Genomic DNA, 72,089 nt, shown 5'->3' with positions numbered 1-72,089 from the left:
AGGAAATATTTGTGAAAACTAGTTCGTTTGAGCAACATCTATGCATGCAATTAACAATTAAAAGACAGAATCAAGCTTGTATGAACTCAAAAACAAAACTTTACCCATGAAATTCAAGGCCTAGTAATTATGGTGAACCAAGACTCAACTCAAATCTTAAAGAAAAGAGTTGAGAAACTTTTATACCTTTGAAGCACCTCTTCGCTTAGCAAAGGATATTCACCCATGTGAGGGCCTTCTTTCCTTAGTCTCCTTACTCCTTGACTCCATGGATGTGGATGGAGGAACTTTGCTTCTTGGCTCCATGACTTCTTGGATGGATGAAGGAACGGATTCTCCAAGTTCCCAAAATAGGGAACCTCTAAGTATCCACACCAAGGAGAGCATTGATGAAGAGATGAGTGACCTAGAGGAAGGAAGATTGCTAGCTATGTTCCTCTAGGGTGGCCGGCCTTCATTAGAGAAAAGAGAGCTTTGTGTTCTTTTCTCTTCCCTTAGAAAATCCTAAGGATGAAATGGCTATAAAGTTGCCTTTATACCACCTCACAATGGAGTGGCCACTTGCAATTAACACAAGTTTGTCTACCCTTCACCCTATGGCCGGCCTTGATGGGTTTATTGGGCTTTGAGACCCTTTGTGTTTTCAAGTTGTCATACAACTTGAGTTAATGGGCATGACATTCAAATCCCGTTGGGCCTTGTGGCCCAAAATTAACCCGAAGTCTATAACAAACTTATTCGTTTGATTAATTAACATATTAATTAATCCTAGCCATAAATAATTAAACCATTTAATTATCCTTACTCATCTCCATTGTTTCTTCAATATGTACCTTACTTGGTGTACGATCCATTAGGTTCCTTCTAACGAGGCAGTGGGCGATTAGAACTCTTCAAATTATGAATTGAAACATACTTTCAATTCTCCCTTTAGTGATTATACACCCTTAGGGCTTCCACAAACCATGAGTGACATCTAGCAGTATATCATGGCTACCCAAGCTAATAAGAAGAGGTGGAGAACCTATTAAGTTTAGGATTACAATGTAATACGGTCTTTCTCTAATACAATAATACTCTTGATCACATTGTGTGGTTTAATAGTTTATTCATGTCTACTATCCAATATGATTCTCTTACTTATATGATTACCTTGAATGTGATTTGGAACTACTTTCTAAATCTCATTCATACTCTGGCCAGAGATTCTTAATCATATCACATAGTATTCTCCCTCAAACGGTTTGACGGTTAGAGATCCCTTGTTGTGCATTCACTTGCCTCCGTAGCTAAGTGGCTTAACCCCAACTATGTCGTGGACACCCTCTGACGAAGTGACTTTAACATAGTCAAATATCAAGGACCTAACCACAAGACAACTATGATGCCTCAAGTCAAAAGACTACTTTGCATTATCCCAACCATGAGTTCTCATGTGACATAAGTATGAGAACTCCTCGTTGATCGTGTTCAGTGGACTCATTCTCTATTGAGCACATACATGCTTGTGTTGGTATCGGTCACACCAATGACTCAAGACTAGTCACTCTCTTTAAGAAAAGACATAGCACATACTAATCTTAACGGACTGTCAATGCACAATTGGCAATCCTATGATCAGGAACATTTAGGATATGTATATGAAAGAGAATGGTATCATGAGTCTAACTTCTTTAGATCACATTCTCCCAATTACATATTCCTTGGACGTATTGTTTAGCATAAAACATTTATATGAGATGGCTTTAAACAATAATCTTTGCCCTTTATATTAAGCTAAATTAGTTTAACATGTGAAATGTTTGTAAAGTATCATCATATGATTGGCTTTAGGGCACATTTCCAACACAAGTATCGCACACTTATTCTCTTTGAGTCTCACATATTTGCTTACTAACTTACTGTTAGAGAGCCTTTGGCAGGCACCCATCATCCCTGGTCATTAGCTGCATGCGATTGTTTGTTCTTTTACAGGTTACTCAAGTTTGTGCATCTCCACTTTTAACAGCAGAGCGTGAATTTGGTTCCAACACTTATTGCTTTCATTGAAAGTTAACTCATATTCGTCCCGCCCAATTTCCTCTACTACAACTATGGTTATTTGAAAGCAACGTCTTTGCACCTTTATTACCCCATAACGCAACAATGCTTCTGACAGTGAAGATGTCCTCACCATGGATCATTCTTGGAGAGTGTTGCAGATCTATGCTTCAATCAACAAGCTCCAAAGGGCCTCACGAATGAAGAATCAGGTAAAACTTATGACATGCCCCTATCCTGATGTCCGGGGGACAACGGGATGGCCACGTGCTAGCCGACGCCCGAGGGTGACGCAAGCGATTTAATGAATGCATATGCCGAAAACATGTGAAACATGCATATAAATTTCGCTCGAACTACAAAATGTAGTGTGCATATACCAACCTTACCAAAATAATATAATAATATTTAGCCGTAAATAAAATGACAGTGATAATGCATGACATGTTCAGAGCATACATCTAATTCAGAATACAAGCAGATTGTGTGACAGAAAGTGCTATTACAAGTGATGTCAAAAAAGCAGAGAGGATGGCACGATATCACTGGTAGGGGAATGCCTCATAGCTCAGATTGTATGCCTCATTCCTATGCCCTGAGGGGGCGCAAAATAAAAATTGAGTGGACCAAGTTGATATATAAGTAATACTGAAATAGTTATTCATCAACATACTAACCCCCAAATTTTTATGAAAACTCAATATAATATGTAATAGGTTTTCCGAAAGCCCTTGCATGTCATAAAACCTTCATAAAACATATATTATATATTGTGCTTAATAGTGGTGTCATATGTAAGTATCTTCCGGCCGAAGCCAATATAAATATCATCCGGCCATAGCCATCTACCAACGCTCGGTTGAAGCTAATATAAGTATCATTGCTCATAGGCAGAACAATGACCACTAGATAAGCACAACAACATTGAATATAATCTTTCCAGAATATAAGTATATATATCTCAACGGAGCTGAAACATCATATCTTAAATCATCTTCATATCATATAGTCATCCATCACATATACTACAATGAACATAAAAATCGATAAAGTATGGTATTCCAAAATATTCTCAGTAAAGCATGATATCTCATAAAGCGTAAATATAATTTACTCATAAACGTTTCATAAAATGTAACCATTAAATCATGCTTTTCATTTATGCATTTCTAATAGTAAAATATGCATTTTAGAAAGGGTCCACTCACAGATACTCCATCGTCGTAGAGCCGTGCGAAATAAGAGGGACAGCAACGTCGCTAATAATCGCACCTAAGCACATAAAGGGTCCAATTAATAAAAATCTACCATAACGATTGAATTTTGGAAAATGGACGTCATAAATGGATTTAGGACGTTGAAAAACATAAGGGGGACCTCAGGTACCCCCACGCGTTGCCACAAGGTGGCGGCCCCGATTGCTACGAGCTATGATAGGTAACCAGAAAGTTGGCCAAAAAAGTCGCCGATACCATCGTCAACGCCGCCGTCGACGGTAGAGTATGGTGCCTCTGGTGGAGGCACATGTGATCCACGTGCCGGCATATGCGGCCCTTCACACGTGCCCAAGTGCAAGCCCACACACCACTCACGCACAGCCTGGGTTATGGGCTATAACTAGGTTTGTGCTTAGGCTGGGGTCCTGGGCTTAGGCCTAAGGTCATTGGGCCGAAGACCCAAGTTAGCATAGCCCAAGAGCCTGGGTTCATAAGGACCAGGCTACAAGGTTGGGCCTGTGCCGGTTCTCAGTTGGGTCTGGGTTTAGGGTTACCAGGTCGGGTTGACCCAGTTTTCTGGTCAGTTTCGACGGGAAAGAAGACCGGGGCTTCCCAAGCTCTGATCAACGTTGATCTTCTACCACAATCTACAATTTACCTACCAAAATGAAGATAGAGATGAGAGGAATAAGATTGTACCTTTGTGGTCCCTCGCTGTGGTTAGAGTTGGCCAAAAATTAGATCAAAGCTGTCAGAACTTGCCGGGTTCTCTAAGCTCTTGCACCAGGTTCCATGGTGCTACCCTCTTGGTCCTGGGTTCGAGGATTGGTGTCTGAGTCTTAGGTTCGAAGGTTGGTGTGTGTGTGGATCATCGGAGAAGGGAGAGCACAAAGAGAGAGAGAGATCTGCGAGATGGAGAGAGTGTGAATTGAGAGAGAGGGCACTTGGGGGAGAGAAGAAAGAAAGAGAGGAAAAAAAAAGTTGGGGGAGTTACCACATGGTAGCTAAAGAAAGAATGAGAGTTAGGAGGAAATCCAAAAAAGGGATCCATATTGGGTAGGGGATAGGGGTCAAAAATCTCCTTATAGGTCCCTAGGTTCACAATTTAAGAACGTACTAAATGGACCACAAAATATCTGAAAATGTTCGACGTTCGAATGTAGAATCTTCGTTATAAATTCGAATCCAAATCCGTTTGTGCCTACGTTCATGGCGTTAAATTCGATAAGAATAAATTAACTAAATTCAGACTATGCGTTTTGACGAGACAGTCAAACAAAGTCAACTCAAAGGTAAAAAGGTAATTTCATAAGTCTAACAATATGAAAATACACTTAAATTCGAGACAGGGTTTCACAATCTACCCCATTAAAAGAATTTCATCCCCAAAATTACAATCTCAAATAAATAGGTACGGATACTGACTCCTCATCAGGTCCTTCATTTCCCAAGTGGCTTCCTCGACTACATGTTTCCTCCACATTACCTTTACTAACAAAATGACTTTGTTCCTTAGAGTTTTATCATGTTGATCGATGATCACCATAGGTTCCTCAACATAACTCGGGTCCTGACTTACTTATAAAGGTTCCGGTTGAATAATGTGAGAGGGATCCGGTACATACTTCGAAGCATGGAAACATGAAATACATTGTGTATCTGCAACAACTCTAATGGTAGCTCCAATCTATAAGCAACCACACCAATTCTTTTCGTAATCCGATAGGGACCAACATATCGAGGTCTCAACTTTCCTCGCTTACCAAATCGAACCATACCCTTCCATGGCGGAAACTTCAGAAAGACAAAGTCACCAATCTTATACTCACAATCCCTGGAATATCAGTTTGCAATACTCTTCTATCGATCTTGTGCAGCATTCAGGTTCCTCTTTATCAATTGGATGTTAGTATTAGTGGTGTCGACCATTTCTGGCCCCACTAACACTCACTCACCGACCTCAGTCTAACACAACGGTGTTCGGAATGTCTTCCCATATAGTGCCTCAAATGGCGTCATGCCAATACTGGAGTGGTAATTGTTGTTGTAGGAAAACTTGATGAATAGTAAATAGTTATCCTAACTACCCTTCCACTAGAGGATAGGCACTCTCAAAATGTCTTCCAAAGTCTGAATAGTCCTCTCAGATTGACCATCGGTCTGTGGATGGTAGGCAGTGTTGTACAACAGTTGAGTATTCATGGCGTCATTGAATGTTCTCCAAAATCTGGAGGTGAATCTCGGATCTTTGTCTGAAACAATGGTGACAGGTACACCATGAAGTTTAACAATATTATCGATGAACAACTGTGCCAACTTCTCCAGTGTGTAGGTCTGTCGAACAGGTAAGAAATGAGTAGTCTTGGTGAGCCAATCCACAATCACCCAAATGCCATCAAACCTCAATTGCGTGCTCAGCAAATATACATGAAATCCATAGTGATGTATTCCTACTTCCACGTTAGTATAGGGAGATTCTGCATTAACCCTTCAGGTTTCTGTCTGTCTGCCTTCACCTGCTAGTAAATAATACATCTCTTCACATACTTTGCTACATCCCGTTTCATCCCATACTAGTAGTAGAACGAATGGATAGTGTGTTACAATTTAGTACTACCCAGATGCATGGCATACGCCGAAATATGGGCTTCATCAAGAATTTCCTTCTTCACCACTTCATTGTCCTTAGGCACAAACAGCTTATTTCCCATCACCAAGGCTCCACCTCTCCGGATTTTCAAATCCTACCTAGAACCATTCCACACCTGTTTCTTTAAGTCTACACATTGTTGGTTGAGCTCCTGAGCTTCCCAAACCAAATCCACCAACACAGGCCTAATCTAGAAGTGCTTCAACAATGCTCCTTGTGAATCTGGTGTCACGGCAATGCCAGTTTCTGGTAGAGAAAACAGTAGCAACACGTGTATAGCTCGAAGGGAGGCAAGTTGTCCATAGGATTTCCGGCTAAGTGCATCTACTACGACGTTTGCGTGACCAGGATGATACTCAATAGTGCAATTGTAGTCACTAATAAGTTTCATCCACCTTCTCTGCCTCAAATTCAACTCCTTTTAGGTGAAGACATACTTCAAACGCTTATAATCTGTAAAGATACAGCACTTCTTGCCGTACAAATAATGTCGCCAGATTTTTAGAGCAAAGATTACTGCTCCGAGTTCCAGATCATGAGTGGGGTAGTTTTTCTCGTGAGTTTTGAGCTGCCTAGAACCATAGGCAATGACTTTCCCATGCTGCATTAGAAGTTTAGAACACAAGCTAATCCCAAAAAGGATGCATCACTGTAGATCTCAAATTCACTGCCATCGTCCGAAAAAGCGAGGACTGGAGCATGAGTAAAATGGTGTTTAAGCTCCTGAAAACTTCGTTCATAATTCTCATCTTATTCGAATTTGACCCCCTTCCGGGTCAACTTAGTAAGAAAAAGGGCGATTGTAGAGAAATCCTACACAAAACGTCGGTAATAGCTAGCTAGTCCCAGAAAACTCCATACTTTAGTAACATTCCTGAATTGTTCCCACATAGACACTGCAGAAATCTTCTGAGGGTTCACACTAATTCCCTCAGCATGAACCACATTCCCGAGGTAGCTGATCTGATCTAGCCAAAATTAACATTTACTAAACTTCACATACAGTTGATGTCTCCTCAACCTTTCCAACACCAACTTTAAATGTTTCATGTGCTCAGCATTACTCTTGGAGTAAATCATGATGTCATCAATGAACACAATCACAAACCGATTAAGACATGGTCTGAAAACTCTATTCATCAAATCTATGAAAGTTACAGGTGTATTGGTTAACCCAAAAGGCATGACACGGAACTCATAATGTCCATACCTAGTACGAAATGCAATCTTCAATACATCTTCATTCCGGATCAGTAGCTCGTGATAACCTGAACGAAGATCGATCTTAAAGAACACCTGAGCACCCCTCAGTTAGTCAAACAGATTATCAATCCAAGGTAGGGGATAATGGTTCTTCATTACCACCCTATTCAGTTGCCAGCAGTCGATGCAACCTAGGGAGACATGTTGGGTTGGATGTAACCTTTATCCACAAGCTGATGGAGTTGAATCTTCAATTCTCTTAACTCAACTAGTGTCATTCGGTATGGTGCTAAGGAAATAGGGATGGTACCTGGAAGTAAATCAATAGTGAATTCGATTTCTCTTGTAGATGGTAACCGTCGTAAATCCTCAGGAAATACATCGATGAATTCATTCACCACTGGCACATCTCCAGCACATAAAGAAGGTTCACCCCGCGTGACCACAAGAGCTAAGAATCCCACATAACCCTTCTGTAGTAACTTCATCGTCCAGATGGCGAAAATAACACTATTCTGAATTATTTGTCGCTCACCTTGAAACGTGATCGCTGGTTGTCCAGGCCAATCAAATGTCACTAGTTTCTCTCTATATCCGACATAAGCATTGTGCCTAGATAGCCAATCCATTCCCAAAATGACATCGAACTCCACAAGGTTGAAAGGAATCAAATAGGTTTCCATAAGTTCCCCTTCAACAATAACTGGGCAATCTCTAAACTCCCACTATGCAAAGAATAGATCTCCAGGTGGCAATTGTATGAACATATCAAAATCGAACTAGGTAGGTTGCAGGTTAAGAACCTGTGTAAATTATAGAGATATAAAAGAATAGGTAACACCCGAATCAATCAGAACACGAACCAAATTACCACAAACAAGTAATGTACCAGTAATAACTCTAGGGTCCTGCTCTGCCTCTTGCTGAGCCATGGCATTGATATGCTCATAGGCCCGACATCCCGAACCGCTGCCACTACCCCCTTAAGTCCTATCACCTTGGTTGTTGAGGCTTGCCCGGTTCCGTTGAGCACGACTGTCTGAAGCTGCTCCAAAAAACTGCAGCTGCTTCTGAGCAGAAACATGAGTACTTGGATTGCTACTCCCACCATAACTTTAAGTAGTCGAATAGTTACCTTTACCATAATTCGAAGTACTCAGATTATTACTCCCACCGGAACTTGAACCAGAAGCATAATTCTCTGATGGTGGCACTGAAAAGTAATCATGGACATAGTGCCCAGTGCCACCACACCTAACATGTGACAGTATTCGCAAAGCAAACTCCCCGATGGCGCATTCCACAACACGTACAAGTCGCCAATGCTGGACTAAAGTGGCTAAAAGATCACCTCACTAATTCACTACCTGAGCCCTCACTGGATGATCCTGAACCCTAACCCTGTCGTTTGAACGACTGAGAGTGTCTAGGGCCGAAAGAACTTGAAAAAGTAGAAGGCTTCCTCATACTCCGAGATTGGAATCTGCAACCCCGCTGATTCTGGTTTAGTCTGCTGCACCTCATCTGTTCGACCCTCAAAACCGCCTTAATTATCTCCTCGTAGGAGGCATACCTCTGTAGTGCCAAAAGCTCACAAATGTCCTGGTTCATAGCAATCTGCAGCTTTATTATCATCTCTCAAGGGTTCGCATAGCTTCCCTCATGGTGTCTTGACAAGCGCCGAAAAGTGCTATCAAACTCTGTAATACTGATATTACCCTGGTAAAACTCTAGGAACTCCTGTCTCTTCCTCAACTAATAACCGGGCTCAAAAAGTGTGCACTGAAAAGTCTCCTAAATGTAGCCTAAGTCATCAAAGAATTACGTGGGCAAGAGCTCGTCACTGACTTCCACCAATATCTCGCATTCCCCTAAAGGAATTAACCAGCAGTATTGCCCATTCAGACATTGGGCATTTCATACTCTCTAAGGTGTCTAACTAATCCTCAGCCTCCTCACAAGCTCCAACTACACGAGCAATCTCCATATAAGTATGACTCGGCTTGTTACTACCAGGAAAAGCACTTCGTAGCACAGAGGTAAACTACTAAATTCCTCCCATTAGATCAGAACGAGGTCGCCAAGGTACATTCCCACCAGTAAGATCTATAATTCTGATAAGAGGCAAACAAGATTGAGAAAGATGAAAGATTATGGTCACAAGAAAGCTTATGATTACCAAATGGAAGAATGAAGTCCTAAGTATGCTTTGATACCAATCTGACAAGCCCTAATCCCGATGTCCGGGGGACAGCGGGATGGCCACGTTCTGACTGACACCCGAGGGTAACGCAAGCCATTTAATGAATGCATATGCTGAGAACATGGGAAACATGCATATAAATTTTGCTCGAACTACGAAACGTAATATTCATATACCAACCTTACCAAAATAATATAATAATATTCAGCCGTAAATAAAATGATAGTGATAATGCATGACATGTTCAAAGCATACATCTAATTTAGAATACAAGTGGAAGGTGTAACAAAAAGTGCTATAACAAGTGATGTCAAAAGCAAAGAGGATGGCACGATATCACGATATCACTGGTAGAGGAATGCCTCATAGTTCGGATCGTATGCCTCGTTCCTATGTCCTGAGGGAGTGTAAAACAAAATATGAGTGGACAAAGTTGATATATAATTAATACTGAAACAGTTACTCATCAACATACTAACCCCCAAAGTTTTATGAAAACTCAATAATATAATATGTAATAGGTTTTCCAAAAACCCTAGCATGTCATAAAACCTTCATAAAACATATATCATATAATGTGCTTAATAGTGGTGTCATATGTAAGTATCTTCCGACTGAAGCCAATATAAATATCTTTCAGCCGTAGCCATCTACCAACACCCGGCCGAAGCCAATATAAGTATCATCGCCTGTAGGCAAAACAATGACCACTAGATAAGCACAAAAACATTGAATATAATCTTTCCAAAATATAAGTGTGTATATATATATATATATCAACAAAGCTCAATAGCTCAAACATCATATCTTAAATCATCTTCATAGCATGAGTCATCCATCATACAGACTACAATAAACGTAAAAATCGATAAAAGTATGGTATTCCAAAATATTCTCAGTAAAGCATGATATCTAACGTTTCATAAAACATAACCATTAAATCATGTTTTTCATGTATGCATTTCTAATAGTCAAATATGCATTTTAGAAGGGGTACACTCACAGATACTCCGTCGTCGTAGAGCTATGCAAAATAGGAGGGACGAAAACGCCGCTAATAATTGCACCTAAGCCCATAAAGGGTACAATTAATAAAACTCTACCATAACAATTGAATTTCGGAAAACAGACGTCATAAATGGATTCAGGATGTCGAAAACATAAGGGAGGACCTCGAGTACCCCCACGCGCTGTTGCACGTGCCCTCACGCACCACAACACGCGCCGTGGGAGGCGAAGCACTATGCCTCCGGTGAAGGCACGTGTGCTCCACGTGCCAGTGCAGACGGCCCTTCACGCGCACCTACGCATAGGCCCACGCGCTATTCACGCGTGGCCTGGGTCTTGAGCTTGGGCTTAGGTTCATTGGGCTGAAGGCCTTAGTCAGCACAGCCCAAGGGCCTGGGTTCACAAGGACATGGCTACGAGGTTGGGCCTGGGCCAGCTCTCAGTTGGGTCTGGGTTAGGTTGGGTCAACCTGATTTTCTGGTTGGTTTCGAAGGTGAAAAAGACAAGAACTTCCCAAGCTCCGATCAATGCCGATCTTTTACCACAATCTACGATTTACCTACCAAAATGAAGATATAGATGAGAGGAATGAGATCATACCTTCGTGGTCCCTCGCCATGGCTAGAGTTGGCTGGAAATCGTCTCGAAGCCCTTAGGACTCATCGGTTTCTCTAAGCTCTTAGACCAGGTTTCATGGTACTACCCTCTTGGTCCTGGGTTCGAGGATTGGTGTCTGAGTCTTGGGTTCGAAGGTTTGTCACACCCCAAAAAGGGGCACGTAACAGTGCCACGCTCTATTAGTAACGAAATAATATAGTGTTAAAATCCAACACTATAGTACTACATTCCTAATAGAATGTAAGGCTATTTGAGGGGAATAAAATAATATATTTTTAAGCAATACGGAAGCGGAAATCATTTTGGTAAAACGAAGAATAAAAGGGCAACTGAATTCAGATAATTTCTTTTTGTCATTAAGGACGAAGTTTACAATTTACAACAAAACTAACTCTTAGGTACGATTTGGAAAGTACAAAACATTGAGTTTGGCTACAAAAATCCCTTCAAGACGGTGAGGCAATGAACGACTAAGAAGTTGACAAGTAACAAACTGCACTTGTCCCAACTTTAGTCCAGAACGTCTATTTGTAGGTGCACCGGTCCTGTAATAAAGTGGGCGTGAGCATCACAAACATTCATCGCTCCCCCTCAAGGAATCCACCCCAGCTAGGTTTGAAAATAGTAAATGACACTTTATATACAATAGGAAAATGATTGATGCACAACAAAAGCTTTGTTTAGTTTTGAAAATAGATTGTATGCTCACACAATTTCCATTTAAAGGAAAACAGATATCCCAATAAATTGCTACATGCCTGATAACCGGTCCAATGACCAACTACCCCCTTACCTGGACCAACTGCGAACAAACATACTTATGGTAAGGTATAGCTAGAGTGTCCTTTAATGCTCTACCCTTAGATATCCTAGTACGTTTCCTAGAAAGGTAGCGATACTAATCCTTACGTAGTAGCCCCTTCGGAGGTTTAGGGGATCGAAACCCAAGGCGGTCGCTATGCCCCATTCACTCTCAAGTCATCACTTTAATTTGTAGAATAAAACAATCAAGCATATCATGATATAAAGCAAAACCATTTTTACCCATGGTTCTATCACAACAAATATATGCAGCTTTCACAGGCATTGGTATATTTACATATACATACATGCACAAAATTCCATAACTAGGGTAAGTGAGGATCCCCCTACCTGGTCTCCAAGCCAGGTAAGCAATATTCCTCACCAATACCTCGGTTAAATGCAAGCACCACGAGTAATTGGAGTCCTTAGTTCAACAATTACAATATGTCACTATATGTCCATATATAATGACTAAACTTTATTCCCATAACAACAACTATTTTCGCAGTTCAATCCCTGGTATGAAACCAGCGGCTTTGAGGTTTGTTTTCCCATAAACTCAACAAATCTTTCAAGCCAAAACATAATCCATCAATAGTACAACTCACTTATTTCATACAAACATCCTTTAAAGACCAAATTTGAAACATCAAATTTCTCTAAATCTCATCCATATGAAACTTGGAAAAGATACCAAAAATCTGACCATATGTAAATCTTTGCCTTAATGTCTTAGGAATTGATGTGAAAATTATATTGACACACAAATTAAACCCTATTGTGACAATTGTAGTATAAATGCAAGTAGGGATCGTTCTAACCGGGGATTAACTAGGGATGCTAATCTACTCTAAACTGACTTAAAAACACAAAATTAAACTTTAAAACACTTACCTAGACCTATATGACTCAAAACAACTTAAAAAGACTCAAAACAGCCCAAAACACTCAAATAGACTCAAATTAGACTCTAAAGGGTGATTTGGACGAAATTTAACTAACTTAGACTCAAAACACTAATTTGGACAGATTCAAACATTTTTCTAACTAATCTAACACACTTAATAAAATGGGGAATTGATTTGCACGAAATTAATTAAAATGGACAGATTGTAAACTAAACAAATTAGGCACTAAATTAGGTGAATTGAATGGGAAAAAAGACTAGTTAGTGGGTCCTTCTCCACACATGCACATATGTAACACAAATTGATTTCTAGATTTTATCCCTTTAAACCATGAATGACAATGCCCCAAGTTAATTGTGAAAAGCACAAATTAACTTTCAGATTTTCCTATTTTCATTGAATTGGATGGAATACGCACCTACAATCAAATTATTCTTATCAAATTCCCTACATGAACTGCATAATAGAGATGAAATCAAAGATCATTAAGCTTTTTGAAAACCCTAAGCATTGACTAGGCATTCGTAACTATAAATTGCATGATACTCGTGCCTAGAATTTACTTAATACAATCATGACTAGTGATTTCCACTACTTGTGAATATAAGTTCATAACGATTAGGTGAAATTCCCTTATATCCTAGCATCAAATTCATGTATGAAAACTAAGTATGCATCCTTAATCAACACACAAGAACAAGTTCTCAATAACTCGATTAAGTAAATCACATTCACAATTCAAGAAACGAAATCTGGAGGAAATCAATTCATATAAAACATATGCCCATGGCTTCGAATTCACCCCTAACTAAGAAAAACTTAGTTACACATGTTCATAACAATTGAGAAGCAAATTAAAATAAACATGGAAACGAAACAAGGGAAGAAAGAACTCCCAAATTCTCCAATGGGTGCAGATTTCTTGCGGCACAAGATGATCTTTCTCCTATGGAAGCCACGATACTCCTTCTTCTCCCTAAGAATTGTGGCACAAAGGTCTATTTCTGAATGGATGGTGTGTGGGTTGAATGAATGAATGATTTGAATGATGAATGGCTGCCTAGGGTGTCTAAGGGGGTGCGGCAACTTAAGGTTCCTATATATATTGCTTGGCCAAAACCCTAGCAATCAGAAATTAGGGTTAAACCTAGCAGAAATAATTGATTAGGGCCCCTAGGTTGCGGCAAGGGTTTGGAATTTAAGTCCTAGCCCAATTAATTTCAGATATGGACTTATACAATCCAAATTCAAGAGGAAAAGGGCCAAATAAAATTAGAATCCAATCAGAAAAAGGTTTAGGAAATTCGTCCAAAATTGGGCCTTCTAGAAACTAAGTGTTTTGTGGCTGATTTTGGGTGTTCTAGAAGGCATAAAAGGGGGGGAAGGTGTGGCACCCTTCTAGGGTCAGATAGGGCTTCTAGAAATTAGGTTTTTAGGTCCACTTGCAGCTAGGATTAAGGTGGAACAAGATTAGGTTAGGATAAGATAGGATAAGGTTTGGATAAGATAAGGTTGGATAAGGTTTTGGATAATGTTTCCTCTTTTCTTGCACTTTCCTTATCTTCTTTGTCTTGAACTTTCCTTTTCTGATTTGTAGCATATTTCTAACCTCTTTTGACTCCAAATTCGTCCATCCACCTTGCTCCATATACAAGCTATCCATAATAAGCCCAAAACTGCTCTAAAAGGCTCAAAATTGCCTTTTCTTGCCAACTTTGTCGTTAGGACCTACAAACAAACGAAAATAGCTTAAAACACTATCATAAGTAGTAATTAGCTCACTACATGTAAGGAAATAACATAACTAAGTAGCATAAATATGCTCCTATCAGGAATCGCCGTCCAATCATCAAATAGGCTTCAAAACCCTCAAATCGTGCAAGAACAAGCTTGAATCGAAGATTTAAACCTAATTAGTCATAAGCCCAATCTAAGTAAATTATTCAAACCTAAATAATAATTCCTCAAAATTTACCTTCGAACATTAAGTTCGATTCATTGAACATGTAAGTAAAACCCGTTCCTCAATCGGAAACCAAGATTGAAAGTTAGGAATTTCAAAAGATTAATAGAAATTTTCTTCTCTGCAAAGGCTTAACATGCATGCTTGCATGTAACCATGTATCTCACCACATGGTCCAACCCGTGCACCAGTTGGTAATCAAAACCAAAGGAATGAAGTCCCTATTTATAGGGGAAAAGGCGGCTACCAATGTAATTCGATTGGATGGTGTGACGGCAAGGATAAAACCAATGGACCTATCTAGTTCTTCAACAAGTCCTGCGTGTAGGTTTGGGAGAAACTTATTCCATGCATGCAACACGTATTGAAATGGTCTATAGCTTAGTCATCAGCATACCATGCAAAGTTGACAACAAGGCTTCTTGATAATTCTTATAAATTAGCAGCATGGTGGAGCTTATCAATATATAACCAAGAATAAGCTACAAGATTCTCTTGCGGACGGTGGCTCTCAAATTGATCTACACGTGGCTAATTCCATCACTTGTGGCTGCCATGTGTCCCTTACTTATTGGTCCAACATGTAAATCACCTTAAAAATTCATTCGAGCTCCGAAAAATAATGCGAAAGATGTTACAAACTTGTAATGATGTCCACTTTCATACCTCAAAATAATCTTTGAACTCAAGTAAGATTATCATCCATTTAAAATGAACTATAAATCGTAAAATTCGAAAACACTCCAAAATTCATAACAACACTTTCTAAGCACTTTAAAATTTCGGGGTCTCACAAGGTTGGTGTGTGTGTGGGTCGTTGGAGAAGGGAGAGCACAGAGAGAGGGAGATATGCGAGAAGGAGAGAGAGTGTGAACTGAGAGAGAGGGCACTCGAGGGAGATCCGGATTGGGTAAGGGATAGGGGACAAACATCTCCTTGTGGATATGCGACAAAAATCTCCTTGTGGATAGGGGACAAAAATCTCCTTGTGGGTCCCCTTGGTTCACAATTTAAGAACGTACTAAACGAACCACAAAATATCTAAAAAGGTTCGACGTTCGAACGTAGAATCTTTGTTATAAATCCGAACCCAAATCTATTTGCGCCTACACGTTCATGGCGTTAAATTCGATAAAAATAAATTAACTAAATTAAGACTATGCATTTCAACGGGACGGTCAAACAAAATCAACTCAAGGGTGAAAAGGTAATTTCATAAGTCCGACAACAGTTAAATTTGGGACGAGGTTTCACAACTTATGACCTCCAGAGCGTGTGAAAGCCCTTGATGACATTGTCTATAGTTTTCAGGAGCCATTGATTGAGGCAGCACCCGTTCTGACCTTGTGATAACTGCTGATCTGAACTCTTATGCGAAGTGTCGTTGCCCCACTCCCCAAACATCACGCAAAAGATCAAGAAGTTCCAGGGACCACAGTAGGTTAAGTTATAAACTTAAATAATCCCTGTTACATGGAAACAAAATACTAATTGATAAAACAAACAAAAAATAAGAAGAGTGAAGAAGGTTTCATATCATGTCGAATCCCTTCCAACTGCAAAACCTAGTCTCCTCATCGAATATCTAAACCTAGCAAACCCAGTTGCATAAAACTCGAATAACTTTACACATCCAATCTTTATCAATAATATTCAAACCCAGTTAGTAACAAAACACCAAAAAATTTGAGATTGTTTGGTTCAAAAAATTGGGATCCCTTTCTTCTTGAACACTGCGAATCCTTTTTTTATATAAATTTTTGAACGACGGTGAAAATTTTGAAACAGGTTCTTCTCCCTTTTTCATACATGAAAAGAACGAGGAAAAAAAAACTCAAGAGGAGAGAAAGGAGTGAACGATCGAGAGAGAGAGAGAGAGAGAGAGAGAGAGAGAGAGAGATGGAGAGACGAAAGGGATATGGATGAGAGAGATACACTAGGGAAAGAAGATAGAAGGTTTCATGCGAGTTAATACGTTTCGGTGTAGTAGAGATTATTTAAGTTGATAGCTTAATCTATCATAAGATCAACATTGAGGCTTATAAAAAAGGGAACTTTAACGAAGAGCTCCCGGTATTATTCAGTTTAACGAAAAACCACATTTTTACACTAAAAAGTCAATCCTAGTACTATTCACTTTACCCTTTATTTTGCCTTTATCGTTAAAACTCAAAGTTTTCAAATTCTTTTCATTAGTTTTCCTTATAAAAAAAGGTACCTCACCTGTCCTCAAAATAAGGACTTTAGGAGAGTAGTTCTAAGGTTTACTAACTCCTAAGTAGGGATTAAGAATTTTTAATCTTAATTTTGCAAATGATTGTTTATTTTTCACCTCTCTAATTTGATAAAGCTGCTAAAACGCTTAAATTGATTGGATTAATGATGTCCCTTGGAAAACCGGCTTGTTGCTTGGGGACATCAGTAAACTATTTCAGAATTTTGAGTGTATTAGCTTTGTTCATGTTTAACGGGATGTTAACTTTGTAGCTGATAAAGTAGATACAATAGGGCACTCTATTCCTTCATATTGTATTTAGCTTCATTGTCCCTAGTAGTGTAAGGAATGTCGTACACTTTATCGTACTGGTTGCCCAATGGGCTTTTGGGTTTATCGAGATAAACCTAGACAAGGCATTGTATAATTTGACGAAGGCGCCACCCTGCTATTAAACATGTACCAATTAGACTCTAGAATAATTTTAAGATGAAAAAATAAAATTTAAAGCGTTGGTTAACAATTAGGTTGGATTGACAAAATTTTAGGGTAACATAAAAGTGCTACAAGGTTAACAAAGGACACTAGATACTTTTTGTGAACTCTCAAATGATGTGTTTGATTGGCTTTGCTAACTTTCATTGGAGTATACTGGATTGCATATTAGAGTATGCACGTGTTTGTTACATACATGATTAAGTTTAATGGGATAAAACAGGATTCCCCTCGACAAAATCTCTCACTAGGAGGTCTTAGCAAGAACCCCCAAAATGCATCGACTGTTAAGCCCGTCTGCTTTGCTTGGCATTAGACTTGTCTAATCTGCTTCGCATCGTCTTCATGGCCGTCTAACAAGTAGAAGACAGACCTGCATCTTCAAGGCCAAGAACCTTGGAAATTTCCCAACCCGATCATTTTCGTTCGTGGAATAGTCGGAAGAGCCTCGCTGCAGCGATACAAGCAACGAGGAAGTCGTACTGTCAAAATCACTACGATGAGATCAGAAACAATGCTATGAATAAGAAAATCAAGACGGGAAAATCACATCCAAATTTTAAATATTTTTCTTCTGAAATATTCAAAATTTTCTTGGAATCAACAAGATTGAGGATTTTGTATTATGCATTTTGCAGGAATGATCTAGCTTAAATGGGAGAAGAAGAGCTAGGGGTGAGAGAAAAAAGGAAGAAAATAATAGGTGTCTCCAGAGAGTGTGAAGAGTTTTCTAGAAAAAAGAAAAAGTAGATTAATAATAAGAATAATGCTATAAAGATCAAATTCTTAATATATTAATTAGATACTATATTAAAGTGTGATTTTGTAAATCCTACATAGATTTGATTACTATACATTCTTTCCATATGAGGATTGTATTTCCTTGAAGGACAATGATTCTTCCCTTTTTGCTATTATAAATAAAGGCACTCCGTAGGAGAATAACACACCATCGTAACATCTTATATTTTCTCCACTCTCTCTACAACGCCCATTTCTCTCCTCTTCAGATAAATTGGCTACAACAATATTAAGAGTTTTTTAATTATTTTGCTTTCTAGTTCAATACTCCACCAAACACTTCACTAAGTCAGTTCAACTTAGTCTATTTTTAAGTCATTCCAGCTTAGTCCTTAAAGCTAATCTAATCCGAAATAATCCAATGAAGATGTTCTATAACGTATAAAATTTGACAAGATTTAAACTCCTCAAAGCGTGTCCAAGCCTCAATTCTTCATTACAATAGTTTAAAAAGTGAAAACTAGGGATTGTGGGAATAACTTCATCTTTGGGAAGGAAGACTGACAAAAGAACATGCAGAATAAGTCAGAAACAAATCCACAGAAGGATGTGTTAATCTACATGATGGTAAAAGAGTGGTGGAATATAATCTACTTTCTCTGAGACATCTTTCTAAGCGGATTTCTGCTGCGTTTCAGAGGGTTATATGGACACAAGAACAATGATTGGTACCGAAAAGCTCACTCATCAAGCCTCCTAGGCATGGTAAGAGTGAAACCTCGGTCCAAATCTTAATGAACAGAGAAAAAGGCCATTGCAGCTCCAGCAGAAATTTTCAAGTCCACAGCAAACTGAATTAACTATTCGGTACTTGGCAATATCAAAGTGACAGATATAGGACAGACGAAAGAAAATTACGACCAGACCATCAAGCATGACCGATCAATCCTTACAAAATCTTCAAATTAAACAAACACGTCCTATCAATTACTCTACTCTGCAACAAGTAGACAACAGAACAGCGGCTTAACGCTTCCCACCACCACCGCCAAGCTTTGGTCCCTTGGGTGCACTTCCCTTGGGAATGTTGCCCTTGCCTTGAGACTTCTGAGATTTCGTTACTTCTGCCTTCTTGGCCTTCTTTTCATCCTTGGTCTTCTTGATTCTTTCCTTAATTTCACTACAGAACACATCCAGACATTTAATCACATGATGGATCACGAAAGGTTGACATAAAAACGTTGAAGCCAAACAAGATGAATAATTAAGTGAATCAAGGCTACAAGTATAGACTAGAACACAAACCGAAGTGCAGCTTCACGTGCAGCATCACGAACCTCTGGCTTCTCAGTTCTTCTCTTCTGGATAACCTCCAGGGTAGCACCGACAATAGACCTTGAGTAAGGCTTCTTGGTGGCACGTCTCCTCTTCTTCACAGCTTCTTGAGCAATATCCTAATTATGCCAAGACATCATCCGTAATAACACGATATAAACACAACAGACTGCAAGGCAGCTAGCTACTTCATACAAAAGATTGGCCACTACCAGACAAGTTTTAACAGGCTAAATTTTATCTTCAAAGATTGATTAAAAAAAAGATGTATGATGAAACGGATTACAAGGCAATATAACTAATGTATGATGAAAACAGATGATCAGAACCAATCAATTTCCCAGAAATTTATAGGCTTTAAATATCTAATGTAACTAATCAGGACGTTACTTGATCCACCTGCATTGTTTGGAATGGAGTACTGGAAATTAAGATTTTATATATCATACAAAAAACGCAAGTCTACCTTTTTGTGTTGCTTCCTGTACATGGCTGTCCAGGTAAGCTTTGATGGCTTCAGCTTGTTGTGGAAGTACCTTTTGCATTTGGAGTTGGCAAAAAGGAACACCTGAAAGACCACCACAGCTTATAAAAAGAGAGACAAAAACAATATTTTTCAAATGATACTTTAAATAGGGTAATACTAGGTAGATAAATTTTTAAACCAAATGATGTGTCACCAATAGGAAATAAGCATGTTAACAACACTTGAGTGATAATCCAATCATCAACAACCATTATTTGGTTTACAAAATTTGGTTTAAAAATTTGATCTCCCTAGCATTATCACTTTCAATATATAATCTGATACAAAGTAAAATAACCTCAGGTTTAAGGAATGCTTACCTGAGAATCAGAACGAATAAATCTGATGCCTCTTCCTGGGTATATCTTGTCGCCGCTGAAACGGCATAGTTCCGTCCTGACAAGACAAAAACAATTGATTTTATAAGCCACAATAGGAATATTAATGGCCAGAAGTGGTAAATCAACATGCTTAAGCCTAACAAGCAGAACCACAAAAGTAAGGCCAAGAAATGGGGAAGGAAAGCACCAAGCCTAAAAACCCAAACCATTCACATTCATCAACCTCCCATTAAATTTCCACACAACTAGCATATTTGATTATCACCGAACACTCAAAGGAACATCATTGATAGAAAATACAACAAGTACACACCTCTGCTTACAAACGCTGATCAACAACAGACTTACCCATACAAACACCACACAACGCAACGCAACACATTCCAATAACAAAATACCCATACATTTCCCCGAGATTGGAAAATATAATTACCACATTCCGCGATCTAGATTTCAAAAACTTAATACCAAAACACCAACAAGTTGAAAACTCACTGGATTTAGTGCTACATGTAACCTATGTGAACCATGAAATGGCATTCACTTCATCAACATCACGCACAAATCGGAGCATGTAAACAGCTTATTGCAAAATTAGAATCCAAAATCTAAATGGGAAAATAAATAATAAGCATCCAAATTCAACATCAACAACAACAAAGAGGATTCTCAATCGGTGATTGCGTGAGGAAAAAATTAAGAACGGCAAATGAAACCATTTCAATATCAGATCTCGACGAGAGAGAGAGAGAGAGAGAGAGAGAGAGAGAGAGAGAGGGAAGACATACTTGAGAACCATGGCTGCTGCCTCCTGCTGGTGGTGGTTGTTAAAGGACCGGAAACCCTAGAAGCAGATTTGCTTACAACGCGGCTATGTATACCAGCCTTCTTAATAAATAACCCTACTGTCTCACCAAAAACCACGAAAGTGCCACTAACACTGGGCCGGCGTATTTTGTTGTCTTTTTCGGCCCAAGACTACCGCCGGATTTCTTCTGGGGTTAGTATGGCCCATTGCTCCGCTCTTCCTTATTCTCTCATGCTTATTTTTTTTACTACGGTCTAGTGGTGTGTTATTACAAGTTTGTTTCACATAAGGCAAAGAACGTATTGTAATTGTGTTATGTTTGATACCTAGTTAGTGATTTGACCCTTTATGTGGCATAACCTAGTATATCATCTCTTGGAGTAGAGTATTATTGTATCAAAAAAATGTTTAGTTTTTGAGCCAAATTTGTTCTGGAGTCCATGTGGTGAAACCCTACTTCAAATCAGCCCATGTGTTAAAAAAAAAAAAAATTGTTAATAATAAAAATGTGGTGAAGTTTGTTATCAATCATAGTCCAAATCAAAATTTTCATCAAAATCTTGTGCATAAGCAGGGGCAAAAAAGCCACTTCATTACTTTTTTTTCTATTAACAACAAAATAGAAAATTTTGAAAAAGAAAAAAGAAAAGAAACCGTCCCCCACCCTGCCTAAGTTGCAAATACTGAGATTTGCCATTGAATCCTATCAAATTACTTTCCATGCCCCTTCTCTTTTTCTCAAATAACACCAAACTCATTTCCCAGATAACACCAAATTCCAAGTTTGCATAATAATTGATTTCTAATTCAAATAGAGAACCTAACGAAACAAGCTCGCCACATATAGAATATGAAACTATGATTTTATGGATCTTGGTATCTTAGGGTGCGAAAGTGGCATGCCAAATGAAGGCAGCCGGGGAGTCGGAAATGACACTGTGGAGAAATTTTTCTATGTGACTAGAACACATACCTTAGCATTATAGGTGATGTTCCCCACTAATAACTTGTTGACATTTGTATTCTTATAACATAAATACAATTAATTAAAAAAAATAAAATTAAACCGACTCCTTGTATTCCCAATCTTCAAATTACCTCCCACACACTTTTTCTCCCATGCCTCCCCCACTCGCCGACTCTTTGCCGGAGACCTGCATCGTCCACCCCATCCTAACCCCACTCATTCCTCCCTTCCCCACACGTTTCTCTCTCCCTTTCTTTTTCATCTCAATATTTTGTCCTCATTCTTGTGCTCTTTCTTTTCATCTCAATATTTTGTCCTCATTCTTGTGCTCTTTCTGAGATGGACACAAACCGACACCACTAACCATTAATAAATAAAAATAAACAAAGCTAACACTTTCTTCCCGTCAGATAAAGACACATTTTGTCGTTCATAACCAACAGAAAATATGTTAGTAATTAAAAAAAATATAAAAACGACAATTTCAGTTTTTTAATAAATAAAAATAAACAAAACTAATAATTATCCGCCAATATACATTCATAAGAGTTCAAAAGAAAATTTTACCCCTTTTTGAGGTCTTCAAATTTTACCCGTTCCCGCGTGCTAAATTTTGGGTGTCATCTTCCAAATTGTCAAGGCATGATATCTGCTCCATTTCTACATGTGAATTTGTAAAGCTTAGACATTATTGATATATGATGAATTTTTGAGAATATTCTAAAAGGAATGATTGCTCAAGTAGATATAGTTCTCACCTATTCTAGTCTCTGTAATCCCCTAGCAAGAAAATCGTTGATAGGTTCCCTTGAAAGCTTGGTTAGAGAACGCACTCACCTGCACACACACACTTCAAAACTCAATTCATACATATAGGAAAGAGAGAAAGAAAAAGGGAGAGAGAGTAGCACAAGGTCCCAAATTTCAATCCCACTGGGAAATCATGAGGACAACGAAGAACTCACCGAAATCGAATTGAACGGAGAGAGAGAACAACCGGGAGATGAGTAGAACGGCAAGTTAAGGGAGGGTGACATATGAGTGAGTTTTTTTTAGTTGTGGGGTTCGAATTTTTCGTTCAAGGGAAAGGGGGAGGAAATTGAATTGCACCCAAGAGGTTTTACGGAACAAATTTGGAAGGCAGAACCCAAAAATCAACCCCCATCCCTCCCTCACTCTTTCTCTCTCTGTAACAATCCCTCAAATCCCAAAATCCCTCCCTTTCTATTTATCTCTCTGTAAATTCCCCTCAAATCCCTCACTGAATCTCTCTGTGTTGGTTTTAATGACACCATTTGACACACCCCGACCCAGAAAGTCCACTTGGACCCTGAATCGAGCTGTGCTGGCCGACACCTGGAAGGTGACGAAGCCATAAAATGTGATAGTGTATAAAAAGTGAATGAATTTGAATCTAAAAGTGTACTAAATACCAGAGTACGCTACGAGTGGGAGCGAACCCATTTCACACGCGATGACAGAGCATAAGTAAGGTACAGTAATGTGGGTAAAAATCATACCCTCAAAAATATCCATCAATACTAAGATTCGCCATAGATTATTGTCGATACAAACTCAGCAGCTAAAACCTGGAGGGCACCAAACAGAAGGTGTGAGTAAGCAATAAAACCAAGCTTCCCAAAGGTACTACCTCTCTAAAAGTAATACCCCTAAATGTAAAACCCGTATCATTTTCCATAAGACAGTACAACATATATACATATATCCAAACCATACTCAAAAATGACCAAAACCACGGTTTGCCATCAAATCCACCATACATTAATAAGTAGGCCAAATGAACTAAATCAATACAAAGTGATATATCAGTCAGAGTCATCTAAAATGATATGTACAACTTATCCGTATCTCATCAATCATGGCTAGCATATAAGTCGAAGTCACCTATAGTGACTTGTACGACTTATCCATATCTCATCAATCCTGGCTAGCATATAGCTCAATAAGTATACCTGCACACGAGTCGGAACCACCTAAAGTGGTATGTACGACAGGACTGGGTGTAAATAAATACGCTCAAGTGCTACGATAACGTGAAGACTGGGCGAATAATCGCGGGTCACCTACAAGTCGGAACCACCTAAAGTGGTCTGTACGACAGGACTGTGCACCTACCTTGGATCCAAGGTGAGCGTAAGGTGCGGGAGGTGAACATCATGTGAAAGACTGTGCCCTTGCCACGGGCAGGAGCACTAACACTGGGGTGCAGGTTTATGAGCTCTCAATGCATCTCAATATAACATGTGCAACTCATGGCAACCAGTACGACAGTATCGAAGTTGCCTAACTCATAACTGTAGTCATGCTATAACACAATCGATTCAACTAGTACCATAAACTCACTTGAACTTACCTGGGTGTCCTGAGTTCACCTTTGCACTTGAAAGCATTCCCAATAATTATATGCAAGTAATATACATATGGATATATCATGATGCAATCTACTACTCAACCATGTCGTAGCATTTTCAATTATAAACAATATGGTGTGAAGTGTACAATCAATAACGCCCTACTCCCAAACTACTTATTTTCAGGGATAATTATCCATGACAACCCAATTAACTCTAATTTAACTAACTAATTCACAAAACTAAAACTTGTCTTTACCAATTTCCTTCGCATTACTCAATTTCCCAAGCAAGGCTTTTGTCTCAAATATTTTATGGCTGCATCTAACGTCTCGTTAGACTGCCTACGTACCCTAAATAGGGATCAAGCCATTCGTAGTTCATATAGGTACTTCAAGCATTCACAATAATTATATGAAGGTAATATACCTAATCAATTTAAAAGTGTCGATAAAACTCTCAATAATATGCACAATAAAAAGGAAAAGATCCACTCACCTGGAGTCCACACTATACTTCTCTAGCGCACGTATCGAGGCGTCCTGAATGATCGGTCCCTGTGGCCAATTATCAAATCACATATCAGAACTCTTATCCGTAGAATACGTAATTCACATAAAACACAACCTCAACGACATTCTAAAATAGTTTGATACCCATTGACCACAAGTCAACCGTCGATCAAAGATCGACGGTAGGGTTTACAACCCTGTATAACTTGATCCGGAAGATCCACATATCAGATTTCCAATCCGCAACTCCCAACGATCCACAATATGTTTCTAGAATAACATATTAAAATTTCATTACGATCCAACGGTCAGATCTCCGCCAATTGCCTAAAACAAGTGGCCGTGAACATTTATTTTACTAACTTACAAATCCAATTTAGGAAGATCCGTAAGTCGGATTCCCGATCCGTAAATTCCTATGATCTTTAAATATTACATATTATAATGTATCCAATTTTGGTGACGATCCAACGGTCGGAACATCGATTCACATTTTTATCAAGTAACATATCATAACGAATTAGGTTCCAACGATCAACCTACGTCATTCAAATGACAAAACTGAATTCAAAACATTCGACATAGCCTAAAAATAGCATTGGCGGCTCACTGGCCACGTGCCGCCGCGGGTGGCGGTCGGCCGCCTCGACTCGCCGGAAAATCCAACTATTTCCAAAAATTCTCAAACTTCACAGAAATGAAGATCTCAGTGAGTGGAGCAACTTTCATACCTGCCACGAAGTCCAAAAGTGGACGGAAGATGGTCAATTTTGCCCACGAAGCCGGCGGGTGCCTAAAACTTCCCGACGTCAATTCGTCGTCTACGGTGGTCCAACGGGGTCAAGGTTGGTTGGGTTTTGCTCCTGGGATGATGGGCTACAAATCCCAAGTGGTGGCATCGGCCATTGCTTTGCCGATTTGCCGGAAAATCGAGAAGGGTGGCCGGAGCACCATTGATTTTCGTCAACTTTCGTGGCCTCAAACCTCCACATCCCATGGTTAATCAAGATGGTTCTTGGGTGGGTTTTGTAGAGGGGAATGATAGCTTCAAGATGGTGATGGTGGCATCGAAAAACTCCACCGGAGTTGGCCGGAATCGGCCTTGGAAAATGGGAACCCGCGGTGGGTGCGGGTGGACGAAAACCCACTTCTTTTTTTTTTTTTTCTTTTCTTTCTTCCAATTCTGATTGGGCTTTTCCCCACAAGGGGGGATTTAATTTAAATAAACGCTAAACCTTGAATAACCAATTTCGAACGTCCGTAACTATACCGTTATAATCCGGACTCGCAAACAGTTTTCGTCTATACGTTCGTACCAATAAGTACTACGAGGATATGCTAAAAGAATAAGTCCCACATCTCTCGAGTTGATGGTCGACGGAAGTCAAAGTCCTTGCCTCTAGGGCAATTTTGTAAATTCACGCTTTTAAAATAAAATAAAAACGTAAAATTTGGAACGGGTTGTCACACCAGTTCATAATAGTGTGGGTTACACCGTTTAATAGAACTGACATCACTATTTTCTATGCAAGGAATGGCCCACCCAAAATTTAGCACGGGGGAAATTTCCCGTCCATTGCCCTTGGATAAATTTTTAAAAAATCAATTTATTTCAATTGACAAGAATATAAGGAACTCTCTCGATTTTAATAATTAAAAAAAATCTTATTTTCTTTTAAATTTGTGTTAAAATCAATGTACGAAAACCAACAGTAAATGTACCAGTAATGTATACAAAACAATTCTCTAAATAAAATGTGCACATAATAATTTAAATATAAACATTCTATTGTAGGCATAATTTACTGAACAATTATGGAAGCCAGAGAGAGGGTGCGGCACATAGAGAGAAGAGAGAAATGTATAATTGTGAGGTGTGTTCTATTCCATCCCATTGTGCGTTTATTTATAATAATAGGGAAGGTTAATTATTTACCCTAATAGGATTACAACTCTAATAGGATAATATCTAACCTTAGGGAATATTCCAAGATATTCCTAGATACACTAGGATTTACACAATCACATTCATAATCTAATAGGATTGCAACACATCCATTATTTTTGTTATCTTGAAGATAGGATTATATTTCAATTTTAGGAGTAAATTTTATTTCGTATGGAAAATAAAATAAAATAAAAAGAAAAAAGATAATTGGATAAATATTTTGAATGAAAAACCATGATTATCTCTTAAAAAGGGAGTCCACAACTTTTAAAATACTTTAAAAAATTAGCAAAAAATTACAATAATAATTTTGAAAATAATAAAAATAATTTTTAGTTTGATAAATAGAGAAATGCTGATGTTGTGATAATCCGTCCCTAATTTTACGATTTTATTAATTTTAAAAGGGGTGAATTGACGAAATTGCCCTTAGAGGCAAGAAGGTTGACTTCCATTGACTAGTGTATTGTGAAATGTATTGAACATTCTTTTAGCGTATCCTCATAGTACTCGTCACTACGAATGCATAGGCCCAATCGGAATTGAATTTGGAACTAGGATAGAGATTTTACGGACTTATGAACGTGAAGGGCGATTTGGTAAATTCGTGTGAGATATTTTTGTGGCTTGTTTTGTGAGCCACGTGGGGCCCACACCCCTTACTTCTCCCCTCCCCCCATGTCTCCCTTTTTTCTAGAGTATATTGTCTCCCTCAATTCAAACTCTCTCTATCATTCTCACACACTTTCTCTCACCTTCTCTCTTCTTCTCCCTTAACCCGTACCATTCCCTTATCTGTGCAAACCCAAGCAAAATCATCAAAGAAAGAAGAACGAGCTTCAAATCACCAACATCATAATCCTCACATCCTCATAAGTCCATCCACATAAGCAGAATCGAAAACAACTGAGTTTCGAAACGTCGAAAAAATGTCCGAGAGTTTCAAGCCATTTTCAATCCAATTCCGTCCACTTTTTGGACTTTCAAAAGTATAAACTTGTTCTTCTCTTCCTAAGCTTCATTTCCGTATAGAGATCGTCGATTTTGGTTAATAATTGAAGAAGTTATAAATGTTTAAAGTTTACCCAATTTCCGATGACCTCCTAGGCTTTTGAGCCATTTTTCAACCAAACTGCGGCGAGTTAGCCATCGAGGAGGGTACCAATATCTTCATCTCGTCCCGAGGTATGATTCTTGTTTTTTAATTACTCAATTTAGTTAAGTATTGACAAAGTTATGGACGTTTAAAGTTTGTCCAGTTTTCTGGCCAATTTTCCCAATTTCCGACGGCCTAGTCGTCTTTCGTGTCATTTTCCGGCCATCTCCGGCAACCATTGGGTTTCCAAATAGGTATAATCTTGTTGTACAATTTCCTAGCTTCGTTTTGATATATTATGGAAAAAAATTGGTTGAATTCACCCCAAATTTTCAGTCAAATATCTGAAGAAGAAGGGGAAAAAAAAAAAAAAAAAGACGAAAGGGCCTAAGCCCAAATCTGGCCCAACCTTTGGGTCTTTGTTCAATTCCAAGTCCGTTTCTGAAATTAAAGGGAATATTCCCTTAATTTCCAGTTAATTTTAACAGAATATTCCTTATGAGGAGAGAATATTCCGTTAAAGTTAACGGAGAATATTATGTTAAAGCTAACTATTGACTGTTAGTTGACTTTTATTGACTTTTTCAAAAAAATTTTGGAAACCCTCCTAGGCTAATTTTGACACTCCAAGTCCAAGTCCATTTTTGACATCCATTTAGTGAAATTTTGAGATTTTAGCATAGTTGACCACTAAGGCGTCTCGGTTGACTTTTAGGGTTGATTGTTGACTTTTTCATTGACTTTTTGTAAAATTTGTCAGGGACCTTTCTTAACGTATTTCGACAACCTGATTCTAAATCCTCACTCCATTTTCTCAAATTTGATTGTTTAAGTTGAGTTTTACTAACGGGCCCCAATGTTATGCTTAAGTTCGATTATTATCGGTGACTCCAGCTTTCTTAGTTCGAACGGCTGCGACCTCGCCAGTATCTATGAGTGAGTCTTTGATTTTAAATATTAAATATTTATATAGTTTCCATTTATACTTTTGAAAAAGAATCTCTTACGTATGCCTGGATTAGACTAATGCTTATAAGAATTAGCGAAATAACGGAAAATTACAAAATTATCATAAATCCTACGGGATACACAGGTATGCGTACTTTTATGGGTTTTAAATTATGGTCATGATTAATATATTTTATTTATTACTATTATGTCGATGTGAATTATCGAATTAATGTGGCAAGACTATATTTATGTTATTTGCTCATCGTTTGCTGCACTTATGTTAGTACTCGCCCGGGCTAGGGCCAATCTTTCACGTGTATGTGCACATTGCACCGTAGGCTCACTTTGGATCCATTGTAGGACAGGACTAGATCATAATATTCCCCACAGAATCTAATGTTGTACTTAATATGAAGTATAAAATAAACTCTTAAGTTTTTGTTGAATCTATCAATTTGATGGGATATGTATTATACAAAACTAGTTTCAACAATCCAACCATCAAACTCATTTGTATATTGTAACATCCCACATCGCCGAGGGGAGTGGATCCTATGATCCTTATATATATATATATTCATATCCCTACCTAGCACGAGACCTTTTGGGAGCTCACTGGCTTCGGTTCTATAGGAACTCCGAAGTTAAGCGAGTAGCGCGCAAGAGCATTCCCAGGATGGGTGACCCATTGGGAAGTTCTCGTGTGAGTTCCCAAAAACAAAACCGTGAGGGTGTGCTGGGGGCCCAAAGCGGACAATATCGTGCTACGGTAGGGTCGGGGTCGGGAAGTGATCCTTCCAGGCCAGGATGTGACAATTGGTATCAGAGCCTAACCCTGGCCGTGATGTGCCGACGTAGACGTCGAGCCCCTAAGGGGGGTGGATTGTGAGATCCCACATCACCCAGGGGAGTGATCCTTATATGTATATTCCTATCCCTACCTAGCACGAGGCCTTTTGGGAGCTCACTGGCTTCGGGTTTCGTAGGAACTCCGAAGTTAAGCGAGAAGGGGGCTAAAGTAATCTGTAAGATCCCACATTGCCTAGGGAAGTGATCCTTATACGTATATTCTCATCCCTACCTAGCACGAGGCCTTTTAGGAGCTCACTGGCTTCGAGTTCCGTAGAAACTCCGAAGTTAAGCGAGAAGGAAGCTAGAGCAATCCCATGATGGGTGACCCACTGGGAAGTTGCTCGTGAGTTCCCAAAAACAAAACCATGAGGGAATGGTAAGCCCAAAGCGGACAATATCGTGCTACGGTGGAGCGGGCCCGAGAAGTAGTCCACCCCGAGCCGGGATGTGACAATTTGGTATCAGAGCCTAACCCTGGCCGCTTATGTGTCGACGAGGACGTCGGGCCCCTAAAGGGGGTGGATTATGACATCCCACATTGCCTAGGGGAGTGATCCTTAAATGTATATTCCCATCCCTACCTAGCACGAGGCCTTTTGGGAGCTCACTGGCTTGGGTTCCATGGGAACTTCGAAGTTAAGCGAGTAGCGCGTGAGAGCACTCCAAGGATGGGTGACCCATTAGGAAGTTCTCGTGTGAGTTCCCAGAAACAAAACCGTGAGGGCGTAATCGAGGCCCAAAGCGGACAATATCGTGCTACGGTAATGGAGCGGGCCCGGGAAGTGGTTCCCCCTGGGCCAGGATGTGACATATATACTCTGAGATCACATACATAAAAAAGTGCAAAAAAAGAACTTTCTGATATTAGATAACGAAACAAAAAATTTCGATGGTTAAAAATGAAAATTCACAATTTAACGGCTATTTTAGCTTCATTTTTGTTGATTTTTTTACAACTACAATCATCGGCCCTATAAGAATACAATGAATGAATTTGATCTTCAATTTAAATATTTACACTAGTGAATACCACATAATCTCATGTTATACTGAAGGGAAGTATAAAATAAATTCTTAAGTGTACATCTTCATGACAATTATAGTGAAAAAATATATTAAGAATTAACACAAATAAATGTTTATGTTATAAATTAGGTATTAACTAGTTTAACGAACATGTTCAATTGACCCTCTTCCCAGCCTAATGGTGAAGTGCTTGTGCAGTAGACCTCTTCGTCTTGGGTTCGAAGGTGGTGTGCTTCTGCTGTTGCCTTTGAATGTGATTAACAAAACATGTTTTTTTTTTTTTTTTTTTTAAATGTAATCATGTCGGTTTGGTATAAAAAAATTTGACAATAATATAATTTGATATTAGTTATTGATGTCGGCTACAGCCGTTAGGATTTGCTATAAAAAAATTTCAAATATAATATAATATTATATTAGGTATTTATGTTGGCTACATCCGTCAGTATTCGTTAAAATCATTTAAAAAATAAAGTTGGTGGAGTTAAGGGGCCCGCTGCAGTATTCATGTCAGAAAGTAGTGAACTAATGTTGGTTAGATTCAACAACAGTGTTTTGTTATCTGACACTATTTTAACATGTTGTCGGAAATATTTTATCTGACACTAATTGTATAAAACCGCCACCACTCTCCGACACATTAAGCCAATTTTGTGGTAGTGTTTGGTTGTGAATGATTTTGAGCTTTTTTTGTGTGCCTCACATCACATGTTCATTCGAGTTTAAATCTTCTGCACTCGTTTTATGCGTTGTATGGATTCTAACATTAATTTACATGTGTTATGTTTATTGATGTAGGATAAGATTGATTGACGCAACACAAAGCTAGTAAGGATTACAAGCGTAAATTCTTGAAGAATAAATTCTGAAGTCCACCAGTTTAATAGAAATCTCAAAGAATAATTTAATTAATTGATTGAAAGATGTTGAATAAAGTTGAAACATCCAACGAACACCTTGGGATAACTCAAAAGCCTTAGGATATTAAAGGACACTAAAACATCATTAATCAAAGGGAAATTGAAAAGTCCACAATTTATTACAGACTTTAAAATGATTCTTTTTCTTTACTTTGCCTTGCAAAAATTCACCCCAATCTTTCAAAAATTAAAAGAAGAATTTTATTCTTCAAGGAGTTCCTTTCAAGTAGAGGTGATTAGATTTGACATTCATGTCGTGTTTTTTATGTTCGTGTCGTTTTTATGTCATACCCGATATCTTAACGGGTCGTTTCGTGTAACATCCGTTAAAATAAATGGGTAAAATGACCCAACCCAAAATCGACCTGATAATATTAACAGGTAATGTGACCCGACCCGTTACCCGTTAAGGAAAATATATTTCAAACCAATAAATAATCAAATGAAAAACATAATACTAAATACGTATATACATATCATATTGTCACATCCAAAATATAAAAACACATTTTTCTTTTAAGTATATTTTCGCTTACATAAATTGATTGCTCTAACCTTTTTATTTGCAAAACTCGTATTTGTATTGTCTATACTTTCGCTTCCAAGATCTCGTTTTGTTCCCATTATAATCTCCATAGACTCCTTATCACTAAGGTTTACTGATTCTGAATCTCTAGCATCCATTGGTTCTGAAACAAAATGGGTATAAATTAATTAATAGCTTAATTAATTAAGTAAAATCTTTAATAGTTTTGTAATTAATGTAGAAGTAATGACAAGAATTACAACTTTCATGAAGAGCTTACCTACGAAATTCGCCACTATAATCATATAAATCATAAATCAAAATTTAACCGTTGATTGTTGTTTACATTTATGCTTCATTGTTCTCATCAAATTTTGTTTTTTTAGATTTTCTTTTTTGAAAACATGATCTATTAGAGGATGCAAGAAGATGAATGGTTTGGATCATTGATATTATATTTAGAGTTTTACGGTCAGTGAAAATATGGTTTGATGTTTATAAAGTTTCTACAAACTATATGACATCGACTCATATTTCAGTTAACCGTAAATATTGAAATGTGATATCAAAGATCTGAACCGTTCATCTTCTTACATCTGCTAGATGATCATGTTTTCAAAAAAAGAATATTTAAAAAATGAAATTGAGTAAAAAGAATAAAGCGTAAATGACAATCGACGATTAAATATAAATTTAAGGTTTTTGGATTATAGTGTTGGATTTTGAAGCTGACCCCTTCATGAAAGTTGTAAAGCTGTCACTATGAGTGATTGTGTGTGTGTGTGTGTGTGTGTGTGTGTATATTTACAATTTTTACACTTCTACAATAATTATTATTAATTTTTCCCTCAAATAAAAAACATTATTCATGAGTGTTTGGAGGATTTTAAAAATCTAAACGATTATGTAAGTGTAACCATTATCTACTCATGCAGGAATAATGATGAATCACGAGTGTTTATATATTCTTTCACATTTTTGTACTTGTATGTATGTCTTCTTAATTCTTGCCTATACAAATACTATACTAGTTTATTTTAATTTTGGACAACAACATGTTAAGTAAAATTTATCCTAGTAATGATAATACGGAACTCTCATAATAAAAATAAATAATGACTAATTTTTTTTTAACTTATGTAGAATAATAATACAAACTATATATTTAATATACAATATATTGTATATATTAATATGGTTATTGTATTTTATAATAAATCTTTTAGTAATTAAACTTTAAAATTATCAAATAATTTTTTTCTTAATGGGTCGACACGGGTTACCAACGTGTTACCCGTGTGTATACCCGTTAAGAACCCGTTAATAACGGGTTATTAACGAGTCACCTGATAATGACCCAATTAGTTATCGTGTTGACCCGAAACCCGTTATTTTCATGTCGTATAAAAAACTGCTGGGTCTAGAGGCGATTGATGTAGGACAATTTAGATGAAGAAATAGAAGTTGATCCTATGAAGGTTGAAGAAGATATTATGAAATTAAGTTAAAATCCCACAAGAATACATCTATGAAAATATTATGATTGACATGTTTGTAGATGATAAAGTTGTTATGGTAAAAGGCGCAACGGGTGGTGTGGAATTAAATTGTAAGATTGGGGAAACAAGTGAATTTGGAGCTTAAGAAATTCAACCAAGAATAGGTTAGAATATCAAGTTGCATATTCTAATTTTTATATGATATTAGTTCATTTGTGATTCCAACCAATTATCAAGAATAGGGTTCCTCGGAAAAGAATTTACTTACTCATCAACATTCATATCAACCCTTTTTCAAGATGAACTCGAGGGCGAGTTATTTACAACTGAAGTTGACTGATGTAGGATAAGATTGGGTGAATTTCTACATGGAAAAGTGGAAAAAAAAAAAGAAAAAGGAAAGGGTTTTAAAGTCTGTTAAAAATTGTGGACTTATTTTTGTTTGATTAATGTCATTTTAGTGTCCTTTAATTTCCTAAGGCTTTTGGGTTGTCTCAAGTGTTTAAAACAACTTTATTTAAGTTGTTGGATGTTTCAATTGTAATCATCTTTCAATCAATTAACCAAATTATACTTTTGAATTTCTATCAAACTAGTGGTCTCTAGAATTTTATTCTTCAAGGATTTACGCTTGAAATCATTACTAGTTTTGTGCTGCGTCATTTATGGAAACATAGTTAAAGAGGGTTAAGCTACGGATGTTAGGGTCCAAAAATCTCACATGCAAGTTCAATTGCATCTTAAGGTCCAATTATCGCAAATACGTCACAAGTCGAGCCTAAATTCATGCAAAAGAGCGAAACGAGAGGTATGCGCATGTACAATCACGCCACACAAATAAAATAATAATTACAAATTAGATGTTTGTATAAATGTGCCAAGCCCATGCAAACCATCTATGTATTTATTGTGTCAAGCCATATTGTAATATTAACGTTATAATAAACCACAACAATCTGCCTACATGCTTAAATGGGCCCAAGTCACATAACAGGGCTTGCCAAGTGGATTGTGATGTCAATGATTAAGGAAGTTCATTAGGCCTACATAGATTTAGGGTTGTGGAATATTATTGGGTTGCTTGGAAGCACCAAAAATCCAAGCCCATAGTTCTAATTCCATGTGGGAAAGTTTGAGAGCACAAAGCCCCATCATCCTTTTCCTTATAAATCAAATAGGACACTTAGGAAACAACCAAAATCCAAAGTTGAGCCATCCAAATCCAAAAGGAGATCGCATTTTGATCTAGAGTCGCGTGCCTCATTATTTAAGTAGAGAAAGAATCTTTCCCTTCCAAGCTTATATAGGAAAACAAGAGAGAAAATAGAGAAGATCGTTGTCAAAGATGGAATCTATGGAATGGTGCAAGAAGAAAGAACTCTATGCAGAGTGTCACATCCCGGCCCGGGGGGGGGACCACTTTCCGGGCCCGCTCCACCACCGTAGCACGATATTGTCCGCTTTGGGCTTACCATTCCCTCACGGTTTTGTTTTCGGGAACTCACGAGCAACTTCCCAGTGGGTCACCCATCATGGGATTGCTCTAGCCCCCTTCTCGCTTAACTTCGGAGTTCATACAGAACCCGAAGCCAGTGAGCTCCCAAAAGGCCTCGTGCTAGGTATGGATGGGAATATACATTTAAGGTTCACTCCCCTGGGCGATGTGGGATGTCACAATCCACCCCCCTTAGGGGCCCGACGTCCTCGTCGACACACCACGACCAGGGTTAGGCTCTGATACCAATGTCACATCCCAGCCCAAAGCGGACAATATCGTGCTACGGTAGTGGAAGCGGGCCCGGGAAGTGATCCGCCCCGGGCCGGGATGTGAAACAGAGTGTTCAGCCTAGGTTTGCAATGCTATCAGCCTCCTGCAACGCTATACCAAAAGAGGGCTTTATGACTTCGACCATGGATAGAGAAAGAGATGATTGAGTAAAAAGGGAAGAAGAGAGGAAACCAAGGGATTCCCTAGCTGGAACTTGTATGAATCCTTACATCTAAATTAAAGAGGTCAGTACGTTAAAAACAACAAGAAGGAGAGAAGAGAACACACCAACTACAGCAAGCTTTCTTTAAGTGTAGGAAACCCTAGTTCTTAAAGAATAAGCTTTCCTTTCATCCTAAGTTTTCCTACAAGCTTTCTTAGTTCCTGTAAAACTGCCAAAACATAAGAAACCCTAGAATAGTCATCCTTAATCATGCAAGCAAGCACATGCTCTCTGTGTGTCTCTCTCACTAAACCAGTGAACTTTTAACTTTCACGCCACGCTTCACTCAGACAACTTACAATTTATTGTAATCATTCAATCATTGTTAAAATGGAGTCATTTAGTCAACTGAATGCTTCCTAAGACACGCTAATTGTTTCAAAGTATTTCAGGACTTGGTAGTGGAAACGAACTAGGGGAGTTGAGTGTTTTACTCCTAGGCTCAAATCCAACTCGATCAAAAGATCCATAACAATAGACGTGTCAATCAGTAATAGAAGCCACAGAGAGGCCCACACACAAAATGGGTGCAAAAGATTTGAACTCTATTCATTCACATGTAGAATGTTTTGCATAGCAAGACACTGAGATGTTGTAGTGATTTTTTAGTATGTCTGAAACATAAGATGATGCACCACATGTAATAATCGAAATAGAAAAAAACTAAAAAATTTATTATTTTTTCACTTATGTTATAGCACGTGGTATATAAGCTTGTGCGCCAAATATATGAAAAAATCTCTTCACATGGATATCAACAATTTTGCATTCAAATGTTTTTAGTCAGTGGTAGGCAAAAAGTAGAATGTTGTTTTCACGGCAAAGGCACTCTCTGCCCACATGGGAGACCCAACATGTCGTTATCATGTCTCTTTGATTTAACGTAGAAGTTCATGAAACTTGTCCTCAAATCTAATTTGTATTCTTAAAACAGAGTTTGTTCAAAGGATAAAATTGCACATAATTATCAATATGATATTCTTCATACATCCATGTTCCTTATGTAGTTTAGGGAAAAAAATATATCATACTCTTGTTAAGCTAGTTATCGAACTCAGTTTTGATCAAATTTTTCCTTCAAATTCCCTCCAATTTGGACAAATGCGTGTGTAAATATGGCTTAATTAAATAGCTTGAATAACTTAAGAGATTTTAGTTTCGATTTTCGTTAAAAACGAATTTGAATCACATTATTGCTAACCCATTGTGAGGGCTCATTCCTCACCCCCTTAGTGTAGCCAATATCGTTTGTCAAAAAATAAAAATAAAATAAAGAAAAAAACAACTTGAATTTAGCCTCATGATATATTTTACCCCGACTCGCATCAGAACAAAATTAGATAAGTGATGGATAAAAAGTTTGATTTGCATCCAAATTAGCAATGTGACTAAGATTGACGTATGACGCATACCAAATTATTAGAATTATTAATTTGTACAATTTAGCCTCATGATAATATCATAATGATTAGATAATATATGCGTCTCCTCCATTACAAACACCGTATCTTTACTCCATTGAAAAATTCAACTTCTTAATCTCCATTTCAAGATCACCCATACAAAAAATATTCGAATTGGAGATTGTTCACACATGTATCAACAAAATAGATTGTTTGGTCATCTAAATGAATATGTTACTTAGTACTCGGATAGTCAATTTGTTCCATATATATAAATGCATAAACGAACTCCGAGTCAAATAATTTTTTGTACGGATAATATTGAAATGAAGATTAAGATATTTAACGATTATAAAAAGGTTGAAAAGTAAAACATTGTGGGATTTATATTTCAATAATCCCAATATCAAGATTGGCATTCAGTACATGAATCACATTAAAATGAATATTTCAGAGACAAGTGTTTTGCCAGCACAAGAATTAGGTGCCTATTCCATCCACCTCTCCTCTCGTTCACAAATAATACGTTTGTAAGTCGAGCTTGAAGCAATCACACCTTGCCAGAAATTGCACAGCCGAACAAGAAATCTGATCAAAAGTCATATTCCGTAGACAAAAATTACACTACAGCTCTACCTGGATGAACTACTTATGGCTGCCCTCGAGGGTTTACTACTAGATGGGACATCTTTGACCGGTTTAGAATCGGAATTAATGGCAATATTTGCCAATCCAACTTCCATTGCCTCCCTTTCGTTTTTTTCCCTCTGGTTTTCTTCAGTCGTGTCACTGTCCACTCCTTGCTTTTTATCAGAAGCTATAGATGGTTCCAATAGTCGAGGACCTGCACTGATCCATGGATGAAGAAGGCACTGTGCAGCAGTAGGCCGTTTCTCAGGGACAAAGTCGAGGATGGGAACGAGAAAGTCAGCCAATTCACTTGCATCTTTCTCGCTGAATTCATACTTTTCTACCAGAACCTTATTCAGGGGCCAAAAGCGCAAGCGGCGAATGTGCCTCAAATCACCATATCTATTAAAGTAATCTCTGGAATATCGACCACCTAAGGCAATCTGCAGTTCGCAAATTTAAGTTAGATGAAGTTCAGTTTAATTTCGATAGTGGGGTTTACAAATTTCTCACCTTTCGTGGCATCATTCCAAGAAGCTCCATCATCAATGCTAAGTGATCCTGAAAAAACCGAGATAAGATTACTAGGTAATACAATATAGACAAAGTAGAAAGCACCAGCACAGGTTCAAATGCTTGAGATCATTGAAGAAGTCAATAAAAGGACTCACAGAAAAATCAATAAGAAAGTACAAAAGAGTACTCTATTTAATCAAAAACACTGAACATATTCAGCTAAATGTTTAAGGACCAACAGTCAACCAAGGCATGTAGAGAAAAATACTAAAATAAACAGCTTAAAGCTATTGAAATCTATCGACAACAGTCAGCAGATACTGCTGAGTCACTATATGTATATGGTCAGCCAAGTTTTATTGGAGCTCATACTCTATATTCATATGTAGAGATTCTCAACAACCGCTAACAGTGCACTTCCTATGGTCATTTCTATCGATGCCAATAGGAAGTTTTTAATGTAGCAATCAAAACTAAAAATGTTTGAATACATATGGTAGGTTGATTGTATTGGAAAGGAGTATTAAAATGTTATCAATGGTACAACTCTCTGTCCATTAAAACAAAATCATGACGAGCACTCAGTCAGTCATACATTCTTTTCGAATGAATCCTTTTCCTACCCGTGTTCTTCAAAAACTCTGTTTCCAAAAAAATTATCTCAGTCACAAAGCATGTTCATTCGTGTACCTTATTCTTGCCAACTGTATCATCAATATCTTATTAACTGCAACTACGCATTACCAGCTGTTTACAGTATATTAGATGTATTTATTCAAACATATGGGAGCAGGGGCAGGGGAATAAAAGTAAAATTGACCTGTCAATTTCTAAAGATGAATATTGGACGTTTTAATGGAATCATGATACGAACTGTTCCTTGTGTGAGCGTGATAGGGAGAGTGCTCATAAACAGAGTCAAGCAACAACTGAAAATTATAGTCTATGGATACATCCATACCTCATCCCTGTCAAAGTTGTCACCACTGTGGGGATCAAAGAGCACATCACCAGTTGCAAGCTCAAAACAAATGCATGCAAAAGACCAAAGATCTGCGGAGGTAGAATATTTTGAGCCGAGGATCACCTCTGGGCACCTATACTGTCTTGTTTGGATATCGTTTGTGAACTGTTTGTACGTCCAACATGCATTCCCAAAATCAACCAATTTGCACTTCAGGTCAATTGATGCCAACAACTTCCGCCTTGTGGTGCGATTGCCTCTCTTAGTACCCTGACTTCCTGGACGAGATCCATTTGGTCCATCGGCATCTGATGATCTATCCGCTTTGACAGAACTAGTAGTCTGCTCTTCGACAGAACACACATTCAATTTTGTGTTAAGAGATGCCTCTACGTTGGCGGATGTTTCTACATCAGCATCAGCTTCATCTCTATCCGCGCACTCTTGAGCTGCACGCTTTGCCTTTCTTCTAATCTTTTTCTTCTGGTTCCGAGACATATCCCCATTTAATGCTTTTGCATACCCCGACTCCGATGCATCCTTGTCTTTACCACTTGGAAGAATAAAAGGTGCTCTTGAATTTGTCGGATCCTTGAGATGGTCTATCATTGACATCAACAAGATATTCTCCGGCTTCAAATCAGTGTGTATAATGGAGAGCTGTCTGTGCAAATAATCCAATCCAACCAAAACATGATAACAAATCTCCTTAACCATACGTAATGGCACTCCCCGGTAATCACTGTACTTAATAAGTGTCAACAGATTATCACCCAAGTACTCGAAAACCATACAAACATGTTGCCCATTTGGTCCCGAATGCTTAAAATGGTCCAGAAGCTTCACCACGCATTTTTTATCATCCGGGTCTCCCTCTGCAATCTGTTTCAAGATGGTTATCTCATCCATGGCCGCCTCGGTATAGTGGTCAGCACTCTTTTGCACTTTCAGAGCAACAAACCTCTGTCATTTTTGTGCAATTCAACACCCACCCAACAACAACAAAAAACCCATCATTAATCCTCCATTAATTTACTTCAAATTGAGCATCTCAAAGATTAAAGAAACCAAGAACAAGATGAAAATTTCAATTATTTTCCCCTACATTTTCAAAATCCTAATAGCTATAACCTCATATCAAAAAGCAATAAAACGCAGTGTCGTAAAAAGCGAGGAGAGGGAGAGAGTAGTACAGAGTGTTGGGTGTCCCAGGCGAGCCAGACGGTGGAGAAATGGCCCCAACCGAGCTTGGTCTGAACGACATACCGTCCGCTCTTGAAAGTGTCGCCGATTCGAACGGCGTGGTAGCCGCCGCGCCGGTAGTCTTCGGTGCCTTCGTCCTCCGACGTGTAGTCGCTGCTCTGACTCCGATCGTCGTCCTGGTTATCCCCCATGTTGTTCCTCTTCCAACTCGCCCGATCCACTACAAAATCCGATCTTTCTAGGGTTTTTGGGTTCCCAATTGGAAATTGCGATTTGGGTAATGGTGAAATTTGAAATATATTTACTTACATATATAAAAATATAAAAGGGTTTGTCTAGATTACTGAGCCAAGAGAATTCGATGGTCTTCACAGTTTTTGTCAAGTGGTGGAGGGTTTACAACTTTATAAGAAAGGAAAAATGGAAATTTAAAAGCAAAAAAATATGAGAAATTAAAAGAAAAAAAAAGTGAAAATTGGGTTTTGGATCACCTCTGCCATCGTCGTCCGGATCTTCTTGAGGTTCAGTGAGATGTCATCGTCGTCCTCGTCATTTTTCAGTTATAATCATCATCCATCTCACCTTTACCACCTTCTTTTTCCTTTTTTTTTTTTTTTTTTTTTCTCATAAATATAAATTTTGATTTTTTAGATTATTAGTTTTGTTTTTTAGTATCCAAAAATCTAATTGGACCAACAAAAAAAGAATTAGAAAATGTGTATCTTTGGTTTAAAAGTCAAATCAATATTGAATTATTTCAATTTGTTGATAAATAAATAAACAGCTATGATAACCTCCTTTTGTTGTGGCTTATTTTAATCTGACAGGAGAGAGGGGTCGCGGCATAGAGAGATAATAAAGAAGGAGATGTGTTCATAGTGTTGTGTAAATGATGTGTTATTCACCATACGTGACCTTATTTATAGTAATAAGGGAGGGAATAATCGTTCTCTTCCAAGGAATACAAGTTATAATAGGGAAAAATAACTAGTATCAAATCTAATTTGGGATTTATATAATCACACTTAAATACATAGTTTGTAACACTCCCCTTGAGTGTGTAAATACTCAAGTAAATTCGGCATCATGTAGAGTTGAGGAAGTCGACTCATTGGCACTGATTCTATGAACACGTTTGTCTCGAATAAGGTAGGAACTTGCATAAGGAACTAAGTCTCACAAAAAACCTATGGCTATGGTAAAAACCCAAATAGGGACAAAATCTATAGCCTAAAGAAAAATGCGTGAGAAATATAAAGTCAAATGAAATGTCTACGAGACGTCATCAGAGATATGATCCACCCAAGCCTCGTCAAAACCTCGTTAGGTAGCAAAAACCAATAGGAAAAATGCTCATAATTGTAGGGGAAAAGAGCACATTAAAATCAAGCAACTATACTTAAGGATACTCCCCCTAAGTTTGACACAATGTCAAAGAGAACTAACAATGTTACAACTCAGAAAGTTTACGCATACCAATTCTTTGAACAAGCTTCTGAAACGTCGCCTTCGGTAGTGATTTGGTAAAGAGGTCGGCCAAATTGTCTTGTGAACGGATTTGCGTGACTTCAATCTTCTGATGCTCTTGTTGTTTATGTGAGAAGAAGAACTTCGACGCAGCGTACTTGGTGTTGTCTCCTTTGATGTAACCCTTCTTAAGTTGTTCGATGCATACTACGTTGTATTCATAGATCATCGTCAGGACGTCAACAATGGGGTAAAGATCGCAAGAGCTTCGAAATAGGCCAATAACTGCTCTCAGCCATAAGCATTTTCGAGTTGCTTCATGTAAGGCGAGAATTTCAGCATGGTTAGACGAAGTAGCAATTAAGGTCTGTTTAGTTGACCTCCAAGAGATCGTGGTGCTTCTAACGGTAAAGACATAGCCCATTTGTGTTAGAAATGTGCTCTAAAGCCAATCATATGATGATACTTTACGAACATTTCACATGTTAAACTAATCTAGTTCAATATAAAGGGCAAAAATTATTGTTTAAAGCCATCTCATATAAATGTTATATGCTTAAATGATAAGTCCAAGGAATATGTAATTGGGAGAATGTGATCTAAAGAAGTTAGATTCACGAGACCATTCTCTTTCGTATACATATCCTAAACGTTCCTGATAATAGGATTGCCAATTGGGTATTGACAGTTCGTTAAGATCAATATGTGTTATATCTTCTCTTAAAGAAAGTGACTGGTCTCAAGTCATTGGTGTGGCTGACACCAAGATAAGCATGTAGGTGCTTAATAGAGAATGAGTCCACTGAATGCGATCAACAAGGAGTTCTCATACTCATGTCAAATGAGAACTCATGGTTGGGATAATGCAAAGTAGTCATTTGACCTGAGGCATCATAGTTGTCTTGTGGTTAGGTCCTTGATCTTTGACTATGTCAAAGTCATTCTATCATAGGGTGTCCACGACATAGTTGGGGTTAAGCCACTTAGCCATGGAGGCAAGTGAATGTGCAACAAGGGATCTCTAACCTTCAAACCGTTTAAGGGAGAATACTTTATGATATGATTAAGAATCTCTTTCCAGAGTATGAATGAGATTTAGGAAGTCGTTCCAAATCACATTGGATGGTAGACATGAATAAACTATCAAACCAAACAATGTGGTCAAGAGTATTGTATTAGAGAAAGACCGTATTGCATTGTAATCCTAAACTGAATAGGTTCTCCACCTCTTCCAATTAGCTTGGGTAGCCATGACATACTGTTAGGTGTCACTCATGGTTTGTGGAAGCCCTAAAGGTGTTTAATCACTAAAGGGAGAATTGAAAGTAAGTTTCAATTCACAATCGATTTGAAGAGTTCTAATCGCCCAGTGCCTCGCTAAAAGGAACCTAATGGATCGTACACCGAGTAAGGTAGATATTGAAGAAACAACGGAGATGAGTAAGGAGGATAATTAAATGGTTTAATTATTTATGGCTAGGATTAATTAATATGTTAATTAATCAAACGAATAAGTTCGTATTACATCTTGGGTTAGTTTTGGGCCTCAAGGTCCAATGGGATTTGAATGTTAAGCCTAATAACTCAAGTTGTATGACAACTTGAAAACACAAAGGGCTTCAAAGCCCAATTAACCTACAATGGCCGGCCATATTGGTGAGGATAGCAAACTTGTATTAATTGCAAGTTTGCCACTCCATTGTGAGGTGGTATAAAAGGCACTTTATAACTATTTCATCATTGAAGATAAGAGAACAAAAAGTTTTCTCTTCTCTAATGAAGGACGGCCACCCTAAAGGAACATAGCTAGCAATCTTCCTTCCTCTAGATCACTTATCTCTTCATCAATGCTCTCCTTGGTGTGGAGACTTAGAGGTTCTCTATTTTGGGAACTTGGAGAATCCATTCATTCATCCATCCAAGAAATCATGGAGCCAAGAAGCAAAGTTCCTCCATCCACATCCATAGGGTCAAGGAACAAGGATACTAAGGAAATAATGCCCTCACATGGGTGATTAACATTTGCTAAGCAAAGAGGTGCTTCAAAGGTATAAAGTTTCTTAACTCACATTGTTTTGAGTTGAGTATTGGTTTACCACAATTCCTAGGCCTTGAATTTCATGGGTAAACTTTTGTTTTCGAGTGCATACAAGCATGATTCTGCCTTTTAATTGTTAATAGCATGCATAGATGTTGCTCAAATGAACTAGTTTTCACAAATATTTCCTTCAGTTTGAGAGCGCGCCTTATGCGAATTAGATAATTATCCTGCGTCGGCATAACCAACAAGGTGAGAATCGACTCGAGATAAGAAGGGTGTGACATCACTTGAGGATCTGTAGGGATAAAACATGCCCAGGTCTATAGTACCCTTAAGGTAACATAAGATGTCTTTAACACCATTCCAATGTATGCGTGTCATTGTATTACTGTATCTTGCCAAAAGATTAATAGCGAAGAAGATATCAGGTCCAGTACATTAAGCTAAGTACAATAAAGCATATATCGCACTTAGATAAGGAACTTTAGGCTCTAAAATCTCTTCATCATCATTCTTCTGACGGGATCTCGTTTTGCCATTAGCGATTGAATGACTATAGGAGTCCTCAAAGGCTTCACTTTATCCACGTTAAAGTGGCGCAACATCTTCTGGATGTAGTTCGATTGATATATCTCGAGACTAATGCTCTATCTCGAGACCAAGACAATATCAAGTCTTTCTTAGATCTTTCATCTCAAATTCCGACTTCAAGTGTGCGATAATTCTCGTGAGCTTTCAGAAGTTCTAATGAAGTGCATATCGCCATAAACTGTAACAATCGTAAATTGGAATGTGACTTCTTAATGAACATGCAAGGGTATAGTTCGTTGTTCATATATCCTTAATTAGTCAAATATTCACTCAGACAGTTATACCACATTCTTCTGGATTGCTTTAAATTAGACTGAGCGGTGCGGGGATCTAAATAAGACAAAGTGGGAGTTGTCCACAATAATTCACGTTGTTTTTCAGGAATGTTGACATTCTTATATCCCTCTAGCGACGGGAAGACTGTCTCGTAGAAGTAACAATCCGCGAAACGAGCGGTAAACAGATCGCCTGTCAAAGGTTCGAAGTAATGAATAATTGAAGGATAATCATATCTGACATAGATTCTTATCCTTCGTTGATGCCCCATTTTTGTATGTAAGAGCAGCAAAATTGGCATTTAGATCATACAACAAAAAACAAATGCGATATTCCTTAGTGTATGCTTTTCGCAGACGATATAGTATTGATAGATGAAACTTAGGAAGCGGTAAATGCGAAGCTTAACCTTTGGAGAGAAGTGTTGGAATCTAAGGGTCTTCGCCTAAGCCAATCAAAGACAAAATATATGGAGTGCAAGTTCAGTGCAAATGGAGGCCAAAATGAGTTAGGGGGTGAGGATCGGAGATCAAGAAGTACCAAAGAGCGACCGCTTTCGCTACCTAGGATCTATCTTGCAAAAGAATGGAGAATTAGATGGAGACCTCAACCATAGAATACAAGTTGGATGGATGAAGTGGAAGAGTGCATTTGGCGTGTTGTGTGACCGCCGTATGCCACTAAAGCTCAAGGGGAATTTTTATAGGACGGCAATAAGGCCAGTGGTGCTGTATGGCATGGAATGTTGGGCAGTGAAGCATCAATGCATAGACGCAAGTGGAATTGAAATCGAAGTTACGGATAAAATTTTATGGAAATTCGGACGTGAGGGTACTTTAGCAATTTTGTATTTTTGAATTTTGATCCTTGATTGTTTTAATATTTCCTGGTAGGATATTTTATTATTTTAACAAATTTTCCGGTTGTGGGACCCACACCCACACTAAACTCTCCACTCTTTTCCTGCCACGTATCTTTCTTCCCTTCTCTCTAGACTCTCAAACCCTCTCCGTTTCTCACCTAACTCTATCGCTCTCTCCATTTCCTTCCTCTACTATTGCAGACACTAAGACCCACACAACTCGCCACTCCGGCGAACTCCACAGCCACCAATGACCACCACTTCGTCGTGCACCTCCCCCTTTCCTCCTCATCTTAAACACCAGACTCACTCTCTTTGTGCTCTTTGCACAAGATCAATGATGAGTTCCTCGACCACAACACCTTGATCACAAACCCCCTCTATAAGTTCTAGGAACCCAGAAATGAAGGAAACTGCTCCTAAATTCCTTCCCTCACCTCATTATGCAGTGCCATTGTGAGTACCATCATCGTCGACGAATCTCGCTGTTCACGCTTAGGTAAGCCTTGGGACATTCTAAACCCCTCTCCTTGCATTCTCGTGGTTTGTTATTGATCATGTTTATGTATTTTGGACAGTGGAACTACACTGAGACGAGGAGGAGACATTCTTAGATTTCGGCGAACCCGTGGGATGTTGCAAGCCTTTTTTCAAGCATTTTTCAGCCACGGCAGGACCATATGTTGGTATAATTCCATTCTTCTCCTCTTAAGCTTCATTTTGGTAGGTTAAATGTGAAAAATGGTTAAGATTTGAAGCTAAATGGACCCAGGACGTCGAAATTAGGTAAGAGACGGAGAGTGTTCAAGAGTTTAGAGAGATGGGAAGGAAGACACGTGGCAGGAGAAGAGTGGAGAGTTTGGTGTGGGTGTGGGTCTCATGACCAGAAAATTTATTTAGATAATAAAATATCCACCAGAAAATATTAAATGACTAAATCACCCTCACGTCTGTATTTCCATAAAATTTTAACCATAACTTCGATTTCAATTCCACTTGAACCTATGCATTCGTATCATCGAGTACTTCGAAAATAATATATAATAATAGCTCACACATGTCACAAAATGATGGTCAATGAAAGTCAACAATCTCGCCTCTAGGGGCATTTTCGTCAATTCATTCTTTTAAAATTAATGAAATCGTAAAATTAGGGACTGGTTATGTCGAAAAAAAAAACAGAAAACATTCCAAATAAAAAATGCACACACCTTAATCGAAAAGAGTTTCCAAGATTGCACACAGAAACCCTACAATTGACAGACCAACATTTCTCGAAATAAACAATGCAATCAGATTAAACAACGACACTAAAAACACGAAAAAAAGTTAGGAAATAACCGATAGAAAACACAAAGATTTTAATTTTACATTAATCGATCTGCAAATTTTCTTCCTAATCAAAGAAAAGACAAAAAGAATAAAGTAGAGAAACCACTTGAAACAACACAATCAATTGGAAAAACAACCTTTTCAGATGGCAAATGATAAACACGAAAGATTAAACAGGGAGAAAAGAAGAAAAACAGAGAGCAAGTGAAAGGGAAAAGCGATGCAAGAAAATGAAAGAGGGTTCGAGCACCTTCCCCACCTTAAACAACGTACACGCGGATATCATGTGTGAGAAGCATCGAAAATGCATGCGATATGGGCAAAAATTGCCAACTCATGTAGCATGTTTAAAAAGCCCAAAAACCGTGTGTTAGATTAAAGGCAAAACCGTTTGGGCACTGTTAATGAACAGTGATTTTCCCACTAGCTTTTAGTATATGTATAATTTATCACCATTCTCTGTTGCCACTGCTATACAATACGTATACTACTTCTTATGCATTTGCCTTATTCGGCTCAACACCATTTTCTTGGGTTCTGAAAACTCAAAACGGATATCGTATTGTTAAATACTTAGTCAATTTTGTTTTGTATCAAAATCAATAAAATACCAAAAAATACCAAATTGACTGAACTTGGTATGGGATAACTCATATTTGGTTTCGATATTTGGTTCTACCATGCTCTTCCAAAATGAAGAAAAGGTTGACCACTTAGGACCTACATACATTGATGAATTAATTGTTCTCCTACACACACACACACAGATATATATATATATATATATCTCACTCCAAACCTGCTGACAAGAAGGGAGGCTGGTCAGGTCACAGTCTTAGATCTGAGACCCAGCAACCTCTAAAATTATTGATCGTTCGTCGCCATCAATTTATCTTGGCCAGATGGAGAATCGTAGAGGTGGTGACCATGAGGGATCTAATTGAGAAGAGACTTGAGAGGATTTATGAGGCAAGAAAGAAGATAGAGGATCAAGACAAAGACAGATGGGAGAGAGGATCGAAAGAGTATAAAAAAAAAACCTTTTTTGTGTTTTCAATAAATAGGCATTGTTTTGCAAATTTTTTGAGTTGTTGTTTTGTAAAATTGAATCCAAATCAAATACCAAACAACAATTTTAAGTTTGTTGGACAAAAGAACAATAATTTTAAGCTTGTGACTCAAAACTTGTTTTTGAGTTAAAAAAAATTGAATCCAAATCAAATATCAAACAGGCACAAAATTTTCTTAATTAATTCGACCTTTTTAATCATATGTGATGACAGACATTGCATGTTATTGATGTTATCCTTTTCATTTTTAATATAATTTAACATACTTTAATCACTGTCACTTTGTACTACGTCTAGGGGTATTGCTTTCCATTTGTAAATGAGAGATCTTAAGTTCGAGTCTCGTGGATAACTAATTTATTCCCTCACCTCTTAGTATAAGTATATCGTTGTATAAAAAAAAAACAAAAAAGCTTTAATCCTTGATACCATGTCCATAGGCATCAAACTAGTGTAGTCCATAATCTATGACACTCTAGGTTAAATGGAGCATAGGCTTCTTTTATTCTTGGAGTGATGGGTCTTACTTGTGCTGTTGCATAAGCAATTTTTTTTTTGCTACATAAGCAATTTGACAAATTTTTTACGAAATTGACAGAATTTAGATAAAGGGAAACAAAAATTGAATCCCAGGTGGTTAATTGGTGAAATTTGAACTTTAAGGGGAAAACGAGATTGGAGTCGAGTTACAAAGGACATTATAGAATCTAGGCCAATTTTTTTTTTCATGGTCCCTGTGGTGAGACCTTATTTTTAAATCGACTTTGTGGTAAAAAAGCTGTTAATCATAACCAAGTGATGAAATCTATTAGCAATCGTAAACTAAATTCAATTTTTTCTCAAATTTCTGTCAAATATAAGGGCAAAGGTATCATTTCGTTTCTATCGATTGCATCAAGCAATCATAAAGCACCACATTAGTTTATTTTAAAATTCTTTAAAAACTAAAGAGAGAAACACACATAGTGTCGAAATTTTTTTCCAGATGATTGGTTCCACCCAAAGCTCGATCTGAGGATCTTAAACGGTTAGACCAAAACAATGCAAATAGGAAATACTTTTTGAAGGCAATCAAGATCATGGTTTCAAGTGAGTTATGAACCGAGCAACTATATATGTTTGGCTCTATGTCAATGAGTTAGACATGCTCTACAAGGCCACTGGTTGCTTAACAAAGACATACAATTAGAATGTTGATTCAACAATTAACGGTTGACAGTCATTCACCCACTATCCAAAATGGATATTTTATTAAGATTAAAGACTAATTTATAAAACTCGATAAAATGAATACAAGAGGTCTTTGAGATGATGTTAGCTAGTAGCTAACATGCAGCCTAACCTCTACAGAAAGCATAATTATTTTTCATGTGTTATTAGCCAGAAGCTAACAAGAAAACTTAATCTATATAAACCAGAAACAGATTGGACACTACTTGCTTGGTTTCATGTGTTAGCCAATAGCTAACAAGCAACCAAAACCTAGACCAGAGATAACCACACACTTCCTTTTTATTGCTTCAGAACAATGTTGATTCGAGTTGGTCAACTGGGTGTTGGCCAACAATTCCTATGATGAATTTCTTATGATACAACTTTTCTTTTGAAACATTCCCATTGCACTTTCCTGATTTCCTTCGACTTTCCGCTATCATTCTATATCTTAACCAGCGATCAATGACTGCTGCAAAATTTCAAGAATCCCATAAAGTCGTGATTTGCTATCATTTGGATGCTTGTCTTGATGTTGATTACACCTGAAAAACAATTCACAAACAAGAATCAGGACATGCACGGATGATGAAACTTGGTTTTCAAGTAACAGGAACATGCGAATTTTGGTTTGAAAAAGAATAATTGTTTTTACCCATTGTGATGGCCCTAGCAAAGATGACACTAGAGAGGATGATTACGATGATTGATGCTCTTTTCAGAATTGCAGCTACTCTTCTTACAAGGAACTGTCCCCAGAAGCCAGCCAAGATTGACACGCTTGTGAGGTATATAGTTGTAAACGGAATTTACATCAGAAAAAAGAAATTACCATTGCTTGCTAATCAAGCAATCAATAAGACAAAAAATGAAAGTCATACCGTATGAAATTGGAAACCTCTTGAGCAAGTAGAACTCCACGACAAATAAAGATGATGAGAATGTCATCACAAAAGTGGCAGTTGCACTAGCAACCTGTTCATGGAAACAGTAACAATCAATGACAATCTACATACATTGTAGTTACATGGGAAAATTGCACTCAATGGGATTTAACCATGGTAAAATAATATTTGAGACCTGAGGGATGACACCAATTTCAAGGAGGAGAAGTCCAAGAATGAAACTTCCACTAGATCCAAGTAAGCCCCCAACAGTGCCTCCCAAGATTCCACAGAGTGCACAAAATGCAATGTGAACCGGAGTCCAAGCGATCGAAGCCTCGCACATGGATTCTGTGCTCCCTGTGCTCTTTGCACAGCTTCACTAATTCATATCCAAACACTCTTAAGTGTTATGGGAAACTGAAATAAAAATATTACAAAAGGATAAAACATGTAGAAAAAAGAAAAGAACAAAAGAGATAAAATAACTGTTAAAAAAGCAAGGGGTAAATGTTGTCCCCGTATTAGAATAGAGTTGAGAAACCAGTTGTGGCAATTATCAAGTAGGACATGTTCTACTACCTCTAAGCAGAAGAGGACCCAATACCATGTACCGCAAGCATTTACATCATTCTGCAGTCAATTAAAAAAATATGAAGTTATAAGCATTTGGCAATCATGCAATCAGAGGAGACAAGTACACCACACCAAGGTGTCCCGTGCCAATTATATGATTCATGCATAAGGTTCTCTACACATGACATTGCATATTGGAACAGGTACAACACAGTGGTGTGTGCCCGTTCTACCATCTAAGTCCTTCTCCAATCAGGGAGAGGGAGATTACTTGCCTTGAGGATTTGAAGAAGGAAGGAAAATAACCTATACAACTACCAGCACCAACACCTTTTTCCATCTAAGATTGAACATTAGTATTTGCTGAAACAGACAGAAAAAAAGAGTTCAGTCTTTTTTCAGTACTTGAGATGAGAACATCAATACTTTGCTCACCATCATTGGTTTCTCTTCGCTTGGAACTAATGGCTCATACTCTGCATTAATTAGAATTGCACCTTGCAAAACAACAAAAAAAATAAAAAAAACACAGTAGATTTCCATATCAGAAACAACAAAAATAAATAAATATGCACGCGCGGACTCACTTATAGTCACATAGATGTATTTGTGTCTTATGTTCGCTCTGAGAGCTCACTGTAGCTTCTTGCTGCCTTGCATATTCTTTTTGCAAAAATTTCAGAAATGAATGCACAATGAAATCACTCACTTTCAATAATGATCTTCAAATACTTTAGATTTAGGACCCATCTTTTTAGCATATGGAGGGTTTATGTTAAATACTCAATTTGGATAGCAGATGGTAAAAATTGGTACCGTTAAATTACTAGCAGTCTAAATTGTAAAAGCACTTTGACCTTTAAAATAGTCTCTTCCTTCCACATCTCAGCCCCTTTAAAACAAGACCTTGATGAAGTCCCCGATACGATTAGAAAGAATAAAAGAAGAGAAAAAGGATGAGAATTTTTTTTTTTTTTGTTGTTGTTAACAAACATATATTATCTACATTAAGGGGAAGGTGGATGAGTTTAGCCTCACAATGGGTTAGCGACAATGTGGTTCAAACTTACCTTTGACGAGAATCAAACTAAAGACCTCTCACTTACTAGTGAAGAGGAATACCACTAGACCGTAGTACTAAGTAGCAAAAAGATGAGAAAATTAATAAATTAAAATAAAATATGAAATTGGGCTGTGTGAGAAGAAGCAAATTAAGAGTAATGCTACATTTACTACCTAATTTTACATTTGTACCATCTCTCTAACAGAGATAGTACCCACTAGTGCATGTGAATCTCATCTCTATTACAAATGATGGTACAACTAGATGATAAGAGTAACATCTTTAGTAAATTAATGTACGGACCCAGGAAGAGAATACTGATGAGGACAGTGATGAACCAGTAGGGGAAGACAACACTGAGAGCATGTTTACGTACCCGTAATCGGAATAAATTTACGGAATCGGATACCGATTACGGGATACACCTTTGTTTACTTAATCTTAGGGAATCATAAAAACGTGTGGGGTCCACACCAATTGGGGAATCCCACTCTTGGTTTTGGAGGAATTGGACTCCCTACATGAGGGAGGTATTTCAATTCATGGATTGGAGGGGAATCGGGAATGAACTTCTTTTACCAATTATGCCCTCACTTGGTTGTGATTATTCCAATATTGCCTTTCATCTTACTGTGATCATCTCCCTCACCAACGCTGCTGCTTCATCTACCTCACGACTAGATGTTGCTCCACCAAGCCCTGATCCCATACCTACTACAACTACTCTCTGTTTGCCCCTAAGAATCAAAGAATCTTGAAACTTAGAGCACTAACCACTTCTCCCTCTCCATTTCCCTTATGTATCACCACTGCACCACCATAAACCTGAGAAAGAAATAGGCATGAGCAAACGAATTTCTTTGAATTTTTGGGTTATTTCTTTTGCGGGGTAGGAAGGACTTGACTCTCCAATTGCTTTGTGGGTTCTTTCTTTTGCAGGGTGGGAAGGTCTTGACGGCTTTGAAGGTATCTGGGTTCTCTTTTCTGCGGGTAGGAAGATGAATGTGGCTAGGTTTTTATTTTTAATTAGATTATAATCTAATTTATACACAATAAATCAATAATGCATATTTTAACTCTTTACTTTAATTAAATAAATAAAAAATCTAATTAAAATGCTAATAAACATAAATATAGAATAAAATAAAATAAAATAAAATAAACAAGGGTAATTTAGTAATCATATTGATATTTATTTCGATTCAGCTGAGTTAGTAAACAACTTATATGAACTCAATTTCATTCATATTCCGATTACTTAACATTTAAGTAAACAACTTTAACATGAATCTGATTCTGACTCCTCTTCATTCCAATTCCTCCTCAACTCAATTCCTCCTCATTCGAATTCATTCTATTTCGGTTACGGTTACGTAAACAAGCCATGAGAGAAACACCCAAGGTGATGCCAAGCATGGGCATGGGCTGAAAGAGAAGGGCCAATTCATAGTCTATGATTGGCACTCTCAGATTGTACCACAATGATGATGCTGATGCCCCCATTATCATACCTGCATCATCCAATCCAATCTAAACCATATTTTTTTAATTAAATAAATATATTACAAAAATTAAGTAATATATTATACCACAGACAAGTAGAATGGTTAGGTGAAAATTTTCAGAATTTGGGAGAAACACAATTGGGAGACAGAAATGCATCAATCATTTAACAACTCTTTTTGATACCAGTGCATGTAGTTTTAAATAAAAATTACATCATAAACTTAATTTAGTATTGCCTTTCACACTCTTGTATTTTCTTGAATCTCATTCCTTTATTTTAATTCTTAGATTCTTGTTTTATCCGTTTAACTGAAAGGTATAAAATCTGCGAAAATCGTTTTTCATTGAGTTGGGATCCTATGTTAAATATAATGGGTTGAATTTCTATTATATGTTTTAAATAAAAATTTTGACATCATAAACTCACTGGAAAGAAAAAGAAAAGGGTGGTTTTTGAAACTCAAAATATGCAAAAAAAAAAAAAAAAAAAAAAAAAAAATTAAAAAGGAAGAAGAAGAAGACGAAGATTGGGTAGAGAGAGAAGTGAAATTACATTTAGAGAGAGCAGCAGCAGACTTGGTATCAAATCCAACAATCAAAGTAAACATAGGAACAAATATTCCACCCCCTCCTACTCCTCCCACCGTCCCACATGCCGACCCCAGAAATCCAATCACTGTTGCCAGCACAAGCCTCCAACAGAACTTCAATTCCTACACTCAAAGAACAGGTTTTATCCATTGAGCAACACTTCACCTTTTCCACACATACAAAGACGTCTGGATGTGAGCGCGCTTCATGTGCAAAGAGCATGGGGCACACACACATACAAAGGCGTTTGGATGTGCGCGCTCCGTGGGGCACGCGCACATACAGAAACACAAAAAACTGAGAGAGAGAGGAAGAGAGTTACAGGCCATGCTTTATCGGTGGTGGAGGTGTGGGAGAGATTGGAACTGAGATAACCGGAAAGGCGGATTTGGGGAGAGTAGTAATCATATATGGTGAGTGATGAAAAACACAGAGAGAGTAGCGAGAAAGAAACTCGAAAGGAGATAGAGCACTAGGGCTCTTGTGGCCATCGAACTCATTGGTTTTTTCTCCGAGTGTTTATAGGAGAAACAAAAAAATATTTACTAGGATATTACTGCAAAATTCAGTTTTTTCAATTGCTCTGGCACCCAGATATGTTATTTTCTCTGCTCCTGCTAAACAGTGACAGAAGCGAGAACCAACCAAGGTATATATAAATACGAGAGAGAGAGAGAGAGAGAGAATTGTCGTTTAATAGGAGCCACATGAGTGACACATCCTGTCACATTAATTATTTTTCGTGAATTAGGGTTGTTACCAATTTGAGATATGATAGGAGATATTATCTGATTCTTTTTCTTGTGTTTCCAAGCTAAGTTAATAGTTATTTATTTAAAAATAAATTGTAGCAATGGTTCCTTAAATTTAATTCAATTGGAGTAATGATCTTTCAATTAAAAATATATTACCATCGTCTCTCAATTTATCAAAACGTGCAGCTATGGTCCTTCAACTAAAAATTCATTACCATTAGTCCCTCAACTTTAATCCAACTAGAGAAATGGTTCCGCAACTTTAACCTATTGGAGCAATGATCCCTTAACTTTAACCCAATTATAGCAATGGTTCTTCCAACATAACTTATTTTGACAAATGTCTAACGAAGTTGATGATAAGGGCCATAGCTGACGAAGTTGACGAAAATGACCAAAGCTACACGTTTTGATGAGTTAAGGGACCCCAATTGTACCAATGGTCCTTCCAACATAACTCTTTTTGACAAAATTCTGACGAAGTTGATGAAAATGACCGTATTTACACATTTTGATGAGTTAGGGATCAATGGTAATGAATTTTTAGTTGAGGGACCATTGCTCCAATTTGATTAAAGTTGAGAGACCATTGCTACAATTTGATTACCTATTAAGAGTTGTAATCCTAAAAGGGTAAGGAATTAACCTTCCCTACTACTATAAATAGAGGCACAATGGGGTGGAATAGAACACACCTCACAATTACACATCTCTCTCTTCTCTCTCTTTGTCGTACCCTCTCTCTCTCTATAGCCTTCATAATTGTTCAGTAAATTATGCCTACAACATGTTATCAGCACGCTCTTGATGATGCGCTAAAGAGAGTTTATTCTCCAATCAGGGGAGTATTACGTTTTAATCATTCTTTTTATGATTTATTTATTATTTTGAATTGACCTGCATGCTATTGATTCAATTTAATTTTTCTATGTTGAACGTGATACAACTCATTGGAAATGAGATTCCGGCTTTCCGAGAAGGATCTTCAACAAATTCAAAGGCTTTTGTTGTTTTCTGCCAATCAGGTACGCTTAAAATAAAGGAAGATATTTGAAACGGTCCTGAAGCATTAAAACATTCCCCATGATGCATGAACCCCCCTACGTTTATATTACCTTCCGATATATATATATATATATATTGTATATGCTTTATATATTTGTCAATATGTATATACGTTTCATGCATTACGTAATTTTTGCTATGTGGAATTTGTGAGTCAAAGAATCAAAAGAAATTAGAAGCAATTTAGGGTTTGTTAGACCTTAACTATGTCGAAAAAAAAAAAAAAAACAAATTCTAGGCACAATACAGCACCACTGCTACACCTCCACCATGGCACCACCATCGCAGCAGCCCTCTGGGCCTTGCTGCAACCACATAGACGCTCCCCAGGCTTTCGGCCTGGTTGAATTGCATGGGCCCAAAGCCTAGCCTGCTCGCTAAGGAAGCCTGTAGACCTCCTGGCCCGTCCTTGTGATCTTGGCCCAATCTGCCAGCAAGTTTTGTGCTTGCTAGGCTTTGCATTTGCCATGGCCCGTGATTCTATATGCCAGCCCCCGTCGCTGAGCTTGCTCCTGCGCCATGATCTCGGCCCACATATGCCAGCAGGTTGCTGCTAGGCTTAAGAACCCTCGGTGTCACATCCCAGTTTGTATAGTAAGATATTGTCCGCTTTGGGCTACACCCTCACAGATTTGTTCTTAGGCTTTCACCCAAAACGCGTCTCATTCTAGAGAGGTGGGCACGTACATATAAGGCACATCACCTCTTCTCTCCCGAGCGATGTGGGATCTTACAATCTATCCCTTTAAGGGCCCGATGCCCTCGTCAACACACTTCCGACCAAGGAGTGGCTCTGATACCAAATTGTCACATCTTAGTCCGCATAGTAAGATATTGTTTGCTTTGGACCATGCCCTCACAAATTTGTTCTTGGGCTTCCACCCAAAACGCGTCTCTTTATAGGGAGTGGGCATGTACATATAAGGCACATCACATTCTCTCAATATCTTACTATACGGACTGAGATGTGACAATTTGATATCAGAGCCACTCCTCGGCCGGAAGTGTGCCGACAAGGGAGTTGAGCCCCTAAGGGGGTGGATTGTAACATCCCACATCGCTCGGGGAAGAGGAGATGATATGCCTTATATGTACATACCTACCTCCCTATAGTGGGACGCATTTTGGGTGAAAACACCTCTAAGGCTTTGCCCTACTCACGGCACCCAAGCCCAAACCCTTTTGGGCTACACTTTTTTGACCCAATGCTAATTTTTTGGCCTTTTAAATAATTTTAACTCGAATGTTATAATTATTTTTGCTTCCACGATCGACTCTGTTTAGTCCCGATCTATTGAATTAATTAAAAGTGATATGCAGTCCATTAAAAATGATAATGAATCCAAAATTATTGACCTGAAGATTACTTTTGGACATTAATGATTCAATAATTTATTTCCCTTCTTTGAACCATGGTATCCTTTTGTAGTCCCGAAACGCTCACACTTAAGTTCCTGAAGAAACTTAAATCCACTACACTTAAATCAGCATATTATTGCATTATGTGTTCTTACAGGAACCTCTTTTTTATGAACTAATCATCCATAAAACTAAATTGAACTTGTAGTTTCAGATTTAGTGCCTTTGAAACTCGAAGTTTTCATAATACAAATACATCCATGAAAACCTGGCGTTTTTCATGAAAACCATGTCATAGAACTTGAATGTTCTAACTTTGATCTTATGGATGATTCATTCCCATAACACCAATCACAATCTTATTCCCTCTAATTCAATGAATTGTCGAACCATGACAAGTTCGATTTTCTTGATTTGGACGTTTCTAATAGAAACCACTTTATGTGGGATACAAGACGTGAATCTCCACTTGACTATCAAGAAGCTGAGAAACCATTGCAGCCAACAATGGCATGGAAGAGCTAAATAAGCCTCCACCATGATCTTTATTCAAAGACTTATGCCCGAAGCATTACTAACTGAAATACCTCCTGAACAAGGATTCCATGGCTCTTTGGCTCGCTTTTATGGACCGTCTAATCATGAAAGATAATACCCGAAGCACACCATGATTACGTCCATGAATGAGTACAATTCTGAAGTTTATAAATCCGATCGAAGTTTGACTGGAGAATACTTTTCTCGTCCTTCCATGTTTCTAACTAGCTCTCTTGAAGTAGCAATGTAGAAAACGGAAGTTTACCAAATTCTCGGATTTGATTATTACCACAAATGTGAGAGAAAGGTATAGACCCAGCTTCGGCTGGAGTCTTTCAAATGGTATTGACTCAATTCAGCTGGAGTCTACTGAATGGTATAGACCCAGTTCGGCTGGAGTCTACCGAATGGCTAGACTTATTTCGGTCAAAGCCTACTAAACGGTGGTGCCCTGCTTTGGCAGATGTGCACCGAACGATACTACTTTGCTTCGGCAGAAGCTTACCGAACAGACCTTTCCAGCTTCGGTTGAAGCCTACCAAACCCAATTCGGGGTCTCTATCTCATAATCCAATTTCGAGTTTGTTTTTATAACATATGGTAGAATCAAGGCCTGCCAAAGTGTGGCATCTTGCTCGAAGCATGATTCTTGGCACCTAATACCTAAAACTTCAAGAATAAGGTATAGTATTCCCAAACCTTAACCCTGAAGAATCTATTTCCATCTTGATGGAATAGATCATTGGTTATGCACATGTTCGTGCCTCTACCAATGTTGTTAAGGAGTACCATTCTAGTAGTCAATATGTGAGAGTAATTTTGCTCCACCAAACATCGTTGGAAGAGCATAATTTTGACATGGATGGCCTTGTTGGCCGAATCCCCTTAGTAAACATTTTACTCTGTGAACATTTTTTCATGTTCTTGGATTCATGTTAGGTGATTGTTTTACTTTTGGATAATCTTATTGATATTGTCCTCGAATATGAGTTAATTGAATCATGTTTCTTAATACATGTGACCCAATTCAATTAAACACATTATTAGGTAGGAATGTGGGAAAGTTAGTTGTCTGGATGAATGCGATACTACGCACTCTGACTTTATACCTAAATCACATCTTTAACAACGACTTCAGGTCTATCTAACCTGATTAAGAGCATTGGCACACTCCTCGTTGTCTGAATGGTACTAAATTACCATTTAAGGGACCTTAAATTTTCCCTGTCGTTGAGTTTTTAAGGATATTTGAGAGAACAATAATCATAAATAAAACCGCCGAAGAAAATGTCAATATTAAGAAATTTGATTTCTATATCATTTCTCACAAAGATACGAAGCGACTATCTTTTCACAGTGGATTCAAGGGAATATATGTGGACTAATCCAACCAAAATGCGAACCATATAAATACTTAAGGTTTTGGTTGATGAATCGATAAACTGGTCACATGCTTGTCCACACACATTGCTGCTAAACCCCCTGGTCGATTAAGGGTTCACCACCCTACTTATCCTTAAAGTCCAGGAGATTGGATAATGCCGGAGAGTTTATATCGACGGTTTTCGATAAAGTATTGCATGTATTTTGGGTTTATAATTTGAACATCGAATTCCTATGTTCACCCCAAATAGCCTCGCCTAGTGATCATAAAACGCAATTTAAATGATCGCCCGTATTTTGGTGAACATACCAAGTTTTAGGTTTTTTTGCCTAGGGCTATGCAATCTTGTACGCAGCTATGTTGGTCTGCCTTGAGGCCCATTGCCACCCAACCTATTCGACGTTACAGTTGGTTATTGGGTATGAACCTGACGATTTTTATATTTACGCATTTGGGTATGCATTCCATGTGCCAAGTTGAGCCGTCGCAACGTACCAATATGGGTCCTCAAAGAATGATGTGAATCTTTGTCGATCATGATTCTCCTTCACACTAGTTCTCTTAGAGCCTTTGCATGTGATATCTTTACCGTTCATTTGCGGGTTGTCACTTTAATGAGATAGTCTTCCCGCTGTTAGGGGGAGATAAGAACGTCAACGTTCCTGTAGAACGGTGCGAATTTGAGTGGACATTGCCCACTATGTCTCATCTCGATCCCCGTATCGTACAAAGTGTGATAAGTAAGTGCAATGAATTCTTGTTTTCAAAATGTTGCTCCAGATGCATTCCTCTGATCTAGCTAAAGTGACGAGATCATATACCAGCTGCAAACATGCATGCAAGCAGACGTACTTAACGGACGTTTAGTCAACATCCCTGAAGGATGTGCTGCCGCTGTTGGATAGTTTGGTACACCGACGAATAACCAATCAATCTTCCTTAGCCTGAAGCACGACTGATCACTTGGTTCGTAGGATTCACTTCACTAGAAGAGGAACACACGGCACAATAATGAATCTATACTTGATCACTGTCTCAAATCATTTCCATCTCAAGAGCTTAATTTGGATTACTCCCGGGACTTAAAGTTCTTGGTCTAGTATACTAGTTTGGATGAGCTAAATGGAATTGAAATGAGATTACCATCGACGATGTTTTCACTTATATGGTAGCTACCGACATAAATGAAAAGCGACAATATCGAACCATGTTCCGTTGATTAAGTGACAACGTAGAACTGATTGGACAACTAAAATTACAATTCAGGTCAAATTCCTTACCAAAGTGTGTTTTGGACCTATCGTTCCTACATTGCCCAAGGTAACCCTATTGTGTTACAAGTTGGAAAAGAAGCGTATTGAGATGAATGAAAAAGTGTGATATGATGCACGTCTTACAGCACAATGCTTCTTTCAAACATTATGTGATTGATAGCAGCATTATGAAATATGGTTAGTGTTTTTTCCATGAGGATATAGATACAGAGATTTACATGTAATTTCTCGAAGAATTACATAGACTGGTTCAAATAGTTCCAAACCATGAAACACTCTCTTAACTCGTTTGAGGCGTTCACTTATGGATTGAAACAACCTGACGGATGCGGTATACCTGTCTAAGTGATTATATGATCAGTCAGGGATTGAATGAATGCCCTTGTGTGTTAAACTATGAAGTCTTATTCTGAATTGCTAGAGTTACAGTTTATATCGTTGACACGAATCTCACTAAGACTTTAGAAGAGCTTGAGAAAACTGCCTTGCACCTGAAGACAGAATTTGAGATGAAGGATCTTAGGAAAACTCGTTTTTGCCTTGACCTGAAGTTCAAGCGTTGTTCTGGCGGTACCTTGGTCTACCAGTTAAACTACACCTCGAATGTGTTACCTTTGACTATACCTATGATTGTCTATATGTTATATGCAAATGAGACCCTTGAAGAGGTTATGGAATCTGAAATTCCATATCTAAGTTCAACTTTGCGCTTCGTTGTACTTATTTTATTGTATTAGACATGACATCTCTTTCATTATTGATCTATTGGTAAAGATGCAGCACCGCGCATACACGTAACCACTGAATTGGTATTAAACCCGCACCAAGTTCAACTTTATGTTGTTGATATGAATTTGAGAAAATCCGAACGCATCTCTAGCGGATCTAACCCTCTTGATCCTCGGAATGATGCTTGCCTTGTTTGTTATGCTGACAAAGGTTACTTATCAAACCCGCATAAGGCAAAATCCCCAAATGGTTATGTCTTTACCGTTAAGGGATATCGCAATATCTTGGAGGTCCACGATATGACCTTCGTTGCGAAATCTTCGAATCATTCCAAGACTCACCTCACTTCACTACTCCATAAGTGAGACTTGATTAAGATTTCTTGTTGAGTATATTCGAAGTTCTTGCTATGTTTTTATCCATCGTTGAGTCCCGATGATGATCCATAAATATTATGCCGCATGTATCAACCTGACCAAGCCATGATACATTAACGAAGTCAACACCAATATATATTGCGTCTACATCTACATCGGCAAAGCATCAGGAGATTGAAGTCATGCAAGCCGATCCCAGACAACCTTGCTGACCTCTACACGATGTCACTGCCGAAGTCAACCTTCCAGAAGCTTGTCCAAGGAATTGATATGCCTAACTATCATATGCATTGCTTGTAGTTCTCATTTGGAAGTTATGTCAAACTCAAGGGGAGTATCCAGAAGTATACTCACTTGATCTTAATGTACTCTTTTTCTCTACGATTAGGACCATTTTCCTCACTGGGTTCTTGCTACCTAACTAGGTTTTAGCGAGGCACCCATCCTGGGCTGATCATACCCTTGTGAACTCTTCTACTTGCATCCAAAAGATGTATAGTTTTGACTTAATACAACTTCTCACTTTTCTCCTTAGTCTATGGGTTTTATCCCACCTTGGGTTTTACCATAGCGAGGTTTTGTGAGTTTTACCTTTTTATGCATTCTTCCGTTAATCTGAGACTCGCATTCGCTCATTGTGCCGACGACTTCATCAATTGTACTTGCTTCATCACTGAAGACCTAATGCGCCATTTACTTTAGTATTTATACACTCAAGGGGGACTGTTGCAGTCCTATTAGATTAGGAATGTGATTGTGTAAATCATAGTAGATATAGGAATATCTCTTATATTTCTATTAGGAGTTGATTACCTATTAAGAGTTGTAATCCTATAAGGGTAAGGAATTAACCTTCCCTACTACTATAAATAAAGGCACAATGGGGTGGAATATAACACACCTCACAATTACACATCTCTCTTTTCTCTCTCTTTGCCATACCCCCTCTCTCTCTATAACCTCTATAATTGTTTAATAAATTATGCCTACAACACTTATGTTTTACTCCATTGTGTACCCCATTGAAATTGACATGTATACATCATAACGACTATTTTACAATTTTTTTTTAAAAAAAAAACAAGAACATATTGTAATTATAACCAAAAAAAATCTAATAGAATAATATAAACATTTGTAAGTAATCATTCCTAATTGGAAATGAGAATCATGACATTATAATAGTAATGCTAGAAATACTGCATATTTATACTATATTAATGTACATGTAACAAATGATGCACAATCGCATTCAATAAAATAAATTTAAAAATTAACGTGATATGTCCACGTCACTTATCACATTAAAGTTATAATATGATTAAAAAATATGGTATTCTAACATTTTCCTAAAAATAATATCTCGGAGTTTGTTTAAAGAAATTTACTTTCACAATATGTTATTGCAATTAACAATTGTCTAAGCAAGATCTCAAAATTGTCAAAATTGATTCCTTAATGATTCTGATGGTGTGATTCCACATGTTGGACGATAAAAAGGTTGTACTTTTTTTAACAGCGTACTTTCCCGCTGTTCAACTCAGCAGTAGACTTGCCATTTTACACTTTACTCGTTAATTCGATTTGATCCACCCGTTTAAATTAGTATTTGAATGAATGCTTAACGGATCGAGTTGTTAACGGGTGAACCTATTAAATAATGGCTTAGTTTGGATCAACCTGCAAAATTTGTTAGCATCTGATAGCACCCATTAAGTGAGGGCATTTGAGTAATTTCAATAAAGACTTCACAAGAAAACCTAGCTGACTCGCACTCGCAGTCTCGCGCTCTGGTTCGCCCCTTTCTTCTGGCACCTTCTCGCTCTCTACTCTTCTAATGAAAGCAGCCTAATCTTCTGAAGTCCTCAAGCAATTTAACACTAAAAGCAATAAGCTCCAACCATTTCAAAAAAAAAAAAAATATATGAGAATTGATAGGGATTTTACCACCTGTAAAAGTAGAGATAAAAACACTTAAAAATACTTGCAAGAGTACAAAGTGCAGTACAGCGGCTCAAGTAGTTCTTCACAGGGATTGAATAAATAATTTATGTTAAAACCAAATCTTAATTAATTATTTGAAAATAAAGTTTGGAAGAGGTTGATTTTATGACATAAAATATTAAAAACGAATTTAATTAAAAATAATTAAATAAATTGGGAAAGTAAAGAACACAAAAGAAAATAGTTTTGAAAATAAATTTGAGCACTAGGGTTCCGTCGTCACCTTAACAATCCTATGTAGTTCTTTCAATTACTTATGAATTACACATGCATATTTTGAAGGTTAGGCTTTCCTAAAGTATGCTCTACTTGGAACCTCCAACATAGAACGTATATCTAACATGCAACCCGTCCGTGGCGTTTAGATCGAATGTGAACATGTAAGACTCATTAAGTTTTATGAAAATCTTTTGAAAAACCACATAACCCTTAAGACATGTTGTCCATCCTAAGAAGTTACACATATTAACCAAAAGAAGCCAGCGCCAATTTCAGGGACAGCCCTCTGCCAAAATTGCATCAAATTAGTTTTCTAAATATCCTAATGGTGGCCAATCATCAAGACAAGTAGATAGTTTAAAGCACAATGATTAATACTTCAAAACTTGCATGCATAATATCAAAAGTAAGTTGAAAAGAAACTACATATTCTTGCTAAGGCTCGTGGCCTCGCCCTAGCAAACAAAACTAGTTACAAACAATCATAAAACAAAATATTATTAAGAACATGGATAGAAAACACCTTGAAAATAAACTTGAATTGTCAAGGCTCTCTAAAGCCAAAGTGCGTGCTTTTTCTCCTCTCTAACCTAATGGCTAAAAAACCTTATTTATACTACTATAAAATAAAATCCTACCTTGAAAAAGTCTTAGAAGAAAACTAGGAAACATAATTAAATGATAAAACAGAAAATAAAAGGTTTCCTATTTGAACAAGAGTTCGGAGTTCTCAGAAAATCACACTTTTAACTGATCAAATCAACTCCAATTTGGTCTCAAAAGGTCTCTTTTGAAAGCTGAAGACGTTCCCTACAAATCCTCAGAAGGAATCTTCCTCAAAATACGCCATCTTGACTTTCAAAATACCCAAAACGTCCAGAAACGTCAATCTGGGAAAACTGTGCGCTCAGCCTTAATTTCATCGTCACGGTCAAACGACTTGGTAGAAAAATCTGGAATTTTGATACAATCATCACACGAACATCCTCCAATTAGACTCACTCCAAAATTCATCTGTTTGATCACTTTTTGCTTCAGAGGAAGTTGAATGTCCTATATTAAAAATATAATCCAAAGTATCAAAATTCTACCAAAATAACCAATAAATTAATACTAAGATTAGGATAAAATATATGGTATAATATTGACTCATTAAAAATCAAAAGGGAACATTCATGCAGCAGACAGCTTGGAGACGAAATAAAGAAACCCAATTGCCAGAAACTCACAGAAACATAAAAAAATGGTGATATTGATAGCATGGACAAATTGAAAGCTTTGAAATTTAAAATGAAATGCTGCAAAAAGAGATAAGCTTTTGGTTTTGGGTTGGATTTGATTTGAATATACTACCAACTAATGCTGGATAACATGAAAATAATAGAAAAATGGAACCTGGGAGTTGCGAGTTGGGTTTGGTATTTTTCTGACCAGGTCGCCATGACCAATGCTAGATAGATGATTAAAGTTGATGATGGCGACGATCATGATGTTAGATGTTACAGCCCATCCTTTTCTTTTGCCCTTTTTTTTTTTTTTTTTTTTTTAATTTGATATGTGTGTGTGTGTGTGTGTGTGTGTGATGTTAGAATGTTCATTAATATGTGTGATTTGATTAAAATATGTATAATTCGTATTGGAATGAAAAAATAGAAAAAATAAAAAAATTGTTAATGAGTGTTAATAGGTGAAACGGATGACTTATTAGATTAACGGGTTAAGTTTGGGTGACCTGTTAACTAAACGCGTTAGATTTGGGTGACTTGTTAAATTAACGGGTCGGATTGAAATCGACTCAAATCAAATAAACTCGATCTGTTTACAAGTCTACTCAGTAATTAGATTATGGTTCTCTGTCTATTGTAATTTTCCTGTGGTAGCTGACCAATCCACATTAGCATGCCTTACAAGTGGCAGATTCCATCGTGGAAGTGGTGGAACATATTTTGATATAAAAATGCTAGATAGATGGCATTTGGTAAAGAGAGGATTCTCACCATATTCTCTTTATGAGGATCTTGAGGATCCTCAAATCATATCCGTTCATCGTACATCGTGCGGTCAGAAATCATTGTAATTTTTTTATTTAAAATTAAATATAAATAGTACTTGACAAAAACTGGCTGCACGATGCACAATGAATGGATATGATTGCAGGATCCCCAGGATCCTCACAAAGAGGCTCCGGCGAGGATCCTTTCTCGCATTTGGTAGACTGCATGTAGATCACGTGGTGAGATCTATGTTTATTTATGGGTCTTACTGTTATTAGAGAAAAAGTTTATATGTTGCGTACAAAATGTAGTTTGTGAACCATTAGCACTACTGATATTGGCACCCATCGCATCTTTGCATTCACTATTTAGTTTCTCTACGTCTAGTTTTATAGCATCAACATAATCTCCCATTAACTCATTTGTGGGAGCAAAGTTTGACCTCAGATTAAATTAACATAAACCTACACACACAAAGAAAAGAGATAAATGAAGTTAGATTAACATTGTTGTAGTGTTAGTCAAGGAGTCTTTGATGCCTAAGTCAGAAAAATTGTAGAAAGTATTACCAGTGTGGCGATAGTTCTTAATTACCGGAATAAAGTGGTTGGCCTTGGCTATTTATAGAGAACTGAGGAGTTAGCTCTAACGTTCAGGTTCCTTGAACCTTTTAGAATAATGTTACCTAGTATGCGCATCGATGGAGGAATATTTCTCTGAGACCCTAAAATATGCGTCAGAGAATCATCCCATGCCTAGAGACTAATACGCAAGTCTATTACATGTTGGAACCAAATTCACGCACCTTCATAAGCGGTGGTTGAGCACAAACCCGATCAACTTCCAAAATAGTAAAATAACTATGAGCAAGCCAAGGGTCGATGAGGAGGGGTGTGTGTCGGCCAAAGGTTCTCCGACAGTCAAGTTAGTGAATGATTTTAGACTCAAGCAGTGGACAAGAGAATTCAAGTATTTAGATTGTGTTACCATAGATGAACCTTAGATGGGTGTATTTATACTGTGAGGAGAGAGGCCTTTTTAGGAATCCTTGTTCTAAGTCGGGAGAATCGCAGAGGATATCTAAAAGTAGATATTGCACTCTCTTAGGAGTTATGATTACTTGCGGCGCACGCCAATTCCTAGATTATAGGAACTCCAAGACTTATAAGATTTGATTATGTCCATATCCGGATCAAATCGAGTGTCTTGCGAAACAAGCATGGTCATTTGGCGGAGTCGCTAAGACTCCCCCTAGTGCTGCAGAGTAGATTGATGGTGGCACTGCTACTCCGTCTGATACAGCTCCACTCGGACCTGGTGAGTCCATGATTAGACTTCTAAGATAAATGTATTCAAATCAGCCTTACTTCGACTCCGAAAAATTATGCTCCCACAATTGTCCCTAACTATCCATCTGAGAAGCAACCCATTCCCCTTAAGGATGGATTGTTATCCAAAGACCATGCCTTTCTTGAAATTTGGTTAGCTCATTAAAGGGAGCCAGTTGGGTTATTCTCAATTTCTGTAAATTCTTAAATTAACCGTCATGATGCACGCCTCCGTTTTGCGCGCACACTTCTCGAAAAAGAAATCTCGTATCTCATTGATTGGTCTTGATTCTCGTCCACGCTAATCTAGGAAGACGATTCTTTATCTTTAACTGTGAGATCTTTTCCTAGTTTGCTTTTAAATAGCCTTCTCAAATCACATTTTTCTTCATTCCTTCCTTATTTGTGCCATGCCTTATGTTTTTCCCCTAAATTATCTCTTCAACCCTAATCTTCCCCTTGATTTTTTGTTGAAGAAAATTTCAATACCAGAAAATCATGATGCGTATAGTAAAAATCTATACGTTTTCAGAAATGTCTCCTTGCTTCTTGCAACTTGCTCTATAATATTCATCACTTCTTGTAGCTCGTTCTATAACATTCATTCCTTCGTAAGGCTCTCCATGCGGGCTTCATAGAAAGGTAGGATCTGCTTGAAGTGTAAAGATCCACTAAAGGGTCTTTCATCACCATTTTCTTCCTCATCTGATGCTCGCTAATGGTGATGATGACGCCCCTTCATTCAAACAATCACCCATGCGGCACTCATGTGGCTTTAGTGTTTGAAATTGCACTAAAGTGCCCCACCACCAACTTCTCCTTTGCTAACACCTTGTGCAAATTTTGCACCAGTGTCCGATTCCTTCGAGGTGATGGGATGTTCTAGTGATTCTCTGCCTCATTCTCTTTTCATTTCTTCTACTTGTGGACGTTGACGATGGCATATCTCCATCTGAAGACTTGCCGACAATGTAGTGTCATGTTTGGAATGCATCAAGGTGGGCGTAGCATGCTGTTAGCTTGACGGTGGTATTCTTTCTAGGATCAACAATTCCAGTCCAACACGTCGTCCTGACTCTAAATTTTCTCTTTTGCTAGGGCTGAGGACTTGTCTCCCCTAGATTGTTGTACTAGTTTGATCTTCTTTGATTTATTTGTGTGAGAATCTTCCTTTCTTGTGTATATTTTGGCATAAAGAATTCCCAATCCAATAAATGTTTCCAAAGTAAATGAATTTCGAGAAATAAGATAAGCAAAAGAGCAAAATGCGAATAAGTTTGTGGGCTCGGGACAGAGTTTTAGAAAACCTCTTGGTAATGTTGGCTTGAAAACATATTACCTCCCAAACTCTGCATATATAAAGGATTCTCATTGCGATATCCGGAGTACCACCCAACTTCGGAACTAGGAATTGAACATTAAACCCATAAGGAACCCTCTGCTCTAGGCTCCTTTTCTATGTTTATCGGATCTGAGGTGACTATGCTTACATCAAAAATATCTTGCAAAAGATAAGTTAGCAAAATGTTTTATACATCTTCCATGTTGTTGGGCTAAAGGTTTTGAAATTGCAACCTAGTAAGGGATTTTCCTTCCCAGACTGGATTGCACGTCCTTTCTAGTGAATCTTAAATGACAATTCTTTGGAAATATAGTCATCAGCATATAGGTCAGAAACACTTTTTGAATCCTTTTGTTAGAACCTTGCGTTGAACTTAAGCTTTTCTGATCGGACTACTTAGATTTACTAACCCAAAGCATTTCCACGTAGCGGAGCTTCGCTGAAGTAAAATTCCTCTTAGGGATTGCCTAGTTTGGATGCCCTCTTCAAATTCAACATACTAGCTGCTAAGATGTGTATGTTGGAAGTCTCTCGAGTCTTCTACGTCCTCTTGTCCCTCCAAGTCTTGTCGCTTATTTCTTGGGTTGGTAGCTGTCTCAAGTTGATCAACATCTTGGTAAGGAAATCGTTCCACATTATGGCTATCCATGTCGCGGATATGCGACCCTTCATGTTGGTGGGTAACCAACTGATGATCAACAGTCATGAAGGCGATAAGCTCGTGAGATTGAGTCTATCTAGCCTTGTAGAGAATCTCAAATAACTTCTCATAATGTTCATGGAGAATCTCATCCATGATCACTATTTTGTTGTTCTAAACTTCCAACTTTTCGACTTTAGCTTGAAGGCCAGCTCTATTTTTTTTCCTCCTTCATTTCCTCACATTAGGCATAAGAGAGGTGCTGTTATGCATGTTGTGTGACACACCCTGACCCGAAATTTCCACTTGGACACCCGAATCATGATGTGCTGGCTAACACCTGAAAGTTACGAAGCCATAAAGTGTAGTGATGTGGAAAATGTAAATAAATTAAAACCTAAAAATGACTAATTTAGAGTGCCTATGTGAGCGGGATTGAATCCATATCACACAAGTGATGTCAGAGTATAGATAAATTACAGTAAAAGAAGAGTAAGGACATTTATACCAGCAATCATTGTCGTCATGAAACCTCTACCACTAAAATCCTGGAGGGGCAAAAAACAAGGGTGGCAAATAAAGTTTTGTAAAACCTTTTCGAAAAGTGTAACCTCTCACTGTAAAACAAGTATATGGTTTCCCAAAAATATTATAATAATAGTATGTAGTAGGTGCCCTGCAGCAGAAGTGAGTCAAAGATGTAGGGTACAACAACAACATATCTCAACATTAAATCTCAAACCATTATTATAAGAATTCAATGCTCATTAATATATGTAGGCACATAAGTCCATTGCAGAGATATTCAATCAATGGAACAAGTTGGGTGGATGTTTTACATTCTAGTACTACATCACATGAGAAGTGCTAGTCGCATTAGATATGAGTCCAAAACATCACACAAAAGGATAGGCTGGCACCTAACTCTGGATCTAAAACGAATGTAAACGATGCATGTGAACTACACGTGAAGCTAGTCCTTGGCCCAGGACAGTACAAATAACTTAGAGACACCGTGCAAACATGTAATAATGAGCAGATAAAACACAAGGATGTCATGCCACAAGTTTATGCTCACAAATAATATTAAAAGTGTACAAAAAGTCTATTAGTAAAGCTAAACATGGCATGTCACATCATAATATATAAAAGCAGTTGTTGGGAAAAATCACATATACATATATACATATACATATATATATATATATAAGCAAAAAGACCCATTCACAGGCATATGCATGTCGTAACCGTTTGAGCTAGGAAAACCGAAGTCTTCGATAGGAATTGCACCTAGCATAATATTGGGTCCCGTCAGTAAAAATCAACTAAAATGATTAAATTTGGAAAAACAAATGGTGGATTCAGAATCAACGCGTCAAAATACGCTAAGAGGGGTCCCCGAAAAATTTTGTACAAAAGTCAACAGTCAACCGAGTCTCCACGGTGGTCAACTATGTTAAACCTTCAGAATTTTCCTAAATGGATGTCAAAAATGGACTTGGGATGCCGAAATTAGGCTATGAGGGTTTTCAAGACAATTTCGAAAAAGTCAACTAACGGTCAATAGTGAACTTTAACGAAATATTTGATAGGAGCATATTTAGGCGACTTACTTAGCTTGTTTTCATGCATTTATGTTGTTAATTCATAGTTGTTTTAGTAGTTTAAGCTATTTTCGTTTGTTTTTAGGTCCTAATGGCAAAGGGAGCAAGAAAGTGCATTTTGAGGCTATTTGGAGCATTTTTTTGGGCATGGATTGGATAGCTTAACCATGGAGCAAAGAGGATGGACGAAATTGAAGACAATAAGAGCTAGGAAAGGCTACAAATCTGGTGGAAGAAGTTCCACTCCAATGAAGATAAGGAAGAAGCAAGAAACAAGGGACCTTATCCAACCTTATCCAAACCTTATCTTATCGTATCCAAGAAACCTTATCCTATCCTATCTCTAACATTATCCTATTTTATCCTATCCAAATCAGATTGGGACTTAAACCTAGCTAATTAGGGGGAATCAATTACACATTTAAACACCTATTTCAGTTTCTAGAAGACTTATCCATACCAATGCCGCAAGACACCATTCCTTGTAGGTTTAGGAATCACAAATCCTTTTCCTACTCTTATATCACATGTCCTAGGCCCTTTAGGATTAGGAATCTGCCTTAAACATAGTTTCTAGAACACCTTATCCTATCCCTACATGTGTGCCGCACCTAGCCTTCTAGAACTCCCTAATTCCTAGCCGCACTTCCTATTCCAATTCCCACTTGATTTCTGCCATTGAATTAACCCTTTTTCAATGGGAAAGTGCAATCCTTCTCCTTCACTAAGTGTGCCAAACTAGCCTATATAAACAGCCTTGCCGTGCCATTTAATCACCACCACCCCTTCACACAACATTCAAACACTCATTCAGAAATCCACCCTTTGTCGTGACCTTACAACCACCCATCCATCATTCCCCTACTTCCACACCTCCATCCCAACCTCCATACACCACCATCAACCCTTGCTGCACCACCATACATACCCAAATCCATCCAAAACCCAGAAAATCATCCACAAACCCACCATAGACCTTGTGCCGTGACTTAGCAAGGAAGAGGAGAAGGAAGACCAAGCCTTGGGCCTTTGTGCATTCGAGTTGGAGTGTTGGACGTTTCTAGGTGTAATCTATCTTTTATTTTCAATGTTTAATTCTATATTGATTTGTTTTGTCATGAACATGAGAGGCTAAACTCGTTTTAGCCTAGGGATGCTTTGAAACCATGATTACATTTATAATATGAGTTGATTAAGTCCAGTTGTGATTTCATAAACTATGAACGCAATTTACTTAACTGTTTGACGGATAACTTATTCTTGTATGTTTATTAGGGAGGCCTACTTAATTTGCATGCTTGAATTTGGGGCTAGAATATTAGGGTGTTTCACATAATCGTCACAAACTAATATCCACAAGTAGTTAAGGTTGTTTTCACAATCATGTTAAGTAAATTCCTAGCATGAGTATCATGATGTCATAGTTACAAGTGCTTTGTCAATATTTATGATTTCCATTGAACGTAATGATCTTTGACCGTATCTCTATTATGATGTCATGTAGGGGACGTTTTGGAGAATGCTTTGGGTTGTCGTATGATGTCATCCAATCCACT

At 37.9% G+C, this 72,089-nt stretch overlaps 2 protein-coding genes and 1 pseudogene across 2 annotated transcripts; all 3 read right to left on the bottom strand.

Annotated features, from left to right (window-relative positions):
* Positions 1–18,886: 18,886 nt before the first annotated feature.
* Positions 18,887–21,167, bottom strand: LOC125479903 (60S ribosomal protein L24). The gene is made up of 5 exons (XM_048590047.1): positions 21,056–21,167; positions 20,247–20,322; positions 19,867–19,968; positions 19,371–19,519; positions 18,887–19,245 (listed from the first exon to the last, which is right to left on the bottom strand). The coding sequence occupies exons 1-5, from the start codon at positions 21,064–21,066 to the stop codon at positions 19,092–19,094; spliced, it is 492 nt and encodes a 163-aa protein (XP_048446004.1). The 5' UTR covers positions 21,067–21,167; the 3' UTR covers positions 18,887–19,091.
* A 16,331-nt stretch (positions 21,168–37,498) lies between these two features.
* On the bottom strand, positions 37,499–40,732 carry LOC103941933 (SRSF protein kinase 1). The gene is made up of 4 exons (XM_009352133.3): positions 40,442–40,732; positions 39,246–40,211; positions 38,282–38,329; positions 37,499–38,211 (listed from the first exon to the last, which is right to left on the bottom strand). The coding sequence occupies exons 1-4, from the start codon at positions 40,640–40,642 to the stop codon at positions 37,771–37,773; spliced, it is 1,656 nt and encodes a 551-aa protein (XP_009350408.2). The 5' UTR covers positions 40,643–40,732; the 3' UTR covers positions 37,499–37,770.
* A 9,032-nt stretch (positions 40,733–49,764) lies between these two features.
* LOC103941934 lies at positions 49,765–54,549 on the bottom strand (annotated as a pseudogene).
* Between the last annotated feature and the right edge of the window lie 17,540 nt (positions 54,550–72,089).

The sequence above is a fragment of a genome, unplaced genomic scaffold, assembly GCF_019419815.1.
Source record: "Pyrus x bretschneideri cultivar Hongxiangsu unplaced genomic scaffold, Pyrus_bretschneideri_v1 Contig30, whole genome shotgun sequence".
NCBI lineage: Eukaryota > Viridiplantae > Streptophyta > Magnoliopsida > Rosales > Rosaceae > Pyrus > Pyrus x bretschneideri.
This window is presented reverse-complemented; position numbering and strand designations above follow the sequence as displayed.

Bases quoted from the DNA above. Each gene is read 5' to 3' on its own strand.
- LOC125479903 (XM_048590047.1), bottom strand. The intron at 19,969-20,246 runs GTAAGCATTCCT...GTGGTCTTTCAG, and splicing joins TTATTCGTTCTGATTCTCAG to GTGTTCCTTTTTGCCAACTC. The intron at 19,246-19,370 runs GTTTGTGTTCTA...TGTGTTCTGTAG, and splicing joins GCACGTGAAGCTGCACTTCG to TGAAATTAAGGAAAGAATCA.
- LOC103941933 (XM_009352133.3), bottom strand. From the start codon at position 40,642: ATGGGGGATAACCAGGACGACGATCGGAGTCAGAGCAGCGACTACACG. The intron at 40,212-40,441 runs GTACTACTCTCT...CAAAAATGACAG, and splicing joins CCTGGGACACCCAACACTCT to AGGTTTGTTGCTCTGAAAGT. The intron at 38,330-39,245 runs GTATGGATGTAT...CGGTTTTTTCAG, and splicing joins ACAACTTTGACAGGGATGAG to GATCACTTAGCATTGATGAT.